Source organism: Salmo salar, chromosome 15 (genome assembly GCF_965601325.2).
Source record: "Salmo salar chromosome 15, fSalSal1, whole genome shotgun sequence".
NCBI lineage: Eukaryota > Metazoa > Chordata > Actinopteri > Salmoniformes > Salmonidae > Salmo > Salmo salar.
In genome coordinates, this window is record NC_138305.1 from 113,442,347 (window position 1) to 113,514,435 (window position 72,089).

Genomic DNA, 72,089 nt, shown 5'->3' on the forward strand with positions numbered 1-72,089 from the left:
CTGTATAGACAAATTCCTCCCATGTCTCTGACCCATTGATCAATAATTCCCTATAACAGAAAAAAACACTATTTCCATTGATCATTAATTCTATTGACTTCTCGTCCTCTGTCTCTGTGTTGTGTATTTATGTTCCAAATAAAACCAAAACATGATTACTTTTTGGTTGGTGTCAAAATAATGTTGATTGCACAACTCACTTTGTCAGTTACAATGTCTCTTGTGTTGTACCGTGCCATATGACTATACATTTACAATGTCTCTTGAGTAATAAAGCACTAATTCACCAAGCTTTGTGCTGCTTCATGTTCCAGGAAAACCTCTGGGCCCTAGTCATAAAGGTTCCAGGAAAACCTCTGGGCCCTAGTCATAAAAGGTTCCAGGAAAACCTCTGGGCCCTTGTCATAAAGGTTCCAGGAAAACCTCGGGGCCCTAGTCAAAGGTTCAAGGAAAAACTCTGGGCCCTAGTCATAAAGGTTCATGGAAAACCTCTGGGCCCTAGTCATAAAAGGTTCCAGGAAAACCTCTGGGCCCTAGTCATAAAGGTTCCAGGAAAACCTCTGGGCCCTAGTCATAAAGGTTCCAGGAAAACCTCTGGGCCCTAGTCATAAAAGGTTCCAGGAAAACCTCTGGGTCCTAGTCCTAAAGGTTCCAGGAAAACCTTGGGGCCCTAGTCATAAAGGTTCCAGCAAAACCTCTGGGCCCTAGTCACAAAGGTTCAAGGAAAACCTCTGGGCCCTAGTCATAAAACGTTCAAGGAAAACCTCTGGGCCCTAGTCATAAGGGTAAGTGGTAGGATGCACTTTCTCTCTCGGGTAGCAGGACGGGTAGCCTATCCTCACCAGAGAGGTCTTTGAAACCTTGAATAAGGGTTTCAAATTTGTGGAAATGACACTAATTGTTTTATATTTTTTACATTTTGCCAGGAAACGCAGCTCTTTCTCAGGTTCTGCTGTGGTTGCACAGCCGTTCCTCTACAGGGAGCCAGATTTTTCTGTGTCTACCCTTCTCAATGGCAAGGCTGTGATCACTCAGCCTGTACTTTGTCAAGGTTTTGATAAATAACTAAGGTCAAATAGTTTGCCATGATGTACTGTCAATTAGGGCCAGATAGCACTGCATTTAGCTTTGTGTTTCCCAGATAGCACTGCATTTAGCTTTGTGTTTCCCAGGTAGCACTGCATTTAGCTTTGTGTTTCCCAGATAGCACATGCATTTAGCTTTGTGTTTCCCAGATAGCACTGCATTTAGCTTTGTGTTTCCCAGATAGCACTGCATTTAGCTTTGTGTTTCCCAGATAGCACTGCATTTAGCTTTGTGTTTCCCAGATAGCACTGCATTTAGCTTTGTGTTTCCCAGATAGCACTGCATTTAGCTTTGTGTTTCCCAGGTAGCACTGCATTTAGCTTTGTGTTTCCCAGATAGCACTGCATTTAGCTTTGTGTTTCCCAGATAGCACTGCATTTAGCTTTGTGTTTCCCAGATAGCACTGCATTTAGCTTTGTGTTTCCCAGATAGCACTGCATTTAGCTTTGTGTTTCCCAGATAGCACTGCATTTAGCTTTGTGTTTCCCAGATAGCACTGCATTTAGCTTTGTGTTTCCCAGATAGCACTGCATTTAGCTTTGTGTTTCCCAGGTAGCACTGCATTTAGCTTTGTGTTTCCCAGATAGCACTGCATTTAGCTTTGTGTTTCCCAGATAGCACTGCATTTAGCTTTGTGTTTCCCAGATAGCACTGCATTTAGCTTTGTGTTTCCCAGGTAGCACTGCATTTAGCTTTGTGTTTCCCAGATAGCACTGCATTTAGCTTTGTGTTTCCCAGATAGCACTGCATTTAGCTTTGTGTTTCCCAGGTAGCACTGCATTTAGCTTTGTGTTTCCCAGATAGCACTGCATTTAGCTTTGTGTTTCCCAGATAGCACTGCATTTAGCGACTCGTCATTCAGTGCAGGTGACAGGGCTTGTTTTGAGCCCCAACTGTTTTGCATGTTATTTTGGCATTAATACATGTCACATATCAGTTTGCAAACAATGTAAAAAAAAAATTAATAATAATAGATAATTGAGTTAATAAAGCCTCCATATAAACATGGCCTCATTGTTCTTTTCTTGAGTTAAAGCAGCTCCAGGAATATACAGGTGTTTCAGCCTATAGCTCAGTGCTTTCTGTGGTGGAGGGGCAGCCAGAGGAATATACAGGTGTTTCAGCCTATAGCTCAGTGCTTTCTGTGGTGGAGGGGCAGCCAGAGGAATATACAGGTGTTTCAGCCCAGCTCAGTGCTTTCTGTGGTGGAGGGGCAGCCAGAGGAATATACAGGTGTTTCAGCCCAGCTCAGTGCTTTCTGTGGTGGAGGGGCAGCCAGGGGAATATACAGGTGTTTCAGCCTATAGCTCAGTGCTTTCTGTGGTGGAGGGGCAGCCAGAGGAATATACAGGTGTTTCAGCCCAGCTCAGTGCTTTCTGTGGTGGAGGGGCAGCCAGAGGAATATACAGGTGTTTCAGCCCAGCTCAGTGCTTTCTGTGGTGGTGGGGCAGCCAGAGGAATATACAGGTGTTTCAGCCCAGCTCAGTGCTTTCTGTGGTGGTGGGGCAGCCAGAGGAATATACAGGTGTTTCAGGCTACAGCTCAGTGCTTTCTGTGGTGGAGGGGCAGCCAGAGGAATATACAGGTGTTTCAGCCTATAGCTCAGTGCTTTCTGTGGTGGAGGGGCAGCCAAAGGAATATACAGGTGTTTCAGCCTATAGCTCAGTGCTTTCTGTGGTGGAGGGGCAGCCAGAGGAATATACAGGTGTTTCAGCCTATAGCTCAGTGCTTTCTGTGGTGGAGGGGCAGCCAGAGGAATATACAGGTGTTTCAGCCCAGCTCAGTGCTTTCTGTGGTGGAGGGGCAGCCAGAGGAATATACAGGTGTTTCAGCCTATAGCTCAGTGCTTTCTGTGGTGGAGGGGCAGCCAGAGGAATATACAGGTGTTTCAGCCTATAGCTCAGTGCTTTCTGTGGTGGAGGGGCAGCCAGAGGAATATACAGGTGTTTCAGCCTATAGCTCAGTGCTTTCTGTGGTGGTGGGGCAGCCAGAGGAATATACAGGTGTTTCAGCCTAGCTCAGTGCTTTCTGTGGTGGAGGGGCAGCCAGAGGAATATACAGGTGTTTCAGCCTATAGCTCAGTGCTTTCTGTGGTGGAGGGGCAGCCAGAGGAATATACAGGTGTTTCAGCCCAGCTCAGTGCTTTCTGTGGTGGTGGGGCAGCCAGAGGAATATACAGGTGTTTCAGCCCAGCTCAGTGCTTTCTGTGGTGGTGGGGCAGCCAGAGGAATATACAGGTGTTTCAGCCTAGCTCAGTGCTTTCTGTGGTGGAGGGGCAGCCAGAGGAATATACAGGTGTTTCAGCCTATAGCTCAGTGCTTTCTGTGGTGGAGGGGCAGCCAGAGGAATATACAGGTGTTTCAGCCCAGCTCAGTGCTTTCTGTGGTGGTGGGGCAGCCAGAGGAATATACAGGTGTTTCAGCCTAGCTCAGTGCTTTCTGTGGTGGAGGGGCAGCCAGAGGAATATACAGGTGTTTCAGCCTATAGCTCAGTGCTTTCTGTGGTGGAGGGGCAGCCAGAGGAATATACAGGTGTTTCAGCCCAGCTCAGTGCTTTCTGTGGTGGAGGGGCAGCCAGAGGAATATACAGGTGTTTCAGCCTATAGCTCAGTGCTTTCTGTGGTGGAGGGGCAGCCAGAGGAATATACAGGTGTTTCAGCCCAGCTCAGTGCTTTCTGTGGTGGAGGGCCAGCCAGAGGAATATACAGGTGTTTCAGCCTAGCTCAGTGCTTTCTGTGGTGGTGGGGCAGCCAGAGGAATATACAGGTGTTTCAGCCCAGCTCAGTGCTTTCTGTGGTGGAGGGGCAGCCAGAGGAATATACAGGTGTTTCAGCCTATAGCTCAGTGCTTTCTGTGGTGGTGGGGCAGCCAGAGGAATATACAGGTGTTTCAGCCTAGCTCAGTGCTTTCTGTGGTGGAGGGGCAGCCAGAGGAATATACAGGTGTTTCAGCCTATAGCTCAGTGCTTTCTGTGGTGGAGGGGCAGCCAGAGGAATATACAGGTGTTTCAGCCCAGCTCAGTGCTTTCTGTGGTGGTGGGGCAGCCAGAGGAATATACAGGTGTTTCAGCCTAGCTCAGTGCTTTCTGTGGTGGAGGGGCAGCCAGAGGAATATACAGGTGTTTCAGCCTATAGCTCAGTGCTTTCTGTGGTGGAGGGGCAGCCAGAGGAATATACAGGTGTTTCAGCCCAGCTCAGTGCTTTCTGTGGTGGAGGGGCAGCCAGAGGAATATACAGGTGTTTCAGCCTATAGCTCAGTGCTTTCTGTGGTGGAGGGGCAGCCAGAGGAATATACAGGTGTTTCAGCCCAGCTCAGTGCTTTCTGTGGTGGAGGGCCAGCCAGAGGAATATACAGGTGTTTCAGCCTAGCTCAGTGCTTTCTGTGGTGGTGGGGCAGCCAGAGGAATATACAGGTGTTTCAGCCCAGCTCAGTGCTTTCTGTGGTGGAGGGGCAGCCAGAGGAATATACAGGTGTTTCAGCCTATAGCTCAGTGCTTTCTGTGGTGGAGGGGCAGCCAGAGGAATATACAGGTGTTTCAGCCCAGCTCAGTGCTTCCTGTGGTGGAGGGGCAGACAGAGGAATATACAGGTGTTTCAGCCTATAGCTCAGTGCTTTCTGTGGTGGTGGGGGCAGCCAGCGGGAAAATACAGAGCACAGGGGGTTGGTAATCTTCTCTAGTTGCACCGTGATTGGTTTAGTGTTCTGTCACTCATGTGGACACTACATCACTACAAAATCTACAGGGAGAGCACAAAAAATGCAAGTCCCTTGGGTGCTGCCATAGAGTTACATTAGAAGTGCCCGTCCAAGAAGGCTCAAGGTCATTGGCCACAGATAAAAATGATCAAATCACGTTATATCTACAGTAGCTTTGATTGGACTGATCATGTCAACATTATACTTTCAAAATCTTAGCTAGCAGTCATCATCATGAATCAAGTCGACAATCTACTGACAAATCATGTTTTAATCCTTGTCATATGAAGAGAAATAATGAAGACTAATTGTGTGTATCGGTGCTCATCGGCCATAAACATTGCACAACAAGTTGGAAATTGCAAATTTAACAATGAGTGGTTTGGAAGGAATCAGTGGCTAACTGCAAGTGCAGCAAAGCAATCATTAGCCTAGCTATTCAGTGGAGAGGGTGTGTGGTCCCAAGTCTGGGTTTAAGGGTCTCTTTTCCAATCTTAAAAGGATAAACAGTCGCCAGAAAAAGGTTGAATGAATAGACCATGCTGTCAAACCAGCATGACTTCGGCCGCGTTCATAACAAAAACAACTGGAGACTCGGAAATGTCAGACGTCAGCGAGTTCAAGACAAGTGGGACCTCGAGAAAAAAAAAAAAAAGGATCTCTGACTGGGAAAATACATTTAATGGTGAAAACTCGGAATTCCAAGTCGGAAACTCGGGCCTCTTTCTAGAGCTCCATCCTGAAGATCACTGACGTCAGAGTTCAACCTTGTTTTTCTCCCCCCCCCCCCCCCCCCAGAGTTCCCAGTTATCTTGAAAGTACCATAAATCCAGAGAATGCCAGACTTTGATGACAAAATATGCCCCACAAGGACCATCACACCACCTTCCCGTTCTGCTGGGTCCATGTTGTGGGCTGAAGCTTGCTGTGACATGGTGAGGTTGGACCCAGGTGCAGAGAAGACGAGGAATCAGCCGTTAAGGATAAACATAATACTTTACTGAGAAACGGTAACGAAAGGATCACAGTAACCACTGGGAAAACAACAAACACTAAGTCCCCAAAACTCACTCAGGAGACAAGCACACAAAGGCACACATTTATATTTTAGTCATTTAGCAGACACTCTTATCCAGAGCGACTTACAGTAGTGAATGCATACATTTCATTCATTTCCTTTCTCCGTACTGGTCCCCCGTGGGAATTGAACCCACAAGCCTAGCGTTGCAAACACCATGCTCTACCGACTGAGCCACATGAGTAAAGAGGACACAACCTGAGTGTCGTTAACGTTTCTGCTGTCCTCTGGTGACAGGGTATTACCATGACAACCTGAGTGTCGTTAACGTCTCTGCCGTCCTCTGGTGACAGGGTATTACCATGACAACCTGAGTGTCGTTAACGTCTCTGCTGTCCTCTGGTGACAGGGTATTACCATGACAACCTGAGTGTCGTTAACGTCTCTGCTGTCCTCTGGTGACAGGGTATTACCATGACAACCTGAGTGTCGTTAACGTCTCTGCTGTCCTCTGGTGACAGGGTATTACCATGACAACCTGAGTGTCGTTAACGTCTCTGCTGTCCTCTGGTGACAGGGTATTACCATGACAACCTGAGTGTCGTTAATGTCTCTAGGACGGTCTCTGCTGTCCTCTGGTGACAGGGTATTACCATGACAACCTGAGTGTCGTTAACGTCTCTGCTGTCCTCTGGTGACAGGGTATTACAATGACACTCTATGGCGGCACCCGAGGGGCTAGATTAGAATTTACCCTTAGACTTGGTGGTGACGTAGTAACTCCATGAGTGACAGAACACTGAGCCAATCACGGCGCAACGCTCCGCATTTTCTGCTGGCTTGCCCCTCCACCACAGAAAACACTGAGCAAGGCTGAAACACCTGGATATTGGAGCTGCCTTACTCAAGAAAACAAAATAGAGCCCATGTTTGTATGTGGCTTTATTAACTCAATTATCTATATATATATTGTACATTGTTTGCAAACTGATATGTGACACATATTAATGCCAAAATAAAATGCAAAACAGGCAACAACAAAAAATGTATTCATTTATTTTTGCTAAAAATGTGGGGCTCAAAACAGGTGGGGTCTGCCCTGAATGACAGGTCACCACTGCTTATATGCACCCTTTAATTATCCTACGGTTCTGACTTGGTGTACAGGGAGAATACTGTAAGAACGGTCCATGTTCTGAATTCTGTCGCTGTACATTTCAAAAGTGCTGAACAACGTCCGTCCTAGCTCGCTCATTAATGTCTTAATCGAAATTACGGATTGCCTCTAATCCGCTCGCCATCACTTTATGCCATAGTTTGTACACCTCGATTGTCAGTAGAAACCACATTTGTTCAAGCAAGTCAGCAATATCAGCAGTAAATGAGGCTGAATGAGTTGTTTCCCCGATAGCCAAGAAAGCGCTGCTGTTGGGACAGCTTTATGTATGCCGTAACAGTTTGTGGGCACCGTTTTTCACCGTTATAGTGCAATTAATGTTGTGCTCTGACTTTGCTGGCATCGATTCCACCAATATTTACATGCTAAAATCGCCACTGATTCAGCTCTGTCTGAGGAAAAACTAAGTGAAGCACTAACCACCATCAGAGCAAACCAGGCAGGAGAGGACACAGCCAGCTAGCTTCATATCCAATCAGAATCAACCATGCAGTCACTGGACTGGAATCAGCGTGTCTGCCGTGTTCTTTCTGTGTCTGAACCCCTCTCCCCCCCTCTCCCCTCTCCCCCCCTCTCCCCTCCCCTCCCCCCCCCCCCTCTCCCCCCCTCTCCCCTCCCCACTCCCCCCTCCCCTCCTCTCCCCTCCCCCCGACATTATTATGGGCGGTCTGGAAACATAGTGAGAGGATCTTCAGGTGCTTCACTCTGCTGACAGCGAGGCTTGATGTTGTTGAAAGCAGCACCGATATTGTTTACCATATTTATTTTTTTAAAAGAGAGAAAGAACATCAACAAACTCCGATTTACGTTTTGTGAATTAGCGGCGCATTTTTTTGGGAGCCAACATGGGGAAAGTGGAAGGAGGAATGAAATGTGTAAAATATCTACTGTTCATCTTCAACTTCATATTCTGGGTAAGTCGTGATACAGTATTTTTATAATTTATTTGGTGATATATGTTGTGAGTTTGTGTTTGAATGAAGCGGTCGGTTGTGTCGATGCGGCGGACGGTGCAGATAACGTTATGTTATGTTAGCTGCATGTTGCATCGCCATGCGGACATGCCAAACTGCAGAATTATTTTTTTTGCCTATTGTTTGTATTTTGTAACATTACTTCGCGAATAGCGACCTTTCAGTTCTAGTCATTTTTGCCGGTTAATTTCAGTCTCTCCCTCCCCCCGTCCTCGGCTATTTCTGTCTCTTTATTCATCGTGTGTATTAAGTAAATCGCGTCGGCATGGAAAGGGTGACTACTAGGAGGTTGAGCTTTGGCTCGTCGGTCCCAAACCACATTTTCCACTGAAGGAAAATCCGCCCTTTTCCCCTAGCCTTGGTGTGTTTTTCATCGGAAGGATAGAGTGCGGGAGTTATATTACGCTGGCCCGGGTTGAACCGGGCAATGGCCCGTCACATCATAGGGCGAAAGCAGGGAGACAGTAGCGATCTTCTCAAATCAAACAGTCATTTGCACCACACTAAGTGCATCGTCCAGAAACATTACATAAAATACATGTTTTGAATTTAAGCTCGTTTTCATTGTGAAGGCAGATGAAGCGTCTATCAAAAGCAATCGCCTTTGTATGTGAAAACACATTTGCCTAATCCTATTCATCACTCCACGTGCTGATTTTACGTTATGTTTGTTTTGAGCCGACTTTAGAGACGTTGCTCATTCCCGGAAGGCAGCCAGAGTCCAAAACAAACGCTATTGTTTTCCACCGGGAAACTCCTCACCCTGTGTACCGCGGGCCAGGTAAACGAATCCCCTCGGGGAGTGAGTTCGGGGCGGTATGGAACAACACCGTCTCTGTCTGGGTCATTCATTAGAAAACAGACATATGATTGATTGATTGATTTTGATCAATACACAGTAGCGTGTATTCATGGATGGTCAGACTTCGCCAGATATTTGACCAATAAAGTTTTATTCGTTGTTGGTTTTTTTTGTATCTTTCGTCTCTGTTTTCATAATTTTCCATTCAATTCGCAAGTGTCTGAGTCTCTCTGGAGAAATAATCCGATCGAGGGAAACAAAGTCTGTCTCAGTATGTGTAGGCCATGTATCTGATGCTGTCTGGACCAAAATAGTATACCTTGTTTCCTGCCGTTGCATTTGCTTGATTGATGCCAACAAGCGTTTGGTCTCCTTTTAATACAAAACAAAATGTATAAAAATAATTAGCTGAGCTCAACTGTTGGTTGGTCTGGTGCAGCAAAACATTCCCCAAGGGAGGTCAGTTTGGATTTGGCTTCAGACCAAATTACTTCCTTTGCTTAAACATCATTTTCAGAAAAACGTGTGTGTTTCTGGTCTGTTTGTGTTGATGTCCTGCAGTAGCTAGTTTGCTAAACCGGCCCTTTCCTATAAAGCCATGGATGAAGATGGGGATTTGGACTTATGGCTTTGATTTAATTCTCTGTTCAAGTAATTCTGATGTAACCATACAATGAATGAATATGTTGTGCCACTGGCCTGAGAGACGATTTGAAGTTCAATATGTAGTTTAGATGCAGACTCACGTTAACTAGCTAGCTAGCTAACTCAGCTGGTTCAATGTTGACCATGCTAACTCAGCTGGTTCAATGTTGACCATGCTAACTCAGCTGGTTCAATGTTGACCATGCTAACTCAGCTGGTTCAATGTTGACCATGCTAACTCAGCTGGTTCAATGTTGACCATGCTAACTCAGCTGGTTCAATGTTGACCATGCTAACTCAGCTGGTTCAATGTTGACCATGCTAACTCAGCTGGTTCAATGTTGACCATGCTAACTCAGCTGGTTCAATGTTGACCATGCTAGCTAGCTAACTCAGCTGGCTCAATGTTGACCATGCTAGGAAGCATTTTGACCATGCTAGGAAGCACAATGTTGACCATGCTAGGAAGCACAATGTTGACCATGCTAGGAAGCACAATGTTGACCATGCTAGGAAGCACAATGTTGACCATGCTAGGAAGCATTTTGACCATGCTAGGAAGAACAATGTTGACCATGCTAGGAAGCACAATGTTGACCATGCTAGGAAGCACAATGTTGACCATGCTAGTGTAACAGTGTAGGTTCCGTCCCTCTCTTCACCCCAACCTTTGGCTCGAACCAGGGACCCTCTGCACACATCAACAACTGACACCCCACGAAGCATCGTTACCCATCGCGCCACAAAAGCCGCGGCCCTTGCAACGCAAGGGGAAACCCTACTTCAAGTCTCAGAGCGAGTGACGTCACCGATTGAAACGCTATTAGCGCGCACCACCGCTAACTAACTAGCCATTTCACATCGGTTACACTATGAAGCACAATGTTGACCATGTTAGCAAGCGTTTTAGCTAGGTAACCTATGACTACGAAACTAAAAGTGGACTGGATGAGTCCGTTTTGCCAACATGAAAGAGAGGAGGGTGGCATTGGAGATCTTCTCCAAGTCATTAAGGTTTCGAGGCTGATGTTTGGTAACTCGAACCTTCAGCCTCCTCCACAGATTTTCTATTGGATTAACGTCTGGAGACTGGCTAGTCCACTCCAGGACCTTAATGTGCTTCTTCTTGAGCCACTCCTTTGTTGCCTTGGCCGTGTGTTTTGGGTCATTGTCATGCTGGAATACCCATCCACGACCCATTTTCAATGCCCTGGCTGAGGGAAGGAGGTTCTCACCCAAGATTTGATGGTACATGGCCCTGTCCATCATCCCTTTGATGCGGTGAAGTTGTTCTGTCCCCTTAGCAGAAAAACACCCCCAAAGCATAATGTTTCCACCTCCATGTTTGACGGTGGGTATGGTGTTCTTGGGGTCATAGGCAGCATTCCTCCTCCTCCAAACACGGCGAGTTGATGCCATAGAGCTCCATTTTGGTCTCATCTGACCACAACACTTTCACCCAGTTGTCCTCTGAATCATTCAGATGTTCATTGGCAAACTTCAGACGGGCATGTATATGTGCTTCTTGAAAACATGAAAACATTAATGTGCTTGACCCTGCTGCAGGTCCATATAACTGTTGAAAACATTAACTTGTTTGACCCTGCTGCAGGTCATAATATAACTGTTGAAAACATTAACGTGCTTGACCCTGCTGCAGGTCTATATAACTGTTGAAAACATGAACTTGCCTGGCCGTGCTGCAGGTCATAATATAACTGTTGAAAACATGAACTTGCTTGACCCTGCTGCAGGTCCATATAACTGTTTGTATGCAACATCTGTATTGTGGACTTCACCGGACAGATGTTGAAACAAACGTAGGCTATGTGCTTTTGAATATATTTCCGCCACTTTGTGACTTTTCTTTTTGTTGTTGTCACGGGCCGTATTGTATATCACTGTGGCTTATTAACGAAGGGGTTATAGAGCCTTATCACGGGCCTTATTGTATATCACTGTGGCTTATTAACGAAGGGGTTATAGAGCCTTATCACGGGCCTTATTGTATATCACTGTGGCTTATTAACGAAGGGGTTATAGAGCCTTATCACGGGCCTTATTGTATATCACTGTGGCTTATTAACGAAGGGGTTATAGAGCCTTATCACGGGCCTTATTGTATATCACTGTGGCTTATTAACGAAGGGGTTATAGAGCCTTATCACGGGCCTTATTGTATATCACTGTGGCTTATTAACGAAGGGGTTATAGAGCCTTATCACGGGCCTTATTGTATATCACTGTGGCTTATTAACGAAGGGGTTATAGAGCCTTATCACGGGCCTTATTGTATATCACTGTGGCTTATTAACGAAGGGGTTATAGAGCCTTATCACGGGCCTTATTGTATATCACTGTGGCTTATTAACGAAGGGGTTATAGAGCCTTATCACGGGCCTTATTGTATATCACTGTGGCTTATTAACGAAGGGGTTATAGAGCCTTATCACGGGCCTTATTGTATATCACTGTGGCTTATTAACGAAGGGGTTATAAAGCCTTATCACGGGCCTTATTGTATATCACTGTGGCTTATTAACGAACGGGTTACAGAGCAAACAACACAATTATCACAACATGCAGTAGGTTGTAATATGGTTTTTACACTGGCTTGGCTGTGATTTTTTTTTTTACTTTTTATTTTTCTCCCCCCACATACCTCTACTGTAAACACACACAAATCAAAGTGTATTGGTTGTGTACACAGCTAAGCAGATGTTATAACGGGTGCAGTGAAATGATTATGTTACTAGCTCCAAACAATGCAGTAAAATGTCACGAGTCATGCAGTGCTTGGACAGTTTTTTTTTACATTTAGGTGCAGGAGAGCTTCTGTGTTCTATAAAAGGAACGGGCGCTGAAGCAGTAGCCCTCTGCTATAGTGTTCTATAAAAGGAACGAGCGCTGAAGCAGTAGCCCTCTGCTATAGTGTTCTATAAAAGGAACGGGCGCTGAAGCAGTAGCCCTCTGCTATAGTGTTCTATAAAAGGAACGGGCGCTGAAGCAGTAGCCCTCGGCTATAGTGTTCTATAAAAGGAACGGGCGCTGAAGCAGTAGCCCTCTGCTATAGTGTTCTATAAAAGGAACGGGCGCTGAAGCAGTAGCCCTCTGCTATAGTGTTCTATAAAAGGAACGGGCGCTGAAGCAGTAGCCCTCTGCTATAGTGTTCTATAAAAGGAACGAGCGCTGAAGCAGTAGCCCTCTGCTATAGTGTTCTATAAAAGGAACGAGCGCTGAAGCAGTAGCCCTCTGCTATAGTGTTCTATAAAAGGAACGAGCGCTGAAGCAGTAGCCCTCTGCTATAGTGTTCTATAAAAGGAACGAGCGCTGAAGCAGTAGCCCTCTGCTATAGTGTTCTATAAAAGGAACGAGCGCTGAAGCAGTAGCCCTCGGCTATAGTGTTCTATAAAAGGAACGAGCGCTGAAGCAGTAGCCCTCGGCTATAGTGTTCTATAAAAGGAACGAGCGCTGAAGCAGTAGCCCTCTGCTATAGTGTTCTATAAAAGGAACGAGCGCTGAAGCAGTAGCCCTCTGCTATAGTGTTCTATAAAAGGAACGGGCGCTGAAGCAGTAGCCCTCTGCTATAGTGTTCTATAAAAGGAACGGGCGCTGAAGCAGTAGCCCTCTGCTATAGTGTTCTATAAAAGGAACGGGCGCTGAAGCAGTAGCCCTCTGCTATAGTGTTCTATAAAAGGAACGGGCGCTGAAGCAGTAGCCCTCTGCTATAGTGTTCTATAAAAGGAACGAGCGCTGAAGCAGTAGCCCTCTGCTATAGTGTTCTATAAAAGGAACGAGCGCTGAAGCAGTAGCCCTCTGCTATAGTGTTCTATAAAAGGAACGAGCGCTGAAGCAGTAGCCCTCGGCTATAGTGTTCTATAAAAGGAACGAGCGCTGAAGCAGTAGCCCTCTGCTATAGTGTTCTATAAAAGGAACGAGCGCTGAAGCAGTAGCCCTCTGCTATAGTGTTCTATAAAAGGAACGGGCGCTGAAGCAGTAGCCCTCTGCTATAGTGTTCTATAAAAGGAACGAGCGCTGAAGCAGTAACCCTCTGCTATAGTGTTCTATAAAAGGAACGAGCGCTGAAGCAGTAGCCCTCTGCTATAGTGTTCTATAAAAGGAACGGGCGCTGAAGCAGTAGCCCTCTGCTATAGTGTTCTATAAAAGGAACGAGCGCTGAAGCAGTAGCCCTCGGCTATAGTGTTCTATAAAAGGAACGGGCGCTGAAGCAGTAGCCCTCTGCTATAGTGTTCTATAAAAGGAACGGGCGCTGAAGCAGTAGCCCTCTGCTATAGTGTTCTATAAAAGGAACGAGCGCTGAAGCAGTAGCCCTCTGCTATAGTGTTCTATAAAAGGAACGAGCGCTGAAGCAGTAGCCCTCTGCTATAGTGTTCTATAAAAGGAACGGGCGCTGAAGCAGTAGCCCTCTGCTATAGTGTTCTATAAAAGGAACGAGCGCTGAAGCAGTAGCCCTCTGCTATAGTGTTCTATAAAAGGAACGGGCGCTGAAGCAGTAGCCCTCTGCTATAGTGTTCTATAAAAGGAACGAGCGCTGAAGCAGTAGCCCTCTGCTATAGTGTTCTATAAAAGGAACGAGCGCTGAAGCAGTAGCCCTCGGCTATAGTGTTCTATAAAAGGAACGAGCGCTGAAGCAGTAGCCCTCTGCTATAGTGTTCTATAAAAGGAACGAGCGCTGAAGCAGTAGCCCTCTGCTATAGTGTTCTATAAAAGGAACGGGCGCTGAAGCAGTAGCCCTCTGCTATAGTGTTCTATAAAAGGAACGAGCGCTGAAGCAGTAACCCTCTGCTATAGTGTTCTATAAAAGGAACGAGCGCTGAAGCAGTAGCCCTCTGCTATAGTGTTCTATAAAAGGAACGGGCGCTGAAGCAGTAGCCCTCTGCTATAGTGTTCTATAAAAGGAACGAGCGCTGAAGCAGTAGCCCTCGGCTATAGTGTTCTATAAAAGGAACGGGCGCTGAAGCAGTAGCCCTCTGCTATAGTGTTCTATAAAAGGAACGGGCGCTGAAGCAGTAGCCCTCTGCTATAGTGTTCTATAAAAGGAACGAGCGCTGAAGCAGTAGCCCTCTGCTATAGTGTTCTATAAAAGGAACGAGCGCTGAAGCAGTAGCCCTCTGCTATAGTGTTCTATAAAAGGAACGGGCGCTGAAGCAGTAGCCCTCTGCTATAGTGTTCTATAAAAGGAACGAGCGCTGAAGCAGTAGCCCTCTGCTATAGTGTTCTATAAAAGGAACGGGCGCTGAAGCAGTAGCCCTCTGCTATAGTGTTCTATAAAAGGAACGGGCGCTGAAGCAGTAGCCCTCTGCTATAGTGTTCTATAAAAGGAACGGGCGCTGAAGCAGTAGCCCTCTGCTATAGTGTTCTATAAAAGGAACGGGCGCTGAAGCAGTAGCCCTCGGCTATAGTGTTGAAATGATGGAAATATTCCAATTACTCGGAGGTATTGAACGGCGGCTACTGTTGTTTTTTTTTCTAGGCCCTGCCTACGTTATGCCCTTATTTAGAAGTTGCATGGCACAAATAGTCGTTTTTCATTCCTTAAAGTCTCAATATGTCACTTTTTTGGGGGGGGGGGGGGGGGGGGGGGGGGGGCGGCGAACTGACCAAATTGACATAGAAATGTAGTTGTAGATCTGTCATTCGACTTGACTGCAAGTCTAAGAAGCTGTCCTATGTGTGCTATTTCTATGCTATTTCTATGCTTCCTGTTCTTATGTTTTGTACGTGCATCTTTTACTGTGTGTTTTGTACACTAGCTGAAACAACAACAGTATTTTTGCTTATGGAAAATATACTTCCCAGTGGTTTAGATGGTACAATGATTCTCTACACTATACTATTTTTATTTTTGTCATAAACTGAAATTAAGCTAAATATTTGAATTTTCACAACCAGTTAAATGTCGGAGGGATTTATGCATAGTGCGGCTTTAAAGTCATCTCATCTGTGCTCAGACAGTAGCAGCCAGATAACCAGCTCACGTTATCTCTGTTCTCCTCGTACTCTCTGTTTGTAGTCATCCTGTTTAGCTAGCCTGCCTTAGTATGCTGCAGAGCTGTTCTTCAAATTAGATACGGCATACTTTCAATTAGCTAGCCTGCCTTAGTATGCTGCAGAGCTGTTCTTCAAATTAGATACGTTGTTGTGTACATAGCTAGCCTGCCTTAGTATGCTGCAGAGCTGTTCTTCAAATTAGATACGTTGTTGTGTACATAGCTAGCCTGCCTTAGTATGCTGCAGAGCTGTTCTTCAAATTTAGATACGTTGTTGTGTACATAGCTAGCCTGCCTTAGTATGCTGCAGAGCTGTTCTTCAAATTAGATACGTTGTTGTGTACATAGCTAGCCTGCCTTAGTATGCTGCAGAGCTGTTCTTCAAATTAGATACGGCATACTTTCACAAACTCCCTCTCCCTCTCGTTGTTGTGTACATAGCTAGCCTGCCTTAGTATGCTGCAGAGCTGTTCTTCAAATTAGATACGGCATACTTTCACAAACTCCCTCTCCCTCTCGTTGTTGTGTACATAGCTAGCCTGCCTTAGTATGCTGCAGAGCTGTTCTTCAAATTAGATACGGCATACTTTCACAAACTCCCTCTCCCTCTCTCGTTGTTGTGTACATTCGTCTCTCGCTGCGGCGTATACGGTCTGTGTGTATCTAAGTAGCAAGCGTAATAGTGTATCCATCTGTAAGAACAAGCGCAATTGGATTATGGTCATTTGTAGTTAATTACCACGTTTATGAGCTGAACTAGGTGTGAATATTTGCTTAATGAAAAACTACAACTCCCTGCAGCCCAGCATCCCCACATAAATTCTTGACTTCATTTCTCTCGTGAATGATTTGATTTCTCTAGAGAAATGGCGTGTTGGGCTCACACACAAAAAAAAACAACACAACTAAATGGAATTCAAGTATTTGAGCCGATACAGCCTTCCCTGTAGCTCAGTTGGTAGAGCATGGTGTGTGCAACGCCAGGGTTGTGGGTTCGATTCCCACGGGGGGCCAGCACAAAAAAAAAAAAAAAAAAAAAAAAAAAAGAAAAAAAAAAAATAAAATACAAAAAAAAAAAAAAAAAAAAGAAATGTATGCATTCACTACTGTAAGTCGCTCTGGATAAGAGCGTCTGCTAAATGACTAAAATGTAAATGTAAAAATGTGGGTTAGTTAGTTCTGTTTTCATAAAACCCCCCCCCCCCCCAAAAAAATGGGTTAATCGCTGAGCACTAACAAGTAACCTAGTAATGTTATGCAGATGCAACAACATGTTTTATTTATTCATATCAATACAGGATTTAGACTGCCCTTGGGATTGGTAGAATATCAGAAGCCAACTTCCAGACCAACTCTAGATTTATATGGTTGTCCCCAAGCACCTGCGCTCTCTCGCGCTCTCTCTCTCGCTCTCTATCTCACACACAACAGGAAGTGAAGAAAGTGTTGCCACTGCGACAGGATGTGAAGAAAGTGTTGCCACTGTGTATGAACTCAGCCTCTGATGAAATCGGTGACGTACATGCTGCCGTGACACTTTAGACTCACGAGGAAGGTTTTCGTTAGCCGGTAATAGCCGATAAATAAAATTGGTTCCGGCCAATTGTCCAGGAGAAGAAGAAACAATCCCATTGTGTAATAATGTTGTATAGCCTCAACACTGATGGAGATACCAGTGGACTGGTCAGCTGTATAGCCTCAACACTGATGGAGATACCAGTGGACTGGTCAGCTGTATAGCTTCGACACTGATGGAGATACCAGTGGACTGGTCAGCTGTATAGCCTCAACACTGATGGAGATACCAGTGGACTGGTCAGCTGTATAGCCTCAACACTGATGGAGATACCAGTGGACTGGTCAGCTGTATAGCCTCAACACTGATGGAGATACCAGTGGACTGGTCAGCTGTATAGCCTCAACACTGATGGAGATACCAGTGGACTGGTCAGCTGTATAGCCTCAACACTGATGGAGATACCAGTGGACTGGTCAGCTGTATAGCCTCAACACTGATGGAGATACCAGTGGACTGGTCAGCTGTATAGCCTCAACACTGATGGAGATACCAGTGGACTGGTCAGCTGTATAGCCTCAACACTGATGGAGATACCAGTGGACTGGTCAGCTGTATAGCCTCAACACTGATGGAGATACCAGTGGACTGGTCAGCTGTATAGCCTCAACACTGATGGAGATACCAGTGGACTGGTCAGCTGTATAGCCTCAACACTGATGGAGATACCAGTGGACTGGTCAGCTGTATAGCCTCAACACTGATGGAGATACCAGTGGACTGGTCAGCTGTATAGCCTCAACACTGATGGAGATACCAGTGGACTGGTCAGCTGTATAGCCTCAACACTGATGGAGATACCAGTGGACTGGTCAGCTGTATAGCCTCAACACTGATGGAGATACCAGTGGACTGGTCAGCTGTATAGCCTCAACACTGATGGAGATACCAGTGGACTGGTCAGCTGTATAGCCTCAACACTGATGGAGATACCAGTGGACTGGTCAGCTGTATAGCCTCAACACTGATGGAGATACCAGTGGACTGGTCAGCTGTATAGCCTCAACACTGATGGAGATACCAGTGGACTGGTCAGCTGTATAGCCTCAACACTGATGGAGATACCAGTGGACTGGTCAGCTGTATAGCCTCAACACTGATGGAGATACCAGTGGACTGGTCAGCTGTATAGCCTCTACGCTGATGGAAATACCAGACTGACTGGTCAGCTGTATAGCCTCAACACGGATGGAGATACCAGTGGACTGGTCAGCTGTATAGCCTCAACACTGATGGAGATACCAGTGGACTGGTCAGCTGTATAGCCTCAACACTGATGGAGATACCAGTGGACTGGTCAGCTGTATAGCCTCTACGCTGATGGAAATACCAGATGACTGGTCAGCTGTATAGCCTCAACACGGATGGAGATACCAGTGGACTGGTCAGCTGTATAGCCTCAACACTGATGGAGATACCAGTGGACTGGTCAGCTGTATAGCCTCTACGCTGATGGAAATACCAGATGACTGGTCAGCTGTATAGCCTCGACACTGATGGAGATACCAGTGGACTGGTCAGCTGTATAGCCTCGACACTGATGGAGATACCAGTGGACTGGTCAGCTGTATAGCTTCGACACTGATGGAGATACCAGTGGACTGGTCAGCTGTATAGCCTCGACACTGATGGAGATACCAGTGGACTGGTCAGCTGTATAGCCTCGACACTGATGGAGATACCAGATGACTGGTCAGCTGTATAGCCTCGACACTGATGGAGATACCAGTGGACTGGTCAGCTGTATAGCCTCAACACTGATGGAGATACCAGTGGACTGGTCAGCTGTATAGCCTCAACACTGATGGAGATACCAGTGGACTGGTCAGCTGTATAGCTTCGACACTGATGGAGATACCAGTGGACTGGTCAGCTGTATAGCCTCGACACTGATGGAGATACCAGTGGACTGGTCAGCTGTATAGCCTCAACACTGATGGAGATACCAGTGGACTGGTCAGCTGTATAGCCTCAACACTGATGGAGATACCAGTGGACTGGTCAGCTGTATAGCCTCGACACTGATGGAGATACCAGTGGACTGGTCAGCTGTATAGCTTCGACACTGATGGTAATACCAGATGACTGGTCAGCTGTATAGCCTCGACACTGATGGAGATACCAGTGGACTGGTCAGCTGTATAGCCTCAACGCTGATGGAGATACCAGTGGACTGGTCAGCTGTATAGCCTCAACACTGATGGAGATACCAGTGGACTGGTCAGCTGTATAGCCTCGACACTGATGGAGATACCAGTGGACTGGTCAGCTGTATAGCTTCGACACTGATGGAGATACCAGTGGACTGGTCAGCTGTATAGCCTCGACGCTGATGGAGATACCAGTGGACTGGTCAGCTGTATAGCTTCGACACTGATGGAGATACCAGATGACTGGTCAGCTGTATAGCCTCAACACTGATGGAGATACCAGTGGACTGGTCAGCTGTATAGCCTCGACACTGATGGAGATACCAGTGGACTGGTCAGCTGTATAGCCTCGACACTGATGGAGATACCAGTGGACTGGTCAGCTGTATAGCTTCGACACTGATGGTAGATACCAGATGACTGGTCAGCTGTATAGCCTCGACACTGATGGAGATACCAGTGGACTGGTCAGCTGTATAGCCTCTACGCTGATGGAGATACCAGTGGACTGGTCAGCTGTATAGCCTCAACACTGATGGAGATACCAGTGGACTGGTCAGCTGTATAGCCTCAACACTGATGGAGATACCAGTGGACTGGTCAGCTGTATAGCTTCGACACTGATGGAGATACCAGTGGACTGGTCAGCTGTATAGCCTCGACACTGATGGAGATACCAGTGGACTGGTCAGCTGTATAGCCTCAACACTGATGGAGATACCAGTGGACTGGTCAGCTGTATAGCCTCAACACTGATGGAGATACCAGTGGACTGGTCAGCTGTATAGCCTCAACACTGATGGAGATACCAGTGGACTGGTCAGCTGTATAGTCTCAACACTGATGGAGATACCAGTGGACTGGTCAGCTGTATAGCCTCAACACTGATGGAGATACCAGTGGACTGGTCAGCTGTATAGCCTCAACACTGATGGAGATACCAGTGGACTGGTCAGCTGTATAGCCTCAACACTGATGGAGATACCAGTGGACTGGTCAGCTGTATAGCCTCAACGCTGATGGAGATACCAGTGGACTGGTCAGCTGTATAGCTTCGACACTGATGGTAATACCAGATGACTGGTGAAATGGCAGCAGCGGTATGAGAACCAGCACATTTATTGAGCATGCAATATGGCTTTCATCAGTAGAAAATCCTCGTCGACCCGCTGTGCTGTCAGACTCAGCATGCTCATGGGGTTGACATCGCTGGTCCAAACGTCAGTCGTGAAGTTAATAGCAGTGACGGCTCATACCAGGTAGCTCGTGGATGTGTATCCATCTGCATGATTGAATTGAATTGAACGATCATTCGCATGTAGCCCTACTGCCTTGTGTTGGGCCCCACTGCCTTGTGTTAGCCCCACTGCCTTGTGTTAGCCCCACTGCCTTGTGTTAGCCCCACTGCCTTGTGTTAGCCCCACTGCCTTGTGTTAGCCCCCACTGCCTTGTGTTAGGCCCTACTGCCTTGTGTTAGCCCCCCACTGCCTTGTGTTAGCCCCCCACTGCCTTGTGTTAGCCCCCCACTGCCTTGTTAGGCCCTACTGCCTTGTGTTAGGCGCCACTTTATCAACATTTTAAACTAAATGTTCAGATCTGTTGCATCAGACTCATAGCTTTTTAATGTATTTATTACTTATGTAGCTTAGGTTTACAGGTTGTATGAATTTGGGGATGAATCTATCGTTACACAACTGTCCCAGAGTCTGTTTTGGAATAGTCTGTCTTTCTCAACAAACTGACCAATAGGATATGTAGTCTAAACTTTTCTAGTATAGTAGATTGACATAGGCTAGTGTTTTAGCTGTTCGTAAATCTGGTATTCTAACATGTGCATATGAGAATTCGGTAAGAAAGGGCCACACGTCGTTGCGTCCTCGACTTGCGTTTTCGGCGCCACATTTTTCCTAATTTAAAAACCCTGCTCACGAGAGTCGTTCAGCTCAGACCACGGGTCAGGTCGACCTGAAAGGTGACAAACACACACTCGGGTTCATTTATGTGAACGATGCCTCCCCAATCTGTCTCTATCACTTCTTCTATAATGTAGCACCAAGTCCTAATTTGAGCTAGACGGGCAGCTAGACGGGCAGCTAGACGGGCCACGTACATAATGCAAGCTCCCATTGAACTGATCTTTGCTAGTTTGGGTCTTTAACGTAAAGGTGTAGTAGCAGCCTAATGGTAATCTCAATCCCACTTGACTCTGGACATCCCTGGAGATTAATAATAAAGACGACACTCTCTAGGGGCTGGTTTCCCGGACACAGATAAAGTCTTGTCCTGGACTAATAAGCATGTCCAATGGAAAAACTCTATTGGAATAGCTGTTTAGTCCAGGAATAGAAACTGGCCCCTCTTTTCTGCTGTAGCCTAGCGTAGCATCGTGGACTGGGTGGTTAAACCGTAGCGTCGTGGACTGGGTGGTTAAACCGTAGCGTCGTCGTGGACTGGGTGGTTAAACCGTAGCGTCGTCGTGGACTGGGTGGGTAAACCGTAGCGTCGTCGTGGACTGGGTGGGTAAACCGTAGCGTCGTCGTGGACTGGGTGGGTAAACCGTAGCGTCGTCGTGGACTGGGTGGGTAAACCGTAGCGTCGTCGTGGACTGGGTGGGTAAACCGTAGCGTCGTCGTGGACTGGGTGGTTAAACCGTAGCGTCGTCGTGGACTGGGTGGGTAAACCGTAGCGTCGTCGTGGACTGGGTGGGTAAACCGTAGCGTCGTCGTGGACTGGGTGGGTAAACCGTAGCGTCGTCGTGGACTGGGTGGGTAAACCGTAGCGTCGTCGTGGACTGGGTGGGTAAACCGTAGCGTCGTCGTGGACTGGGTGGTTAAACCGTAGCGTCGTCGTGGACTGGGTGGTTAAACCGTAGCGTCGTCGTGGACTGGGTGGGTAAACCGTAGCGTCGTGGACTGTAGCATCGTGGATTGGGTGGTTAAACCGTAGCGTCGTGGACTGGGTGGTTAAACCGTAGCGTCGTGGACTGGGTGGGTAAACCGTAGCGTCGTCGTGGACTGGGTGGTTAAACCGTAGCGTCGTGGACTGGGTGGGGTAAACCGTTTTATTTTATATATTTTTTTGTCCTACTTGAGACGCCGTAGCAATAATACACAGTGAATAAAAAATGGGAGTACCAGGTAATAACATGGTTATATACAGGGAGTACCAGGTAATAACATGGCTATATACAGGGAGTACCAGGTAATAACATGGCTATATACAGGGAGGACCAGGTAATAACATGGCTATATACAGGGAGTACCAGGTAATAACATGGCTATATACAGGGAGCACCAGGTAATAACATGGCTATATACAGGAAGTACCAGGTAATAACATGGCTATATACAGGGAGGACCAGTACTGAGTCCATGTGCAGGGTTACCAGGTAATAACATGGCTATATACAGGAAGTACCAGGTAATAACATGGCTATATACAGGAAGTACCAGGTAATAACATGGCTATATACAGGAAGTACCAGGTAATAACATGGCTATATACAGGGAGTACCAGGTAATAACATGGCTATATACAGGAAGTACCAGGTAATAACATGGCTATATACAGGGAGTACCAGGTAATAACATGGCTATATACAGGGAGTACCAGTACTGAGTCGATGTGCAGGGGTACCAGGTAACTGAGGTAGATATGTACGTATAGGTAGGGGTGAAGTGACTAGTTAACAGGATAGACACACTGCGCTGTAGCAGCAACGTATGAAAGTGTGTGTGTTTAGCGTCAGTATGCATGTGTGCTGCATGTTCCTCAAAATGGTCACAATTCGTGCACGAAATCTGTAATTTTTTGACGTTTTTGCCGAGGTCTTGGATGTAAAATTGTGCAACTAATTAAGATGTTTGGTGCAGTGTTTCTCAGGTGAACAAAATATGCGTGAAAACTAGTCGTCCGTCGTTGAATGAAAACAAACACTTCCTTGAAGAACCCCTACTGTTGACCAATCACCGACAAAGGGGCGTAGACTACTGAACTACTGAACTTCGGCTTGCCTGGAGACAAAAAACCCTGGGGGACCGAAACAAACAAAAACGTCACAAAATTGTTGTCATGAATTGTTTTTAAACGGTTTCGGATGGAAAACATGCAGCCTGGCCGTTAGCTTTAGTGGAGTGTGTTTTATCCATGTGATTTCAATCCGTTTTTGACAGCATCCCTTTTGATTTAAACACAACTTTCCATACATGTTTGGCCATGGTAGAGTTGCTCAGAAAGTGCCTTTTTTTTGGACCTGAATGCCAAAACATTCATGAGATAAAGGTACTCGAAGTTGACTCCTTTTGCATGCTCCACCATTACAGTTTAGTTGTATTTATTTTTCATAAGACACAATCAAATGAAAATCAGATACAATAGAGAAAAAATTACTTTCTTCAGTAAGAAGGTCGTCGATATGTTTAATTACCTGACGGTGACCAGAACAACCAGTTGTAAATGTATTTTGTAGTGGGTTTGTCACGTCCTGGCCAGTATAAGGGTTAATTGTCATTGTAGTTTGGTCAGGACGTGGCAGAGGGTATTCATTTTATGTGGTTCGGGGTGGTGTGTTTTTCTAGAAGGGCATTTGATTCAAGTATTCCGGGGGTTTTTTGGGCACTGTTTGATTTTCATGTATTCTATGTTGAGTCTAGTGTGTCTGTTTCTATGTTTGGTTAATTGGGGTTGGGACTCTCAATTGAAGGCAGGTGTTGTCTATTTGCCTTTGATTGAGAGTCCCATATATTAGGGTGTGTTTGTCATTTGTGGGAGATTGTTCTGTGTTTAGCCTTGTGCCTTGCCAGACTGTTTTGTTGATCGTTCGTTGTTTTGTTATTTTGGTGTTCATTTAGAATTTATTAAAACGTCAAGATGAGCATACACATACCTGCTGCGTTTTGGTCCTCCTTTACCAACGACGACCCTGACAGGGTTCCAGCGATCGGGTCCTTTTTAAAAAAACGTAAAGTGGATTTACCTAGTTCGGTAGAGACCAGAGGAACCTCGAGTTAACAAACCTTGTGGATTGGAATCTCGTGGTGTAGAGCTTTCATAATGAAGGCATCTTACAGTGAGGGGGGGGGGGGGGGAGTATTTGATCCCCTGCTGATTTTGTACGTTTGCCCACTGATAAAGAAAGGATCAGTCTATAATTTTAATGGTAGGTTTATTTGAACAGTGAGAGACAGAATAACAATCCAGAAAAACGCATGTCAAAAATGTTATAAAATGATTTGCATTTAGCAGACGCTCTTATCCAGAGCATAATTACAGGAGCAATTAGGGTGAAGTGCCATGCTTAACGGGCACGTCGACAGATTTTTCACCTAGTTGGCAAGGGGATTTGAACGAGCGATATTTTCAGTTACTGGCTCAACGCTCTTAACTGCTAGGCTACCTGCCACCATGCTTCATCCAATGCTTCATCACTGGAAAAGATACAGTTGACTTTTTATATAATATTAAAAGTTTCCAAACAGTGTAGTTAAATTAATTAGTCATTGAAAAAAAAATATATATATATTTTAACGTAAAATTATTTTAAAAAATGCGTTTAACGATATCTTTTCCCCCCATATTTTCGTAGGTTGTAGCTCGGACCCTATTTTCCATAATCGTAGGTGTTTGTGTCGGTCGAGACACAACATGCTGTTGAATACAGGAGAGGGTCATGTCATGTCATGTCATGTCATGTCAATCATACAAATAGAATTGATTTAAATTGAAACGTCAACTTCTAATTACTTCCACAAAGATGACCGCCGGTCCAATGGCAACTTAAATGGTCATGTCTATTGTATTATATATATATATTTCTATAGGTTTCCTCTGAAGGATTGACACTATCATTTAAAACAACAGATAGGGCGGCAGGTAGCCTAGTGGTTAGAGAGTTGGGCCAGTAACCAGCAGGTAGCCTTGTGGTTAGAGAGTTGGGCCAGTAACCAGCAGGTAGCCTAGTGGTTAGAGAGTTGGGCCAGTAACCAGCAGGTAGCCTTGTGGTTAGAGAGTTGGGCCAGTAACCAGCAGGTAGCCTAGTGGTTAGAGAGTTGGGCCAGTAACCAGCAGGTAGCCTAGTGGTTAGAGTGTTGGGCCAGTAACCGGCAGGTAGCCTAGTGGTTAGAGCGTCGGGCCAGTAACCAGCAGGTAGCCTAGTGGTTAGAGCGTTGGGCCAGTAACCAGCAGGTAGCCTAGTGGTTAGAGCGTTGGGCCAGTAACCGGCAGGTAGCCTAGTGGTTAGAGCGTTGGGCCAGTAACCGAAAGGTCACTGGTTTTAATACCTGACCCGACAATGTGAAAACTCTGTCTATGAGAAAGGCACTGAACCCTAATAGGATCGATCCACGATGGCTACTGAACCCTAATATGATCCATCCATGATGGCTACTGAACCCTAATATGATCCTTCCATGATGGCTACTGAACCCTAATATGATCCATCCATGATGGCTACTGAACCCTAATATGATCCTTCCATGATGGCTACTGAACCCTAATATGATCCATCCATGATGGCTACTGAACCCTAATATGATCCTTCCATGATGGCTACTGAACCCTAATATGATCCATCCATGATGGCTACTGAACCCTAATATGATCCACGATGGGTAATTCAGCCAGCCAGGCAGTCAGTAATTCAGCCAGGCAGTCAGTAATTCAGCCAGGCAGTCAGTAATTCAGCCAGGCAGTCAGGCAGTCAGTAATTCAGCCAGCCAGCCAGGCTTGGGGTCATTGTCCATTTGTAAAACCAAGCTTTAACTTCCTGACTGATGTCTTGAGATGTTGCTTCAGTCCCTCCTGCAGCAAAGCACCTCCACAACATGATGCTGCCACCCCGTGCTTCACGGTTGGGATGATGTTCTTCAGCTTGCAAGCCTCCCCCTTTTTCCTCCAAACATAACGATGGTCATTATGGCCAAACAGTTCTATTTTTGTTTCATCAGACCAGAGGACATTTCTCCAAAAAGTACGATCTTTGTCCGCATGTGCAGTTGCAAACCGTAGTCTGGCTTTTTTATGGCGGTTTGGAGCAGTGGCTTCTTCCTTGCTGAGCGGCCTTTCAGGTTATGTCAATATAGGACTCGTTTTACTGTGGATATAGATAGTTTTGTACCTGTATCCTCCAGCATCTTCACAAGGTCCTTTGCTGTTGTTCTGGGATTGATTTGCACTTTTCGCACCAAAGTACGTTCATCTCTAGGAGACAGAACGCGTCTCCTTCCTGAGCGGTATGACGGCTGGTGGTCCCATGGTGTTTATACTTGCGTACTATTGTTTGTACAGATAAATATGGTACCTTCAGGCGTTTGGAAATTGCTCCCAAGGATGAACCAGACTTGTGGAGGTCTACAATTCTTTTTCTGAGGTCTTGGCTGATTTCTTTTGATTTTCCCATGATGTCAAGCAAAGAGGCACTGAGTTTGAAGGTAGGCCTTGAAATACATCCACAGGTACTCCTCCAATTGACTCAAATGATGTCAATTAGCCTATCAGAAGCTTCTAAAGCCATGACATAATTTTCTGGAATTTTCCAAGCGGTTTAAAGGCACAGTCAACTTAGTGTATGTAAACTTCTGACCCACTGGAATTGTGATACAGTGAATTATAAGTGAAATAATCTGTCTGTAAACAATTGTTGGAAAAATGACCTGTGTCACGCACAAAGTAGATGTCCTAACCGACTTGACAAAACTATAGTTTGTTAACAAGAAATTTGTGGAGTGGTTGAAAAACGAGTTTTAATGACTCCAACCTAAAGTGTATGTAAACTACCGACTTCAGCTGTAGTTCTGACACACTGCTGAAGGCTACTGAATGAACGTGCCCATTTTAGGAGATGAAAAACACACGCGTTAGTGTTTCCCCTATTTTCTTCAGCGGTGGTGGCAGAGTTAGCGTGGGGGAGGACTGGGTGTGTTTTAATGCCGTCAGACGTGAGAGTAAAACCCCTTGGGGCTGACGCACCTAGCTGTATTTAGACATAGCATTGTCTGTAGCTAAGCCCCTCTATAAAGGACATGAACGGTTTATATATGTGTGTATATATATATATATAGAGAGAGAGAGAACAGCCTCTTGTATGATGTTGTTTAACAATTCTCTCTCTCTCTCCCCTTTTTAAACAACATCGTACAAGAGGCTGTTCCCCCTTTCTCCCCCCCTCTCTCCCCCCCTCTCTCTCTCTGCTGATAACCCACTATAACAGACCTTAGAGCTACACCCCCTTTCTCCCCCCCCTCCCCCCCTCTCTCTCTCTGCTGATAACCCACTATAACAGACCTTAGAGCTACACCCCCTCTCTCTCCCCTCTCTCTCTCTCTCTATGCTGATATAAATTACCCTAATGTAAAGTCTACAGTGTAAAACTCCCTCAATAAAAAGGCCTTAACAACCAGCCAGATATTTCCACTGTTTAATAAACCTCACACACACACACACACACACACACACACACACACACACACACACACACACACACACACACACACTGCTCTCCTCTATCCCTCCCAAAAAGTATTTGATGTACTCTGCTGTACTGTACTATACTAAACTACTGTACTGTACTACTGTACTGTTCTAAAGTACTGTACTACTGTACTGTTCTAAAGTACTGTACTAAACTACTCTACTGTTCTAAAGTACTGTACTAAACTAAACTACTGTACAATACTGTACTGCACTCTACTGTACTGTACTATACTAAACTACTGTACTATACTAAACTACTGTACTGTACTATACTAAACTACTGTACTATACTAAACTACTATACTATACTAAACTACTATACTATACTAAACTACTGTACTATACTAAACTACTGTACTATACTAAACTACTGTACTATACTAAACTACTATACTATACTAAACTACTATACTATACTAAACTACTGTACTATACTAAACTACTGTACTATACTATACTACTGTACTATACTATACTATACTATACTACTGTACTATACTAAACTACTGTACTATACTAAACTACTGTACTGTACTTTACTGAACTACTGTACTAAACTACTGTACTACTGTACTCTACTGTACTACTATACTGTAGTGTACTACTATACTGTACTGTACTACTATACTGTAGTGTACTACTATACTGTAGTGTACTACTATACTGTACTACTATACTGTACTCTACTGTACTGGTTCAGATCGGTCTGTTCTGGACCAACCAAATGTGGTGTTGTTTATTGTAATGACTTCCTTCCGCAGTAGCCGGTGTGTCGACCCCCAAATGACCATGAAGAGAACGATATTCACGGTCCTCATTATGCATTTCTGTATAGTTACAGATCAGGGACCCGCGATGTAATTCCGTTACCGGGTGTAAATGCACTTCACCTACTGTATTTCAGTAACCAAAATAAAACCTGTCAAGGTGTGATCATTAATTCTGTTACCAAACTTTGCATCGTCGCAGTTCATCCACTAAATATGAAATGCATGTGTAAATTGATCAAAGTAGTCCCTGTCCATAGAGTTGTATGGTTTGTTAAACTTTTTGGAATCAATGTTTTTTGTTTATTTTTAAAAAATTTTTGGGCATACGTTTTTAAAAAGTGAACAAATGAAAGTGTAATTCCGTTGCCGTGGAAATGCCCTAGACCAGGCCTGAGTGGAGAGGGGGTGGAGAGGGGGTGTAGGGGTGGTGGAGTAGGGGGTGGTGTAGGGGGGGTGGAGAGGGGGTGGAGAGGGGGTGTAGGGGGGTGTAGAGGGGGTGGAGAGTCGGTGGATGCTGATGGTCTGTTATTGAGGGGAAAATGTGACTAAGACACAAATAGCCTTCTAACTATCTCTCCTCTCGCTCTCCTCTCTCTCTCCTCTCTCTCCCCCGCTCTTTCTCTCTCCTCTCTCTCCCCCTCTCTCCTCTCTCTCCCCCTCTCTCCTCTCTCTCCCCCTCTCTCCTCTCTCTCTCCCTCTCTCCTCTCCCTCTCCCCCTCTCTCCTTCCTCTCCTTCCTCTCTCTCTCCTCTCTCTCCTCTCTCTCTCTCCTCTCTCTCTCTCCTCTCTCTCTCCCCTCTCTCCTCTCTCTCCTTCCTCGCTCTCTCTCTCTCTCCACTAGTTGATGGGCTCGTTGGTCCTTGCGGTTGGGTTGTGTTTGCGGTTCGATTCTGAGACCGTCACTCTGCTGAACGGAGACGGAGCACCAGACACCTTCTTTTATGGTGAGTACAGGGACAGGAATCAGCCAATCAGAAGGGAGGGGATGTATGAGTTAGCCAACGGGACTGGAGGAGGCCTATAAATGAACCAATGGGCATGGAGGAGTGACATAATGTCAGAGAGGCTGAAAGTGGCCCCGGGGAGAAACGGTGAGGATTGTAATTTCAATAAGGTCACAAAAGTGTTTGTTTATAAACTGTATGAAAAACAGCGTTGTCGCCCCTATACTGAACAGAAATATAAACACAACATGCACCTTGTGCTGGGGACAATAAAAGGCCACTGTAAAATGTCTCAAGTTTTGAGGGAGTGTGTAATTGGCATGCTGACTGCAGGAATGTCCACCAGAGCTGTTGCCAGAGAATTTAATGTTCATTTCTCTACCATAAGCCGCCTCCAACATTGTTTTAGAGAATTTGGCAGTACGTCAAACCGGCCTCACAATCGTAGACCTCATGTAACCAGCCTGATCAACTCTATGAAAAGGAGATGTGTCGCGCTGCAAGAGCCAAATGGTGACCACACCAGATACTAACTGGTTTTCTGATACACGCCCTTATCTTTCTTTTTAAAGGTTATCTGCGACCAACAGATGCATATCTGCATGTCCGGTCGTATGAAATAGTACGCAGTGTACAAAACACCAGTTTGAGTGTGTCAAGAACATTTACGTTCAAGAGTTTCCTGTGTGTATCAGGAATGGTCCAACACACTGTTAGTCTATATGGTTAGTTAGTCTATAGACACACTGTCAACCAAATGGTTAGTTAGTCTATAGACAGACACACTGTTAGTCTATATGGTTAGTTAGTCTATAGACACACTGTTAGTCTATATGGTTAGTTAGTCTATAGACAGACACACTGTCAGCTATTTGATATCCTTGCTTCCAGACAAACTAAACACCTTCCCCCGCTTTGAGGATAATACAGTCCCACTACTGCGGCCCGCTACCAAGGACTGCGGGCCCCCCGCCTCTCCTTCTCCGTGGCCGATGTAAGACATTTAAATGTGTTAACCCTCACAAGGCTGCCGGCCCAGACGGCATCCTTAGCCGCGTCCTCAGAGCATGCGCAGACCAGCTGACTGGTGTGTTTACGGACATATTCAATCAATCCTTATCCCAGTCTGCTGTTCCCACATGCTTCAAAATGGCCACCATTGTTCCTGTTCCCAAGAAAGCTAAGGTAACTGAACTAAATGACTACCGCCCCATAGCACTCACTTCTGTCATCATGAAGTGCTTTGAGAGACTAGTCAAGGATCATATCACCTCCACCCTACCTGATACCCTAGATCCACACCAATTTGCTTACCGCCCCAATAGGTCCACAGACGACGCAATCGCCATCACACTGCACACTGCCCTAACCCATCTGGACAAGAGGAATACCTATATAAGAATGCTGTTCGTTGATTACAGCTCAGCATTTAACACCATATTACCCTCCAAACTAATCATTAAGCTGGAGGCCCTGGGTCTCAACCCCGCCCTGTGCAACTGGGTCCTGGACTTCCTAACGGGCCGCCCCCAGAGGGTGAAGGTAGGAAACAACATCTCCACTTCGCTGACCCTCAACACAGGGGCCCCACAAGGGTGCGTTCTCAGCCCTCTCCTGTACTCCCTGTTCACCCACGACTGCGTGGCACGCCTCCAACTCAATCATCAAGTTTGCAGACGACACAACAGTAGTAGGCCTGATTACCAACAATGACAACACGGCCTACAGGGAGGCCCTGGCAGAGCGGTGACAGGAAAATAACCTCTCCCTCAACGTCAACAAAACGAAGGAGCTGATCGTGGACTTCAGGAGACAGCAGAGGGAGCAGCCCCCCCCCCTATCCACATCGACGGGACCGGAGAAGGAGAAAAAAACTTGAAGTTCCTCAGCGTGATGAAGAAGGCGCAACAATACCTTTTCAACCTCAGGAGTTTGAAGAAATTCTGCTTGGCCCCTAAGACCCTCACAAACTTCTACAGATGCACAATCGAGAGCATCCTGTCGGGCTGTATCACCACCTGGTACGGCAGCTGCTCTGCGCACAACCGTAAGGCTCTCCAGAGGGTAGTGAGGTCTGCACAACGCATCACCGGGGGCAAACTACCTGCCCTCCAGGACACCTACACCACCCGATGTCACAGGAAGGCCAAAAAGATCATCAAGGACAACAACCACCCGAGCCACTTCCTGTTCACCCCGCTATCATCCAGAAGGCGAGGTCAGTACAGGTGTATCAAAGCTGGAACCGAGAGACTGAAAAACAGCTTCTATCTCCAGGCCATCAGACTGATAAACAGCTTCTATCTCCAGGCCATCAGACTGATAAACAGCTTCTATCTCCAGACCATCAGACTGGTAAACAGCTTCTATCTCCAGGCCATCAGACTGTTAAACAGCTTCTATCTCCAGGCCATCAGACTGTTAAACAGCTTCTATCTCCAGACCATCAGACTGATAAACAGCGTCTATCTCCAGGCCATCAGACTGGTAAACAGCCATCACTAACACCGAGAGGCTGCTGCCCTGTGTCAATAGACTTGAAATCACTGGCCACTTTAATAAATGGAACACTAGTCACTTTAATAATGTTTACATACTGCTTTACTCATTTCATATGTCTATACTGGTTTCTACTGTATTTTAGTCAATGCCACTCAGACATTGCTCTATATAATATTTATATATTTATTTTACTTTTGTGTGTATTGTTCGATACTACTGCACTGGGATTTGTGATTTCAGCTCATGAAACATGGGACCAAAGCTTTATGGTCCTGACTCTCCTGCTGGTCACTGCATTATGTCTGTTTTAGTCCACAGTTATGGTCCAGACTCTCCTGCTGGTCACTGCATTATGTCTGTTGTGTTTAGTCCAGTTCGACAGATGATGTCCAGCTTGTAAAGTTCTCTCACACATGGTCTGGTTAATAGTAGTGTTACGGTCTAATGCTGCCCTTTGCTGGTGCTCCTGGAAACTGCAACAGTCTGGCTGAATTTATAATATACTGAATAGTCTTCCATCTGATTGTTTTCCTGTCTCTCTGTCTCTCTCTCTCTCTCTGTTTCTCTGTCTCTCTCTCTGTCTCTCTCTGTTTCTCTGTCTCTCTCTCTGTTTCTCTGTCTCTCTCTCTGTTTCTCTGTCTCTCTCTCTGTTTCTCTGTCTCTCTCTCTGTTTCTCTGTCTCTCTCTCTGTTTCTCTGTCTCTCTCTCTCTCTGTTTCTCTGTCTCTCTCTCTCTGTTTCTCTGTCTCTCTCTCTCTCTGTTTCTCTGTCTCTCTCTCTGTTTCTCTGTCTCTCTCTCTCTCTGTTTCTCTGTCTCTCTCTCTCTCTGTTTCTCTGTCTCTCTCTCTGTTTCTCTCTCTCTCTCTGTTTCACTCTCTCTCTCTCTCTGTTTCACTGTCTCTCTCTCTCTCTGTTTCACTGTCTCTCTCTCTCTCTGTTTCACTGTCTCTCTCTCTCTCTGTTTCTCTGTCTCTCTCTCTGTTTCTCTGTCTCTCTCTCTCTGTCCTCTCTCTCTCTGTCTCTGTCTCTCTGTCTCTGTGTCTCTCTCTCTGTCTCTGTGTCTCTCTCTCTGTCTCTCTGTCTCTCTCTCTGTCTCTGTCTCTGTCTCTCTCTCTCTGTCTCTCTCCTCTCCTCCCTCTAGGTGTGTATATCCTGATCATAGCGGGCAGTCTAGTGATGTTGGTGGGATTTTTTGGCTGCTGCGGAGCCATAAGAGAGTCCCAGTGTCTGCTGGGTTCGGTGAGTTGACACACTTCCCAGAGGGACAGAAAACACAACCGAGCTAGCTAGCTAATTAGTCAGATCTTGACCGAACTCAGAATCTTCAGTAACACTGTATTTTTAAAGGTACACATATTAGCCACTAATTTGTACTTCATCAGTGTGCTTATAAGTAGCTTATTGGCCTTTTCCTAGGTCTCATTCAGTGGTGGAAAAAGTACTCAATTGTCATACTGTAGTAAAAGTAAAGATACCTTAAAAGAAAATTACTCAAGTAAAAGTGAAAGTCACCCAGTAAAATACTACTTGAGTAAAAGTCTAAAAGTATTTGGTTTTAAATATACTTAAGTATCAAAAGTAAAAGTATAAACCGTTTAAACTTCCTTTATATTAAGCAAACCAGACGGCACAATGTTGTTGTTGTTGTTGTTGTTATTATTATTATTATTATTATTATTATTATTATTATTATTATTGATGGATAGCCAGGGGAACACTCCAACACTCTGACATCATTTACAAACAAAGCATTTGTGTTTAGTGAGTCCTCCAGATCAGAGGCAGTAGGGAGGACCAGGGATGTTCTCTGTTTAGTGAGTCCTCCAGATCAGAGGCAGTAGGGATGACCAGGGATGTTCTCTGTTTAGTGAGTCCTCCAGATCAGAGGTAGTAGGGATGACCAGGGATGTTCTCTGTTTAGTGAGTCCTCCAGATCAGAGGCAGTAGGGATCTCTGTTTAGTGAGTCCTCCAGATCAGAGGCAGTAGGGAGACAGGGATGTTCTCTGTTTAGTGAGTCCTCCAGATCAGAGGCAGTAGGGATGACCAGGGATGTTCTCTGTTTAGTGAGTCCTCCAGATCAGAGGCAGTAGGGATGATCAGGGATGTTCTCTGTTTAGTGAGTCCTCCAGATCAGAGGCAGTAGGGATGACCAGGGATGTTCTCTGTTTAGTGAGTCCTCCAGATCAGAGGCAGTAGGGATGATCAGGGATGTTCTCTGTTTAGTGAGTCCTCCAGATCAGAGGCAGTAGGGATGACCAGGGATGTTCTCTGTTTAGTGAGTCCTCCAGATCAGAGGCAGTAGGGATGATCAGGGATGTTCTCTGTTTAGTGAGTCCTCCAGATCAGAGGCAGTAGGGATGACCAGGGATGTTCTCTGTTTAGTGAGTCCTCCAGATCAGAGGCAGTAGGGATGACCAGGGATGTTCTCTTGATAAGTCTGTAAATTGAACCATTTTCCTGTCCTGCTAAACATTCAAAATGTAACGAGTACTTTTGGGTGTCAGGGAAAATGTATGGAGTAAAAAAGTACATTATTTTCTTTAGGAATCTAGTGAAGTAAAAGTTGTCAAATATAAATAGTAAAGTTCAGATACCCCAAAAAACGACTTAAGTTGTACTGTATAGTATTTTTTTTTACTTAAGTACTTTATACCACTGGTCTCATTAGCCATATATTAAGCCTTAACTAAGTGATTTCTTATTCCAACATTATGAGTCATGTATAACAGGCCAATCCCTAATAACCTGGTTATTCGCTATAATAAAGGCATGTTAATAAAGAGCAAGTTACACAAGAAGAACTCTCAGGGATAGGTACCTCAATATGGGACCTAATTAAGGGATTGGTACCTCAATATGGGACTAATTAAGGGATAGGTACCTCAATATGGGACTAATTGAGGGACAGGTACCTCAATATGGGACTAATTGAGGGACAGGTACCTCAATATGGGACTAATTGAGGGACAGGTACCTCAATATGGGACTAATTAAGGGACAGGTACCTCAATATGGGACTAATTAAGGGACAGGTACCTCAATATGGGACTAATTAAGGGACAGGTACCTCAATATGGGACTAATTAAGGGATTGGTACCTCAATATGGGACCTAATTAAGGGACAGGTACCTCAATATGGGACTAATTAAGGGACAGGTACCTCAATATGGGACTAATTAAGGGACAGGTACCTCAATATGGGACTAATTAAGGGATTGGTACCTCAATATGGGACCTAATTAAGGGACAGGTACCTCAATATGGGACTAATTAAGGGACAGGTACCTCAATATGGGACTAATTAAGGGATAGGTACCTCAATATGGGACCTAATTAAGGGACAGGTACCTCAATATGGGACTAATTAAGGGACAGGTACCTCAATATGGGACCTAATTAAGGGACAGGTACTTCAATATGGGACCTAATTAAGGGACAGGTACCTCAATATGGGACTAATTAAGGGACAGGTACCTCAATATGGGACTAATTTAAGGGATTGGTACCTCAATATGGGACCTAATTAAGGGACAGGTACCTCAATATGGGACCTAATTAAGGGACAGGTACCTCAATATGGGACCTAATTAAGGGACAGGTACCTCAATATGGGACCTAATTAAGGGACAGGTACCTCAATATGTGTAACGGTTGTCGTTGGATAAAGTGGACCAAAACGCAGCAGGAATATGTGCACTCATCTTCTTTTATTAATAAGGAAAGAAGGAAAAACTAAAATAAACACAACGATGAATAAACAGTCCTGTAAGGCCATAAGCTATACATGGAACAATCTCCCACAAACTACAAAACACACACCCATATATAGGACTCTCAATCAGAGGCAACTAAAAACACCTGCCTCCAATTGAGAGTCCAACACCCAATTACCTAGACATAGAAATACAAAGAACTAGAAAGAACATAGAAATACAAACATAGAACATAACCCAAAACCCCCCGGAATGCACAAATCAAATACCCTACTAAACAAACCACCACCCCGAACCACACAAAACAAATACCCTTCTGCCACGTCCTGACCAAACACTAATACAATTACTCCCTCTGCTGGTCAGGACGTGACAATATGGGACTAATACGGGATAGGTACCTCAATGTGGAACTAATTAAGGGATAGTTACCGCAATATGGGACCTATTTAAGGGATAGGTACCTCAATATGGGACTAATTAAGGGATAGGTACCTCAATATGGGACTAATTAAGGGGATAGGTACCTCAATATGGGACTAATTAAGGGATAGGTACCTCAATGTGGAACTAATTAAGGGATAGGTACCTCAATGTGGAACTAATTAAGGGATAGTTACCGCAATATGGGACCTATTTAAGGGATAGGTACCTCAATATGGGACTAATTAAGGGATAGGTACCTCAATATGGGACTAATTAAGGGGATAGGTACCTCAATATGGGACTAATTAAGGGGATAGGTACCTCAATATGGGACTAATTAAGGGGATAGGTACCTCAATATGGGACTAATTAAGGGATAGGTACCTCAATATGGGACTAATTAAGGGACAGGTACCTCAATATGGGACTAATTAAGGGACAGGTACCTCAATATGGGACTAATTAAGGGACAGGTACCTCAATATGGGACTAATTAAGGGACAGGTACCTCAATATGGGACTAATGAAGGGATTGGTACCTCTATGTGCTCCCTATTCTGAAGTGTGACCATATTTCCACCAAACTGTCCAAATGTGACCTTATTGGACAGTAAGGGGCATACCTCTCCATACAGCCAACATTCATGTCAAACTCGGATAACTTACAATGTTTCAATAAGAAATCACTTAATTAAGGCCTAGTATATGGTTCATGAGACTCACTAAAGGCCTTTATAAGCTAAAAAACAGAGAACAATAAAAAATATGTACCGTAAATTCCGGACTATAAGCCGCAACTTTTTTCCCAGGCTTTGAACCTCGCGGCTTAAACAATGACGCGGCTAATATATGGATTTTTCCCGCTTTCAATTTTTTCTCCTCCAAAAAAACACATTCTGTGACGTGCTCAGTTTTTTGGGCGGCATGAAGCTTTCATTAGACCAATGAAATTGCCGAACGGGTTAAGGTCAAACAACTTTTTTTGTTTACTGTTTAGATTAAATCAAGCGCTCTCAAACTTCCCATCATTCTGATTACGGTAGTCATTTTGTCACCCTCATCATGGCAAAGACACGGAGAAATGCATATGACGCAGCTTTCAAGTTGAAGGCGATTGATCTGGCTGTTGGAAAAGGAAATAGAGCTGCTGCACGGGAGCTTGGTCTTATTGAGTCGATGATAAGACGTTGGAAACAGCAGCGTGAGGAATTGACTCAGTGCAAAAAGACAACTAAAGCTTACTGCTAATTTTTTATTTTTTGTTACAAGCCGTGTTTCGTTAAAGCCTGTGTAAAGTTCATTTGTTTCAATGTACCGGTAGGCACCTGCGGCTTATAGACATGTGCGGCTTATTTATGTTCAAAATAATACTTTTTTAAATTCAGTGGGTGCGGCTTATATTCAAGTGCGCTTAATAGTCCGGAAATTACGGTATATGGTTCATGAGACTTATTAAAGGCCTTTATAAGCTACTTATATATATACACACTGATAAACTACAAATTAGTGGCTAGTATGTGTAGCTTTTTTAAAATACAGTGTTACCTAATCATCTGCTCCCAAGAGCTCAAGATAAAGCCAGATCAGAAACCATGGAAACGGTCCACTCTAACCCGTCTTTGTGTTCCAGATCAGAAACCATGGAAACGGTCCACTCTAACCTGTGTTCCAGATCAGAAACCATGGAAACGGTCCACTCTAACCCGTCTTTGTGTTCCAGATCAGAAACCATGGAAACGGTCCACTCTAACCCGTCTTTGTGTTCCAGATCAGAAACCATGGAAACGGTCCACTCTAACCCGTCTTTGTGTTCCAGATCAGAAACCATGGAAACAGTCCACTCTAACCCGTCTTTGTGTTCCAGATCAGAAACCATGGAAACGGTCCACTCTAACCCGTCTTTGTGTTCCAGATCAGAAACCATGGAAACGGTCCACTCTAACCTGTCTTTGTGTTTCAGTTCTTTGCCTGCCTGCTGATAATCTTCGGCGCAGAGGTTGCTGCTGGTGTGTTTGGCTTCTTGAACAAAGACAAGGTACCCATAATGCACCACACCACTCCACCACGTTACCTTACCACAACTGGTGGTAATTGTCTTACTTCAGATGACCAATCAGACGTCACCTGTCAGAATATAATGATTATTTTATTTTAATGGTTTTGTTTTGATTCTTATTCTCACAGATAATCGAAGATGTCCAGAACTATTACATCAAATCCTACAACGGCAACAACAACAACACAATGATACAAAACTCCTACCATGAAGTTGTAAGTACATTACCGCTACCGTTTTACCTGGTGAAAAACACTATGCATGAAAACAATACGATGAAAGATGCATCGCATAAGATTTCTTGTTGATTTCAATGATACAACACTCTAGTAGAACTACCGATTTACAGCGCCCTCCATAATCATTGGGACAGTGTGACATTTTGTTATTTTTGGCTCTGTTGTCCAGCACTTTGGATTTTAAAAATAAACGATGACTACGAGGTTAAAGTGCAGACTGGCAGATTTCACTCCATCCATATCTGATGAATCATTTCGAAATTACAGCATTTCTGTACTTAGTCCCCCCCCCCCCATTTTAGTGGACCAAAAGTATTGGGCCAAATTCACTTGCATGTGTATAAAAGTAGTCAAAAGTGTAGTATTTGGTCCCATATTCCTATTACACAATGACTACATCAAACATGTGACTCTATAAACTTGTTGGATGCATTTGCTGTTTGTTTTGGTTGTGTTTTCAGATTATATTGTGTCCAATAGAAATTCATGGTAAATAATGTATTGTGTCATTTTGAATTTACTTTTATTGTAAATAAGAATAGAATATGTTTCTAAACACTTCTACATTAATGTGGATGCTGCCATGGTTACAGATTACCCTGAATGAATTGTGAATAATGACGAGTGAGAAAGTTATAGACGCACAAATATCATTTGGAGCGGCAGGGTAGCCTAGTGGTTAGAGTGGAGGGGCGGCAGGTAGCCTAGTGGTTAGAGTGTTGGACTAGTAACCAGCAGGTAGCCTAGTGGTTAGAGCGTTGGACTAGTAACTGAAAGGTTGCAAGATCGAATCCCCGAGCTGACAAGGTACAAATCTGGTGTTCTGCCCCCTGAACAAGGCAGTTAACCCACTGTTCCCTGGTAGGCCGCCATTGTAAAATAAGAATTTGTTCTTAACTGACTTGCCTAGTTAAATAAAGATAAATACAAAATACCCCCACGACATGCTAACCTCTCACCATTACAATAACAGGTGGGTTTAGCATATCTTAGGGGTATGATATAAAATGCTAACCTCCCCTGTTATTGTAATGGTGAGAGGTTAGCATGTCTTGGAGGTATGCTAAGCTCCCCAGTTATTGTAATGGTGAGAGGTTAGCATGTCTTGGAGGTATGCTAAGCTCCCCTGTTATTGTAATGGTGAGAGGTTAGCATGTCTTGGGGGTATGATATAAAATGCTAACCTCCCCTGTTATTATAATGGTGAGAGGTTAGCATGTCTTGGGGGTATGATATAAAATGCTAACCTCCCCTGTTATTGTAATGGTGAGAGGTTAGCATGTCTTGGGGGTATGATATAAAATGCTAACCTCCCCTGTTATTGTAATGGTGAGAGGTTAGCATGTCTTGGGGGTATGATATAAAATGCTAACCTCCCCTGTTATTATAATGGTGAGAGGTTAGCATGTCTTGGGGGTATGATATAAAATGCTAACCTCCCCTGTTATTATAATGGTGAGAGATTAGCATGTCTTGGGGTTTATGATATAAAATGCTAACCTCCCCTGTTATTATAATGGTGAGAGGTTAGCATGTCTTGGGGGTATGATATAAAATGCTAACCTCCCCTGTTATTGTAATGGTGAGAGGTTAGCATGTCTCAGGGTTTATGATATAAAATGCTAACCTCTTCTGTTATTGTAATGGTGAGAGGTTAGCATGTCTTGGGGGTTTGATATTTGTGTGTCTGTAACTCGTCGTTATTCACGATTCATTCAGGACTATCTGTAATCACGGTAACATCCACACTCCCTCCCTCTCTGTAGCTGAACTGTTGTGGGACGTCCCAGAGCGTCTGCCCTGAGGCCCCAGCTGACACCAAGGTGGGACTAATGACAGTAGATAACTACCTAGATAGCCATCATCGCTAACTTGGGCAAAAGATTGGAACTTTAATATAAATCTTTATTTTGTTTCTAACGCGTGTGTGTGTGTGTGCATGGTGTGTGTGTGTGTGTGTGTGTGCATGGTGTGTGTGTGTAGGACTGTGAGGCGGGCATCAAGGAGTTCTTCAACAGTAAACTCTACATCATCGGTTACGTGGGGATCGGCATCGCTGGAGTCATGGTGAGAACAGGACTGGGGAGTCTCTGTCTCTCTCTCTCTGTCTCTCTCTCTGTCTCTCTCTCTCTCTGTCTCTGTCTCTCTCTCTCTGTCTCTCTCTGTCTCTCTCTCTCTCAATTTAATAGACTTTATTGACTTGAATTACTTACATGTATAACAACAATGGTGAGACCAACAGCAATAAGGCATCAATAATAATAGTAGTAGTGGATATGGGATTAGCATTAACAGCAACTACAACAACAATATTAATCAGAACAACAATACATTAAAGCGACGGTAGTAGACCAGTGTCAACCTGACTGAGAAGACACATGACCTGGTATGAAAGACAACACTTTATTGACATCTCTCTCTCTCTCTCTCTCTCTCTCTCTCTCTCTAGGTTATAGGGATGGTCTTCAGTATGGTGTTGTGCTGTGCCATCCGCAACAGCAGGGAGATCATCTAACCAGGCAGAGCTTCCAGTCCCCCCCAACAGCCCAACCCCGGTCCTCCAGTCCCCCCAACAGCCCAACCCCGGTCCTCCAGTCCCCCCAACAGCCCAACCCCGGTCCTCCAGTCCCCCCCAACAGCCCAACCCCGGTCCTCCAGTCCCCCCAACAGCCCAACCCCGGTCCTCCAGTCCCCCCAACAGCCCAACCCCGGTCCTCCAGTCCCCCCAACAGCCCAACCCCGGTCCTCCAGTCCCCCCAACAGCCCAACCCCGGTCCTCCAGTCCCCCCAACAGCCCAACCCCGGTCCTCCAGTCCCCCCAACAGCCCAACCCCGGTCCTCCAGTCCCCCCAACAGCCCAACCCCGGTCCTCCAGTCCCCCCAACAGCCCAACCCCGGTCCTCCAGTCCCCCCAACAGCCCAACCCCGGTCCTCCAGTCCCCCCCAACAGCCCAACCCCGGTCCTCCAGTCCCCCCCAACAGCCCAACCCCGGTCCTCCAGTCCCCCCAACAGCCCAACCCCGGTCCTCCAGTACTCCCCTCCCACCCCATTGACATCCCCACTTCTATGTACGTCCTGTAGTCATTGTGACAAAGCTTTTTCCACAGCCAGCACTCTCTCTTCACGTGCCTATTTTTTTTTTTTTTTAACACAAAACAAACATATTACAACAACTAATCAGTGGCCAGAAGCAAAGTTTGCAGTAATATCTAAACTGCCCGGCAACTAGATTCCAAGACATTCCACTGTAAGGTTTTAAAAGACATCTGTAGGTGATTGGTTGTTTTCCAGTTTTTCTAGTCGCCTTCCAGTCCAACTACATTACGAACGTTGCATTGCATCAACCAATGGTTGTGTGCCACGTCATTGACTACACAGGCGGACATTAGCTGTCTGTATCATGTGACGTGGCTTTAGCTGATATGTTAAACACCAATCCGAGTGTTGTGAAATCTGGCAAGCGTCTGCGGTGTAGTTAGCCTGGAGTGTGGCCGTTGTGACAGCCAGCTCTGTGAGGCAGACGCTCCTGGTAGAAGTGGTGGTAGTGTACATTTTTAGTCCCAAGTGGCACCCTATTTCCTTGATATTACACAACCTTTTTAACAGGGCCCATACGGCTGTGGTCAAAAGTAGTGCATTCTAAAAGGGCTAAGATTTAATTAGAGATGTTTATTGTTGTTGTTTTTTTAATGGTAAATTGACTGAGAACACGTTCTCATTTACAGCAACGACCTGGGGAATAGTTATATGGTTTGGGCGGATGGACGTACCGGTTCTGTACCATACCTTGGTATACAGTGTTACCAGAAGTGCACACAAGGGACGCTATTTTAAAAAATATATATGTTTTTATTTGTGACTTACAAAACAAATTGGCCAAAAGGGATCTTGATCCAGGAGGGGATTGAATATCTCTAGTCTGGGTGTCTTTATCTAACGTTCCACTCCATGTCGTCGCCAAAGAGACTGGCCAATCGGCTATCTCAACGCTGCAGCTGGATTTATGGCGGAGTTGCTCATTGGTTGTTGGAAATAACATTATTCATATTTTCCATGACGAAATTGAATTATAATTAATAACAAAGTCATAATCAAAACATTGAGCTGTTAGCTAGGTAAGTTCTTCATATTTTTTTTTTTTTAAAGTTTAAATTCAATTCAAAGCGTTATTTTCGGTTTGAATCGCAGTATTTATTTAGTTTATTTTTTAAGTGAGCTAGAAACTTTTGACAAGACCGGTTTCGTCTGGACAAACAAACAAAAATGGTTGCTTAGCAACTGGATACCGATGTGTTCTGTGGGGAGGAGGAGAGAAAAAAAACAGGTGATAGTTACAATATTTTGAATAATTGTTGTGATTGGAGGATATATTGGAGGGGTTATCGAATCAGGATCAACTTCGCTGTTTGCCTCGAAGCTCATTAATGATAAAATGTTGATATTTGAAGATGGCAGAAAGACCAGTCTCTTTGGCGACGGCCAGGAGTACAGTGAGTGGATTAGCTAAAGAGACTGGCACCCAGGCTAGAATGCTCTCTGCTCTAACCAAGAAGCTTGATCTTAACGTATAGCTTACTTAGCTAGCAAGTTAGCAAACCAAACGCAAAGCTGGGAGCCCTGAGCTGGAGATCATTTATTTAACACATTTTAGATTTCTTTTAGTTTACACTTAATCTGTTTCTTTTAGTTATACTTACCGTGTAAGGGATAATCAACGAGGGGCTATGGAATTTATGGAAAATAATGAACGACGTGGAAGGTATGTTCTACGACGCACTAGCGGAGTGAAACTGCTCTTCCACACAGAGTTGCATTATTTTCCAGAGAACGCATCGAGCCCCGAGATGAATATCCCTTTAATGGCTATAACTTATTAACACATTTTGCCGCTAGAAATGTGTTTAACATCCACTGAAGTAGCTTGCAAGTTTACTAGATAGTTACAGAAGTTGCCTTGGTCACCAAACACACAGACTTGCTAGTTTTAACTAACCAAACCAACAGTCCTAGTTCGCCGTTATGAAAATCCAATTCAACAATGCTGGTAATGTTTTCAATTCGACTTCTGCTTTTTAAAAGCAGCTCAACTATTAGAACATGTAAGAATGAACTACAGCGTTTGAATTCTATCGTGCGTTTATAGGGAAATAATGCACTTCAAGCCAATCAGAGACGAGTATTCAACAATGCCATGGTATAAATATTTATAAGCAGTTGCGTAGCACTCAACCCACCACAAAAATAATTATTATATAAACGGTATTGAAAATAATACCGTCTGCAGGCTTGTGCGGTATCCAGATTGTCGTACCTTTTTTTTTTACCGACCTTGTGTCATACCGGAATATTCGGGAATACCGGCACTGAACACAAGGGCTGCTATTTTCAAAACCCCACCTCCTGTAATCTGAAGGTTAGCAATGCTAACAGGTACATGTAAAATCCCATAGAGAATACTAATTAAAATGCTAACGTGCGCATTGCGAACATTTTATAGTCTCTGACCTAAACTATTGCAGGACAGACATCCCATCTTTGCTTCTACCAAGTGAAGCTTGATTTTGGAAGAAGCTAAGCACTTAGCTAGATTGCTAACGAGATAATAAATTAGCAAACCAATGCAAAACTGCAGAGCATTTTAGCACATTGTAGACAGTTAACTTTTTAATAGTTATTAGATATCTAGCTGGCCGACGTTTAGTTGTGAATTCCATACTGTAACTAGATCACCTGGTGTGTGCTGAATAACAGCGAGTGACTTACAAGGCTCCCGGTCTCTAGTCATTGTGTGCTTCTAAACAAACACCACGTGACCGGGGACTACCGTGGCCGGGGACTACTAACTTCATAATGAAAACGTTTGGTAAAATGTGATCTTCTTTATCTTCTAACGTATTACACAAGCTGACTGCAGGTATTTACTTAAAATAGCTACAAATATTCAAAATCATTAAAAAAAAAATTTAAAAAAGTCTAAACATTTTTTTCAACGTTATTGAAAAACAATCCAACGGTTATTTTCAAATACCCCGGTATATAAGGTATACCACCCAAGCCTAATACCAAGGTCACTAGACTCCTCCCTGTGAAGGACAATAAAGTTGTTTTGTACTCGCTGTTTGCGATTTGTGTGTTTTAATTTATTTTTTATTTTAATGGCTGATGTAATTTGAGTTCAGATGGCATTCCGGAAGATGGACGTTCTGTTCAACTAATAATAAACATTTTTTTAAACCGTTTTACCCACTTGTCCCCTTGTCCCCTTACTTCCGTTCTCTTCGTCTCTCTGCGTTCCTTTCTGAAAGTGTTTGACCAGAATGTGACACAATCTCAATCATGATAGTCAGGCATTACATTTACATTTTAGCAGACGCTCTTATCCAGAGCGACTTACAGTAGTGAATGCATACATTTCATTCATTTGTTTTTTTTTTACAATTTGTACTGGCCCCCGGTGGGAATCGAACCCACAACCCTGGCGTTGCACACACCATGCTGGCGTTGCAAACGCCATGCTCTACCAACTGAGCCACAGGGAAGACCCTATTCCACATCATATTCCGCATTACAGATGCTGTGTCTTAATTTGATCATGCTGTTGTTGCAGGACGTAAAATGAAAACCTGTATTTGTATTTTGTGTTTAGCAGCTACTCTTCCTGGGGTCATGCCAAATTTAAGGCAGCTATACAATTTTAAAAACAGTACAATACATTCACAGATTTCACAACACACTGCCCCTACTCCACCACTACCACAGATCTACAATACAAAATACGTGTGTGTGTGTGTCTCTTCACAGTCCCCGCTGTTCCATAAGGTGTATTTTTATCTGTTTTTAATCTAATTTAAATCTATTTTTTACTTGCATCAGTTACTTGATGTGGCATAGAGTTCCAACTACACTACCAGTCTAAAGTTTTAGAACACCTACACAATAATGGGATTTTATTTTATTTTTTTACTGTTTTCTACATTGTACAATAATAGTGAAGACATCAAAACTATGAAATAACACATATGGAATCATGTAGTAACCAAAACCGTTCTTGTTAACAAACTATAGTTTTGGCAAGTCGGTTAGGACATCTACTTTGTGCGTGACACAAGTCATTTTTCCAACAATTGTTTACAGACAGATTATTTCACTTATAATTCACTTTATCACAATTCCAGTGGGTCAGAAGTTTACATACACTAAGTTGACTGTGCCTTTAAACAGCTTGTAAAATTCCAGAAAATTATGTCATGGCTTTAGAAGCTTCTGATAGGCTAATTGACATCATTTGAGTCAATTGGAGGTGTACCTGTGGATGTATTTCAAGGCCTACCTTCAACCTCAGTGCCTCTTTGCTTGGCATCATGGGAAAAATCAAAAGAAATCAGACCTCAGAATTTTTTTAAATAATCTGGTTCATCCTTGGGAGCAATTTCCAAATGCCTGAAGGTACCACGTTCATCTGTACAAACAATAGTACGCAAGTTTAAACACCATGGGACGACGAGGCTGTCATACCGCTGTCACGGTTTTCGTCGGTAATGGAGGACCAAAACGCAGCAGGTATGTGTAAGCTCATCTTGATGTTTATTAACTTCCAAAATGAACGTACAAAACAAGAGAACGAACGATTAATAGACAGTCTGGCAAGGCACACGGCTAAACACAGAACAATCTCCCACAAACACACAGACAAACACACCCAGCTCGGGACAGTCTAGGCAGTCTGGCAGCTCGGGACAGTCTGGGCAGTCTGGCAGCTCGGGACAGTCTGGGCAGTCTGGCAGCTCGGGGCAGTCTGGGCAATCTGGCAGCTCGGGGCAGTCTGGCAGCTCGGGGCAGTCTGGGCAGTCTGGCAGCTCGGGGCAGTCTGGCAGCTCAGGGCAGTCTGGGCAGTCTGGCAGCTCGGGGCAGTCTGGGCAGTCTGGCAGCTCGGGGCAGTCTGGGCAGTCTGGCAGCTCGGGGCAGTCTGGCCGCTCTGGCAGCTCGGGGCAGTCTGGCAGCTCGGGGCAGTCTGGCCGCTCTGGCAGCTCGGGGCAGTCTGGGCAGTCTGGCAGCTCGGGACAGTCTGGGCAGTCTGGCAGCTCGGGGCAGTCTGGGCAGTCTGGCAGCTCGGGGCAGTCTGGGCAGTCTGGCAGCTCGGGGCAGTCTGGGCAGTCTGGCAGCTCGGGGCAGTCTGGCAGCTCGGGGCAGTCTGGCAGCTCGGGGGCAGTCTGGGCAGTCTGGCAGCTCGGGGCAGTCTGGGCAGTCTGGCAGCTCGGGGCAGTCTGGGCAGTATGGCAGCTCTGGCAGCTCGGGGCAGTCTGGCCGCTCTGGCAGCTCGGGGCAGTCTGGCAGCTCGGGGCAGTCTGGCAGCTCGGGGCAGTCTGGCAGCTCGGGGCAGTCTGGCAGCTCGGGGCAGTCTGGCAGCTCGGGGCAGTCTGGCCGCTCTGGCAGCTCGGGGCAGTCTGGCCGCTCTGGCAGCTCGGGGCAGTCTGGCCGCTCTGGCAGCTCGGGGCAGTCTGGCAGCTCGGGGCAGTCTGGCAGCTCGGGGCAGTCTGGCCGCTCTGGCAGCTCGGGGCAGTCTGGCCGCTCTGGCAGCTCGGGGCAGTCTGGCCGCTCTGGCATCTCCGGGCAGTCTGGCCGCTCTGGCATCTCCGGGCAGTCTGGCCGCTCTGGCATCTCCGGGCAGTCTGGCCGCTCTGGCATCTCCGGGCAGTCTACATAAAGACCACGTAGATTGAGACTCTGCTATGTACAGCACCAGGCAAAAGATTGGGCACACCTACTCATTCAACATTCAAGGGTTTTTCTTTATTTTTTTACAATTTTCTACACTGTAGAATAATAGAGAAGACATCAAAACTATGAAATGGCATGTTGTTACGAACACCTCTAGGAAGATGGACCGCAACACCCTGCTACAACTCAACTCCCCGTGGAGAGAAAGAGGTACGGGACTGTAGGTGGAGGTATAGAGGTATGGGACTGTAGGTGGAGGTATAGAGGTATGGGACTGTAGGTGGAGGTATAGAGGTATGGGACTGTAGGTAGAGGTATGGGACTGTAGGTAGAGGTATAGAGGTATGGGACTGTAGGTGGAGGTATAGAGGTATGGGACTGTAGGTGGAGGTATAGAGGTATGGGACTGTAGGTGGAGGTATAGAGGTATGGGACTGTAGGTGGAGGTATAGAGGTATGGGACTGTAGGTGGAGGTATAGAGGTATGGGACTGTAGGTGGAGGTATAGGACTGTAGGTGGAGGTATGGGACTGTAGGTGGAGGTATAGAGGTATGGGACTGTAGGTGGAGGTATAGAGGTATGGGACTGTAGGTGGAGGTATGGGACTGTAGGTGGAGGTATGGGACTGTAGGTGGAGGTATAGGACTGTAGGTGGAGGTATAGGACTGTAGGTGGAGGTATAGGACTGTAGGTGGAGGTATAGAGGTACGGGACTGTAGGTGGAGGTATTGAGGTACGCGACTGTAGGTGGAGGTATTGAGGTATGGGACTGTAGGTGGAGGTATAGAGGTATGGGACTGTAGGTGGAGGTATAGAGGTATGGGACTGTAGGTGGAGGTATAGAGGTATGGGACTGTAGGTGGAGGTATGGGACTGTAGGTGGAGGTATGGGACTGTAGGTGGAGGTATAGGACTGTAGGTGGAGGTATAGGACTGTAGGTGGAGGTATAGGACTGTAGGTGGAGGTATAGAGGTATGGTACTGTAGGTGGAGGTATGGGACTGTAGGTGGAGGTATAGGACTGTAGGTGGAGGTATAGGACTGTAGGTGGAGGTATAGGACTGTAGGTGGAGGTATTGAGGTACGCGACTGTAGGTGGAGGTATTGAGGTATGGGACTGTAGGTGGAGGTATAGGACTGTAGGTGGAGGTATAGAGGTATGGGACTGTAGGTGGAGGTATGGGACTGTAGGTGGAGGTATGGGACTGTAGGTGGAGGTATGGGACTGTAGGTGGAGGGATAGAGGTATAGGACTGTAGGTGGAGGTATAGAGGTATAGGACTGTAGGTGGAGGTATAGAGGTATGGGACTGTAGGTGGAGGTATAGGACTGTAGGTGGAGGTATAGGACTGTAGGTGGAGGTATAGAGGTATGGGACTGTAGGTGGAGGTATAGGACTGTAGGTGGAGGTATTGAGGTATGGGACTGTAGGTGGAGGTATTGAGGTATGGGACTGTAGGTGGAGGTATGGGACTGTAGGTGGAGGTATAGGACTGTAGGTGGAGGTATAGAGGTATAGGACTGTAGGTGGAGGTATAGAGGTATGGGACTGTAGGTGGAGGTATAGGACTGTAGGTGGAGGTATAGAGGTATAGGACTGTAGGGGGAGGTATAGAGGTATGGGACTGTAGGTGGAGGTATAGAGGTATGGGACTGTAGGAGGAGGTATAGAGGTATGGGACTGTAGGTGGAGGTATGAGACTGTAGGTGGAGGTATAGAGGTATGGGACTGTAGGTGGAGGTATGAGACTGTAGGTGGAGGTATAGAGGTATGGGACTGTAGGTGGAGGTATGAGACTGTAGGTGGAGGTATAGAGGTATGGGACTGTAGGTGGAGGTATAGAGGTATGGGACTGTAGGTGGAGGTATAGAGGTATGGGACTGTAGGTGGAGGTATGGGACTGTAGGTGGAGGTATGGGACTGTAGGTGGAGGTATAGGACTGTAGGTGGAGGTATAGGACTGTAGGTGGAGGTATAGGACTGTAGGTCGAGGTATAGGACTGTAGGTGGAGGTATAGAGGTACGCGACTGTAGGTGGAGGTATTGAGGTATGGGACTGTAGGTGGAGGTATAGAGGTATGGGACTGTAGGTGGAGGTATGGGACTGTAGGTGGAGGTATGGGACTGTAGGTGGAGGTATGGGACTGTAGGTGGAGGTATAGAGGTATAGGACTGTAGGTGGAGGTATAGGACTGTAGGTGGAGGTATGGGACTGTAGGTGGAGGTATAGAGGTATGGGACTGTAGGTGGAGGTATAGGACTGTAGGTGGAGGTATTGAGGTATGGGACTGTAGGTGGAGGTATTGAGGTATGGGACTGTAGGTGGAGGTATGGGACTGTAGGTGGAGGTATATAGGTATAGGACTGTAGGGGGAGGTATAGAGGTATGGGACTGTAGGTGGAGGTATAGAGGTATGGGACTGTAGGTGGAGGTATAGAGGTATGGGACTGTAGGTGGAGGTATGGGACTGTAGGTGGAGGTATAGGACTGTAGGTGGAGGTATAGGACTGTAGGTGGAGGTATGGTACTGTAGGTGGAGGTATGGTACTGTAGGTGGAGGTATAGGACTGTAGGTGGAGGTATAGAGGTATGCGACTGTAGGTGGAGGTATAGAGGTATGCGACTCTAGGTGGAGGTATAGGACTGTAGGTGGAGGTATAGGACTGTAGGTGGAGGTATAGAGGTATGCGACTGTAGGTGGAGGTATCGGACTGTAGGTGGAGGTATAGGACTGTAGGTGGAGGTATAGAGGTATGGGACTGTAGGTGGAGGTATAGAGGTATGGGACTGTAGGTGGAGGTATAGAGGTATGGGACTGTAGGTGGAGGTATAGAGGTATGGGACTGTAGGTGGAGGTATAGAGGTTTGGGACTGCAGGTGGAGGTATAGAGGTATGGGACTGTAGGTGGAGGTATGGGACTGTAGGTGGAGTTATGGGACTGTAGGTGGAGGTATAGGACTGTAGGTGGAGGTATAGAGGTATGGTACTGTAGGTGGAGGTATGGGACTGTAGGTGGAGGTATGGGACTGTAGGTGGAGGTATAGGACTGTATGTGGAGGTATAGGACTGTAGGTGGAGGTATAGAGGTATGGGACTGTAGGTGGAGGTATAGAGGTATGGGACTGTAGGTGGAGGTATAGAGGTATGGGACTGTAGGTGGAGGTATAGAGGTATGGGACTGTAGGTGGAGGTATAGGACTGTAGGTGGAGGTATAGGACTGTAGGTGGAGGTATAGAGGTATGCGACTGTAGGTGGAGGTATAGGACTGTAGGTGGAGGTATAGAGGTATGGGACTGTAGGTGGAGGTATAGAGGTATGGGACTGTAGGTGGAGGTATAGAGGTATGGGACTGTAGTTGGAGGTATAGAGGTATGGGACTGTAGGTGGAGGTATAGAGGTATGGGACTGTAGGTGGAGGTATGGGACTGTAGGTGGAGGTATGGGACTGTAGGTGGAGGTATGGGACTGTAGGTGGAGGTATAGGACTGTAGGTGGAGGTATAGAGGTATGGTACTGTAGGTGGAGGTATGGTACTGTAGGTGGAGGTATGGGACTGTAGGTGGAGGTATGGGACTGTAGGTGGAGGTATAGGACTGTAGGTGGAGGTATAGGACTGTAGGTGGAGGTATAGAGGTATGGGACTGTAGGTGGAGGTATAGAGGTATGGGACTGTAGGTGGAGGTATATAGGTATGGGACTGTAGGTGGAGGTATAGAGGTATGGGACTGTAGGTGGAGGTATAGGACTGTAGGTGGAGGTATAGAGGTATGCGACTGTAGGTGGAGGTATAGAGGTATGCGACTCTAGGTGGAGGTATAGGACTGTAGGTGGAGTTATAGGACTGTAGGTGGAGGTATAGAGGTATGGGACTGTAGGTGGAGGTATAGAGGTATGGGACTGTAGGTGGAGGTATAAAGTTATGGGACTGTAGGTGGAGGTATAGAGGTATGAGACTGTAGGTGGAGGTATGGGACTGTAGGTGGAGGTATAGAGGTATGGGACTGTAGGTGGAGGTATAGAGGTATGGGATTGTAGGTGGAGGTATGGGATTGTAGGTGGAGGTATAGGACTGTAGGTGGAGGTATAGAGGTATGGGACTGTATGTGGAGGTATGGGACTGTAGGTGGAGGTATAGGACTGTAGGTGGAGGTATAGGACTGTAGGTGGAGGTATAGGACTGTAGGTGGAGGTATAGAGGTATGGGACTGTAGGTGGAGGTATAGGACTGTAGGTGGAGGTATAGAGGCATGGGACTGTAGATGGATGGTATAGAGGTATGGGACTGTAGGTGGAGGTATAGAGGTATGGGACTGTAGGTGGAGGTATAGAGGTATGGGACTGTAGGTGGAGGTATAGAGGTATGGGACTGTAGGTGGAGGTATAGAGGTATGGGACTGTAGATGGAGGTATAGAGGTATGGGATTGTAAGTGCGAGTAAGCGTGACAAAAGGAAGAGAATTTGTACCGTTTACTGGGAATTTATTCCGTCGCACTGTAATTTTTGGGGAAAAGAGGCTGAACGGAACCAAAGCAAAGAAAGTAAATATCAAAGCCCCCTTTCTTACCTGCCTACCCACTACTGACCTAACTAGCACCGCCTGGTGACCTACCCACTACTGACCTAACTAGCACCGCCTGGTGACCTACCCACTACTGACCTAACTAGCACCGCCTGGTGACCTACCCACTACTGACCTAACTAGCACCGCCTGGTGACCTACCCACTACTGACCTAACTAGCACCACCTGGTGACCTACCCACTACTGACCTAACTAGCACCGCCTGGTGACCTACCCACTACTGACCTAACTAGCACCACCTGGTGACCTACCCACTACTGACCTAACTAGCACCACCTGGTGACCTACCCACTACTGACCTAACTAGCACCGCCTGGTGACCTACCCACTACTGACCTAACTAGCACCACCTGGTGACCTACCCACTACTGACCTAACTAGCACCACCTGGTGACCTACCCACTACTGACCTAACTAGCACCACCTGGTGACCTACCCACTACTGACCTAACTAGCACCGCCTGGTGACCTACCCACTACTGACCTAACTAGCACCGCCTGGTGACCTACCCACTACTGAGCTAACTAGCACCGCCTGGTGACCTACCCACTACTGACCTAACTAGCACCACCTGGTGACCTACCCACTACTGACCTAACTAGCACCGCCTGGTGACCTACCCACTACTGACCTAACTAGCACCGCCTGGTGACCTACCCACTACTGACCTAACTAGCACCACCTGGTGACCTACCCACTACTGACCTAACTAGCACCACCTGGTGACCTACCCACTACTGACCTAACGAGCACCACCTGATGACCTACCCACTACTGACCTAACGAGCACCGCCTGGTGACCTACCCACTACTGACCTAACTAGTACCAACTAGTACCACGCTAACCAAAATACAGGGGATGGTCCACCCTGGTCTTACCTAGTGTGTATCGACAGTAAATACTACGGGTTATGTATGCCCGCAGGCCTCTTGCCTAAACACTCCCTAGGTGCCTTCTCCTTCCCCCCTGGGAACAAATGAAACAGAATAATACAAACATAAGTAATCCATTTCAAGAATCAAAGACACTGCATCCTATTGGCACACATACCTCAGATCAGCAGTTACAAAAATACTTAACAAAACCTGTCTCTCAGCAACAACCGACATACCAAATCTCTCTTAACAACCACCAACACAGGACATACTAATCATCTCTCTACTGAGCAACAGAACACTGGCTTCTACAGCTGGAGGAGGAGTCTAATGGGATACAGCTGGAGGAGGAGTCATACAGCTGGAGGAGGAGTCATACAGCTGGAGGAGGAGTCATACAGCTGGAGGAGGAGTCTAATGGGATACAGCTGGAGGAGGAGTCTAATGGGATACAGCTGGAGGAGGAGTCATACAGCTGGAGGAGGAGTCTAATGGGATACAGCTGGAGGAGGAGTCATACAGCTGGAGGAGGAGTCTAATGGGATACAGCTGGAGGAGGAGTCTAATGGGATACAGCTGGAGGAGGAGTCTAATGGGATACAGCTGGAGGAGGAGTCTAATGGGATACAGCTGGAGGAGGAGTCTAATGGGATACAGCTGGAGGAGGAGTCTAATGGGATACAGCTGGAGGAGGAGTCTAATGGGATACAGCTGGAGGAGGAGTCATACAGCTGGAGGAGGAGTCTAATGGGATACAGCTGGAGGAGGAGTCTAATGGGATACAGCTGGAGGAGGAGTCATACAGCTGGAGGAGGAGTCTAATGGGATACAGCTGGAGGAGGAGTCTAATGGGATACAGCTGGAGGAGGAGTCTAATGGGATACAGCTGGAGGAGGAGTCATACAGCTGGAGGAGGAGTCATACAGCTGGAGGAGGAGTCATACAGCTGGAGAAGGAGTCATACAGCTGGAGGAGGAGTCATACAGCTGGAGGAGGAGTCATACAGCTGGAGGAGGAGTCTAAGGGGATACAGCTGGAGGAGGAGTCTAATGGGATACAGCTGGAGGAGGAGTCTAATGGGATACAGCTGGAGGAGGAGTCATACAGCTGGAGGAGGAGTCTAATGGGATACAGCTGGAGGAGGAGTCTAATGGGATACAGCTGGAGGAGGAGTCTAATGGGATACAGCTGGAGGAGGAGTCATACAGCTGGAGGAGGAGTCTAATGGGATACAGCTGGAGGAGGAGTCTAATGTGATTCAGCTGTATCCTGACGAGGGGGGCGGGGTCAGCTCTCCAATCATCGATGTGGCCGACCAATCAGCTGCTTGGGGGAATTTCAGGAAGCCATTTTCCTGAAACACACACATACAAACAAAACCCACAACAGAGGAACTGGGGAAGGTAACAGCAGTAAAGGTGCTGGATTGTAGGAGTGTGAAGGAGGTCAGTAGGACCATTTGGGGGATTTTGGGTGATCCATTTGGGTGATCCTCTGTTGAACTGGGAGCCAGTGGATTGGGGATGATGTGTGTGAGGATTTTTACAGTTAAGTCTTGTTTGAAGTCTGTCCAGTGTTTCGGTGTGTTTTGCAGTGTTGAGTGTTTCAGAACACACTGGTACAGTTATGTAGAACAGTTCTAATGTCTCATATCTCTTTATAGGGTTGCAAAATTCCAGTAACAACTTTCCCAAAATTCCCAGCTTTTCCAGAATTCCTGGTTGGAGGATTCAGGATTTCCTGCGTGTTCCAATCTGATTCCAGGGAATCTTCCAACCTGTGAATTTTGGAATCTTGAGAGTGCAACCCTCCATCTCTCCTCTCTAACCGTGATGGCCATTCATTCACTGTTCATTTATATCCACTAGAGGGCAGCAATGTAATGTTTTTTTAAGTGTTTGTAATATTCTCTATGGGGGAAAAATGAACCGTCGGAAAGCAATTACAACCATTTCCCAGTTTAACCACAAGGTTTTATGGGTATTATGACAACTCTACTGTGGGGCTCTATAGAGGCCCAGCCACATGCGTACATGGCTGATGAATAAAACTGTTGCAGGCCAAAAATGACTGGGAGAAAAAAATCAAACATTGTAAAATAATGCTTTTTTTAAATTCAGTCCATGTAAATACATTTGACCGTCATGCTTGTCGGTTTATAGGTTAAATTGGCTAATTTAGTGGAATAAAATTAACCTGTGTGTATTTTGATTAGTCATCGTGTATCTTATTTATCCAACAGACCTATCACACGCGCACAGCATACAGAAGCTATTTAGAGAGGGATTTCTCCTGCTGCTCCTCAGCTGGTTGCTGCCGGAGGAAAACATGAGCTTTTAGAAGACCTTTCATCTCAATTGGTAATTGACTGGTGAACGGGAGGCGGCGCTGCAAGGTGAATGGGAGGCGGCTCTGCAAGGTGAACGGGAGGCGGCGCTGCAAGGTGAACGGGAGGCGGCGCTGCAAGGTGAACGGGAGGCGGCGCTGCAAGGTGAACGGGAGGCGGCGCTGCAAGGTGAACGGGAGGCGGCGCTGCAAGGTGAACGAGAGGCGGCGCTGCAAGGTGAACGGGAGGCGGCGCTGCAAGGTGAACGGGAGGCGGCGCTGCAAGGTGAACGGGAGGCGGCGCTGCAAGGTGAACGGGAGACGGCTCTGCAAGGTGAACGAGAGGCGGCGCTGCAAGGTGAACGGGAGGCGGCGCTGCAAGGTGAACGGGAGGCGGCGCTGCAAGGTGAACGAGAGGCGGCTCTTCAAGGTGAACGGGAGGCGGCTCTTCAAGGTGAACGGGAGGCGGCTCTTCAAGGTGAACGGGAGGCGGCGCTGCAAGGTGAACGGGAGGCGGCGCTGCAAGGTGAACGGGAGGCGGCGCTGCAAGGTGAACGGGAGGCGGCTCTTCAAGGTGAACGGGAGGCGGCGCTGCAAGGTGAACGGGAGGCGGCGCTGCAAGGTGAACGAGAGGCGGCGCTGCAAGGTGAACGAGAGGCGGCGCTGCAAGGTGAACGGGAGGCGGCGCTGCAAGGTGAACGGGAGGCGGCGCTGCAAGGTGAACGGGAGGCGGCTCTTCAAGGTGAACGGGAGGCGGCGCTGCAAGGTGAACGGGAGGCGGCGCTGCAAGGTGAACGGGAGGCGGCGCTGCAAGGTGAACGGGAGGCGGCCCTGCAAGGTGAACGGGAGACAGCAGGCAACAGGCCATCAGCCCCTCACGCACCACTTTACAATGTGAGCTGGAGGCAGTAGACGTTTTGAAAACATATATCATTCTTTGAATCCTGAATGTTTAATTTCCTATTATGAGGCATGTCTTATCTTGCTTTATAGTAGCCTATAGGCTAAATCTGACCGTGGAGACAATTATTTTATCAAGACTTCAAAGACAGGCGGGTGAGTTTCAAGTTTGGGGAAGTTTACAATTTATCCTACCATTTCTACCATTGTGTGTGCCAGTTATGATTTCAGATGCGCATTTTCAGGGAACAGTTTTATTTCAATAATAATTTGATCAATATCAAATCATGTAGATCTGAATTAAAATTATAATTTAAAAAGTTAAGTCAATCAATCAAATGTATTTATAAAGCCCTTTTTACATCTGCAGATGTCACCCGTCCCCAGTCCCCACACCAACCCTCCCCAGTCCCCACACCAACCCTCCCCAGTCCCCACACCAACCCTCCCCAGTCCCCACACCAACCCTCCCCAGTCACCACACCAACCCTCCCCAGTCCCCACAACCACACCAACCCTCCCCAGTCCCCACACCAACCCTCCCCAGTCCCCACAACCACACCAACCCTCCCCAGTCCCCACAACCACACCAACCCTCCCCAGTCCCCACACCAACCCTCCCCAGTCCCCACACCAACCCTCCCCAGTCCCCACACCAACCCTCCCCAGTCACCACACCAACCCTCCCCAGTCACCACACCAACCCTCCCCAGTCCCCACACCAACCCTCCCCAGTCACCACACCAACCCTCCCCAGTCACCACACCAACCCTCCCCAGTCCCCACACCAACCCTCCCCAGTCACCACAACCACACCAACCCTCCCCACACCAACCCTCCCCAGTCCCCACACCAACCCTCCCCAGTCCCCACACCAACCCTCCCCAGTCCCCACACCAACCCTCCCCAGTCCCCACAATCACACGAACCAGTCCCCAGTCCCCACAACTACACCAACCCCAGTCCCCACAACTACACCAACTGGTTGGGGGGAGAGAGGAGAAGAGGGAGTAGGTGAGGTGGTGGGGAGGAGAGGGGAGAAGAGGGGGTAGGTGAAGATTGGGGAGGGGGATGGTGGGGAGGAGGGGGGAGAGAGGAGGAAGAGGAGGGGGGGTGAGGAAAGCAGAGTTGTAGTTGAGTCAGTAAATTACCACCCCTCTACTCACTAATGTACTCTCTCACCTGGTGCATGTACTGTGAGTAGTCCACTCCTATGGGTCTACCAGTAGGTTCTGTCAGCAGTGTGGCTGCAGCCTCCAGACCCAGTCCTGGCCCGTGGCCCAGTTCTAACACTGTATCTCCAGACCCAGTCCTGGCCCGTGGCCCAGCTCTAACACTGTATCTCCAGACCCAGTCCTGGCCCGTGGCCCAGCTCTAACACTGTATCTCCAGACCCAGTCCTGGCCCGTGGCCCAGCTCTAACACTGTATCTCCAGGCCCAGTCCTGGCCCGTGGCCCAGCTCTAACACTGTATCTCCAGACCCAGTCCTGGCCCGTGGCCCAGCTCTAACACTGTATCTCCAGACCCAGTCCTGGCCCGTGGCCCAGCTCTAACACTGTATCTCCAGGCTGGATCCCAGACAGAGACACTGCACTCTCCTCTAACATCTTGTTGTGATACTTCAGGAACTTAGTGATCAGCCAACCATACACTGACCGGGTGGGATGACCCAACTGCTGCCCCAGGGGTGTGTGTGTGTGTGTGTGTGTGTGTGTGTGTGTGTGGGGTGTGTGTGGAGGTGTGTGTGGAGGTGTGTGTGTGGAGGGGTGTGTGTGGAGGGGTGTGTGTGTGTGTGTGTGTGTGTGTGTGTGTGTGGAGGTGTGTGTGGAGGGGTGTGTGTGGAGGGGTGTGTGTGGAGGGGTGTGTGTGTGTGTGTGTGTGTGTGTGTGTGTGTGTGTGTGTGTGTGTGTGTGGAGGGGTGTGTGTGTGTGGAGGGGTGTGTGTGGAGGGGTGTGTGTGTGTGTGTGTGGAGGGGTGTGTGTGTGTGTGTGGAGGGGTGTGTGTGTGGAGGGGTGTGTGTGTGCGTGCGTTTGTTGGGAGGGGTGTTTCTGTGTGTGTGAGAGAGAGGAATGTAACTGTATGCTTGTTTTGATAAAACAAAAAGTGTTAAAACAAATAACCTGCCAATGAGACTCCTGCATAAAAACATGTTAACATGTTAAGTTAGCACCATGAGATATATTGGACCATTATACAATTATTATTTACATGAATGTAATTTAAATAATAACTTTGTCTCTCAATCGAATGATCAAAGATTGAAACTCAAAACAGCTTTCTGTCTGGCAATGAGAGCACTGTATCTGTCGGCAGAGCAGGCATGGCTTCGACCCGAATAAACCGTACTCTCGACAAATTAAAAAAAAACACAACATGAGAGGCTGCGTTGCCACTTTCAAAACAACTAGGAACTCTGGGGGGGGGGGGAACTAGCTTTGACTGGGGAAAAAAAAAATCGATTTGGACGGTCATCAACCTGGAAACTCTGGCTTCTGTCGTGCCGTGCTGCCCTGTTCTGAGACAATTGTAATTTTCCTAAGTCCCTCTCTGTGATACCTAATACCTAACAACACGAATGAACATTAGTCCAGGTGCAACAAAACTAGGGCCTGTAGGACCTGCCTTGTTGATAGTGGTGTTAAGAGGGTAGAAACTAGGGCCTGTAGGACCTGCCTTGTTGATAGTGTTGTTAAGAAGGCAGAGCAGCGCTTTATTATAGACAGACTTCTCCCCATCTTAGCTACTGTTGTATCAATATGTTTTGACCATGACTGTTTACAATCCAGGGTTACTCCAAGCAGTTTAGTCTCTTCAACTTGCTCAATTTACACATTATTCATTACACGGTTTAGTTGAGGTTTAGGGTTTAGTAAATGATTTGTCCTAAATACAATACATTAGATTTTCAAATATTTAGGACTAACTCATCTCTTGACACCCATTCTGAAACGAACTGCAGCTCTTTGTTAAGTGTTGCAGTGATTTCACTCGCTGTAATAGCTGATGTGTACAGTGTTGAGTCATCCGCATACATAGACACTCTGGCTTTACTCAGCCAGTGGCATGTCGTTAGTGAAGATTTAAAAAAGTAAGGGGCCTAGACAGCTGCCCTGGGGAATTCCTGATTCTACCTGGATTATATTTGAGAGGCTTCCATTAAAGAACACCCTCTGTGTTCTGTTAGACAGGTAACTCTTTATCCACATTATAGCAGGGGGTGTAAAGCCATTATAGCAGGGGGTGTAAAGCCATTATAGCAGGGGGTGTAAAGCCATAACACATACGTTTTTCCAGCAGCAGACTGTGATCGATAATGTCAAAAGCTGCCCTGAAGTCTAACAAAACAGCCCCCACAATCTTTTTGTCATCAATTTCTCTCAGCCAATCATCAGCCATTTGTGTAAGTGCTGTGCTTGTTGAATGTCCTTCCATATAAGCATGCTGAAAATGTGTTGTCAATTTGTTTACAGTAAAATAACAGTAAAATAACATTGTATCAGGTCAAATAATTTGAGCCAGTAAAGAGGGCTTTACAATTCTTGAGTAGCGAAATTACTTTTGCTTCCCTCCAGGCCTATATTGAAGATATTGCAAATAGGAGTGGCAATATGGTCTGCTATTATACTCAGTAATTTCCAATCCAAGTTGTCAGACCCCAGTGGCTTGTCATTGTTGATAAACAACAATAATGTTTTCACCTCTTCCACACTCACTTAATGAAATTCAAAATTACAACGCTTGTCTTTTATAATTGAATCAGTTATACTTGGATGTGTAGTACCCACAAAACACCAGTCTCAACGCAATGCACCAGTCTCAACGTCAGCAGTGAAGAGGCAACTCCGGGATGCTGGTATGCTGGTGGGATGCTGGTCTTCAACAGGGGGAATATACTAGGTGGGTTCAACCTTAATGCATCATAATCAATAGGGGGAATAGACTAGGTGGGTTCAACCTTAATGCATCATAATCAACAGGGGGAATAGACTAGGTGGGTTCAACCTTAATGCATCATAATCAACAGGGGGAATAGACTAGGTGGGTTCAACCTTAATGCATCATAATCAACAGGGGGAATAGACTAGGTGGGTTCAACCTTAATGCATCATAATCAACAGGGGGAATAGACTAGGTGGGTTCAACCTTAATGCATCATAATCAACAGGGGGAATAGACTAGGTGGGTTCAACCTTAATGCATCATAATCAACAGGGGGAATAGACTAGGTGGGTTCAACCTTAATGCAACATCATCAACAGGGGGAATAGACTAGGTGGGTTCAACCTTAATGCATCATAATCAACAGGGGGAATAGACTAGGTGTACTCTAATAAGCTGTAGAAAGAATTTGTAAATTCATAAGACTTGTTCATAAAATATAGAATTGTTCGTAAGGGCCTGAGATCAGAGTCAATATTCTGACCACTAGGGGTCAATGTTTTTAGACGGGATCTCCAGTAAGCCTCCCTTTGTAGTAGTAGGATCTCCATGTTACCTCCTCTCCTGGGTAGAGCAACATGCTCACTGCCTGTGTATTTAAGGAAGGATTGTTACCTTCAACAAACTGAGCTGCTATTGGATAGTCAATGTTCTTACACCTGATTGAGCTGCGGTGTTCTGCTATTGCGTTGTTTTAGTTGTCTTTTCGTTTGTCCTACCGTAGGCTTTTCCACGTGAACAGGTAATGAGATAGATTACTCCCTTGGTCTTGCATGAGATGATCCCCCCCCCCAACAGGGATTTTTCCACCTGTATGTGAGCGTCTGAAGAAAGATGTTTTTATGGTGCTATTTGCACTGTGCGAATGAGCCACATTTGTAGTTCCAATTTGGAATGGGTGTCAAGAGTGTCTGAGTGGACTCAGGGGGCAGGTCAGATCTCACCAAACTATCTCAAATATTACCACCAGGCTTACAGACCACCAGTGGGGGTTCCTTACAGACCACCAGTGGGGGTTCCTTATAGACCACCAGTGGGGGTTCCTTATAGACCACCAGTGGGGGTTCCTTACAGACCACCAGTGGGGGTTCCTTATAGACCACCAGTGGGGGTTCCTTATAGACCACCAGTGGGGGTTCCTTATAGACCACCAGTGGGGGTTCCATATAGACCACCAGTGGGGGTTCCATATAGACCACCAGTGGGGGTTCCTTATAGACCACCAGTGGGGGTTCATTATAGACCACCAGTGGGGGTTCCTTACAGACCACCAGTGGGGGTTCCATATAGACCACCAGTGGGGGTTCCTTATAGACCACCAGTTCCTTATAGACCACCAGTGGGGGTTCCTTACAGACCACCAGTGGGGGTTCCTTACAGACCACCAGTGGGGGTTCCTTATAGACCACCAGTGGGGGTTCCATATAGACCACCAGTGGGGGTTCCATATAGACCACCAGTGGGGGTTCCTTATAGACCACCAGTGGGGGTTCATTATAGACCACCAGTGGGGGTTCCTTACAGACCACCAGTGGGGGTTCCATATAGACCACCAGTGGGGGTTCCATATAGACCACCAGTGGGGGTTCATTATAGACCACCAGTGGGGGTTCCATATAGACCACCAGTGGGGGTTCCATATAGACCACCAGTGGGGGTTCCTTATAGACCACCAGTGGGGGTTCATTATAGACCACCAGTGGGGGTTCCTTACAGACCACCAGTGGGGGTTCCTTATAGACCACCAGTGGGGGTTCCTTATAGACCACCAGTGGGGGTTCCTTATAGACCGCCAGTTCCTTATAGACCACCAGTTCCTTATAGACCACCAGTTCCTTATAGACCACCAGTGGGGGTTCCTTATAGACCACCAGTGGGGTTCCATATAGACCACCAGTGGGGGTTCCTTATAGTCCACCAGTGGGGGTTCCTTATAGAAGGATTGTTACCTTCCTTATAGACCACCAGTGGGGGTTCCTTACAGACCACCAGTGGGGGTTCCATATAGACCACCAGTGGGGGTTCCTTATAGACCACCAGTGGGGGTTCCATATAGACCACCAGTGGGGGTTCCTTATAGACCACCAGTGGGGGTTCCTTATAGACCACCAGTGGGGGTTCCTTATAGACCACCAGTGGGGGTTCCTTACAGACCACCAGTGGGGGTTTCATATAGACCACCAGTGGGGGTTCCTTATAGACCACCAGTGGAGGTTCAATATAGACCACCAGTGGGGGTTCCTTATAGACCACCAGTGGGGGTTCCTTATAGACCACCAGTGGGAGTTCCTTATAGACCACCAGTTCCTTATAGACCACCAGTTCCTTATAGACCACCAGTGGGGGTTCCTTATAGACCGCCAGTGGGGGTTCCTTATAGACCACCAGTTCCTTATAGACCACCAGTTCCTTATAGACCACCAGTGGGGGTTCCTTATAGACCACCAGTGGGAGTTCCTTATAGACCACCAGTTCCTTATAGACCACCAGTTCCTTACAGACCACCAGTGGGGGTTCCATATAGACCACCAGTGGGGGTTCCTTATAGACCACCAGTGGGGGTTCAATATAGACCACCAGTGGGGGTTCCTTATAGACCACCAGTGGGGGTTCCTTATAGACCACCAGTGGGGGTTCCATATAGACCACCAGTGGGGGTTCCTTATAGACCACCAGTGGGGGTTCCTTATAGACCACCAGTGGGGGTTCCTTACAGACCACCAGTGGGGGTTCCATATAGACCACCAGTGGGGGTTCCTTATAGACCACCAGTGGGGGTTCCATATAGACCACCAGTGGGGGTTCCTTATAGACCACCAGTGGGGGTTCCTTACAGACCACCAGTGGGGGTTCCATATAGACCACCAGTGGGGGTTCCTTATAGACCACCAGTTCCTTACAGGCCACCAGTGGGGGTTCCTTATAGACCACCAGTGGGGGTTCCTTATAGACCACCAGTGGGGGTTCCTTATAGACCACCAGTGGGGGTTCCTTATAGACCACCAGTGGGGGTTCCTTATAGACCACCAGTTCCTTATAGACCACCAGTGGGGGTTCCTTATAGACCACCAGTGGGGGTTCCTTATAGACCACCAGTGGGGGTTCCTTATAGACCACCAGTTCCTTATAGACCACCAGTTCCTTATAGACCACCAGTGGGGGTTCCTTATAGACCACCAGTGGGGGTTCCTTATAGACCACCAGTGGGGGTTCCTTATAGACCACCAGTGGGGGTTCCTTATAGACCACCAGTTCCTTATAGACCACCAGTGGGGGTTCCTTATAGACTACCCCACTGGTTAATACATGAGCCGGGTCCTTGAAGAGGTGTGCAATTTTTGTTGTTGTTGTCTGATTGCAGAATATGCCAGTGCTTTTTCAGGATTGCTTTCATTTTCTCCGAACACTTGGTTTACTTAGTGCAAAAGACGGTTGTGTTTTTCTTCATTGGTTGGAGTTTTTAGTAATTCCTCTCTTGATTTTAGAGATATTTTCATCATTGCAGCATCAAGAGTTTTGTCCTTGTAGCCTCTCATTTTGAATTTGTCTTTTTTTTATTTTTAGCATTGCTGTCAAAAACTGTCTGGTGGCCACAGATTGGATTAACCCTGTGTAACTGATTGTATGGTAGACCAGTCTTGAGGGGAAGGGGATGCCTACGATCCGCTCGCAGCAGGATATTGCGCTCTGTGGGCTTTGTGTATAAGTCTGTGTGTAATGCATCATTCTCTTTGATAATCCATAAATCCAGGTAGTTTATTTTTCTCTCGTCAGTCTGCATGGTAAATTTGAGGTATTCAGAGCTCTCGTTTAGTAGAGTTTGGAATTCATTTAGTTCCTGCTGACTTCCTTCCCAGAGCATAAAGACATCATCTATGTATCTCTTCCATAGGAGGATTTTAGAAAGTACGGGTTGTGTCTCTGTTTTTGGAAGAGATACATAGATGATGTAGAACACTAAACAATACATTAATTGCACTATAATGGTGACAAGCGGTGCCCACAAACTGTTAGGGCCTCCATAAAGCTGTTAGGGCCTCTACATAAAGCTGTTAGGGCCTCTACATAAAGCTATTAGGGCCTCTACATAAAGCTGTTAGGGCCTCCATAAAGCTGTTAGGGCCTCTACATAAAGCTGTTAGGGCCTCTACATAAAGCTGTTAGGGCCTCTACATAAAGCTGTTAGGGCCTACATCAGATCAAAATCAAATCAAATGTATTTATATAGCCCTTCGTACATCAGCTGATATATCAAAGTGCTGTACAGAAACCCAGCCTAAAACCCCAAACAGCAAGCAATGCATGTGAAAGAAGCACGGTGGCTAGGAAAAACTCCCTAGGAAAAACTCCCTAGAAAGGCCAAAAACCTAGGAAGAAACCTAGAGAGGAACCAGGCTATGAGTGGTGGTCAGTCCTCTTCTGGCTGTGCAGGGTGGATATTATAACAGAACATGGTCAAGATGTTAAAATGTTCATAAATTACCAGCATGGTCAAATAATAATAATCATAGTAGTTGTCGAGGGTGCAACAAGCACGTCCGGTGAACAGGTCAGGGTTCCATAGCCGCAGGCAGAACAGTTGAAACTGGAGCAGCAGCATGGCCAGGTGGACTGGGGACAGCAAGGAGTCATCATACCAGGTAGTCCTGAGGTATGGTCCTAGGGCTCAGGTCCTCCGAGAGAAAGACAGAAAGAGAGAAAGAGAGAATTAGAGAGAGCATATTTAAATTCACACAGGACACCGGATAAGACAAGAGAAATACTCCAGATGTAACAGACTGACACTAGCCCCCCGACACATAAACTACTGCAGCATAAATACTGGAGGCTGAGACAGGAGGGATCAGAAGACACTGTGGCCCCATCCGATGATACCCCCGGACAGGGCCAAACAGGCAGGATATAACCCCACCCACTTTGCCAAAGCACAGCCCCTACACCACTAGAGGGATGTCTCCAACCACCAACTTACCGTCCTAAGACAAGGCTGAGTATAGCCCACAACGATCTCCGCCATGGCACAACCCAAGGGGGGGCGCCAACCCAGACAGGAAGACCACGTCAGTGACTCAACCCACTCAAGTGACGCACCCCTCCCATGGACGGCATGGAAGAACACCAGTAAGCCAGTGACTCAGCCCCTGTAAAAGGGTTAGAGGCAGAGAATCCCAGTGGAAAGAGGGGAACCGGCAAGGCAGAGACAGCAAGGGCGGTTCGTTGCTCCAGCCTTCCGTTCACCTTCACACTCCTGGGCCAGACTATACTTAATCATAGGACCTACTGAAGAGATAAGTCTTCAGTAAAGACTTAAAGGTTGAGACTGAGTCTGCGTCTCTCACATTGGTAGGCAGACCATTCCATAAAAATGGAGCTCTATAGGAGAAAGCCCTACCTCCAGCCGTTTGCTTAGAAATTCTAGGGACAATTAGGAGGCCTGCGTCTTGTGACCGTAGCGTACATGTAGGTATGTACAGCAGGACCAAATCGGAAAGATAGGTAGGAGCAAGCCCATGTAATGCTTTGTAGGTTAGCAGTAAAACCTTGAAATCAGCCCTTGCCTTAACAGGAAGCCAGTGTAGGGAGGCTAGCACTGGAGTAATATGATCAAATTTTTTGGTTCTAGTCAGGATTCTAGCAGCCGTATTTAGCACTAACTGAAGTTTGTTTAGTGCTTTATCCGGGTAGCCGGAAAGTAGAGCATTGCAGTAGTCCAGCCTAGAAGTAACAAAAGCATGGATTAATTTTTCTGCGTCATTTTTGGACAGAAAGTTTCTGATTTTTGCAATGTTACGTAGATGGAAAAAAGCTGTCCTTGAAACAGTCTTGATATGTTCTTCAAAAGAGAGATCAGGGTCCAGAGTTATGCCGAGGTCCTTCACAGTTTTATTTGAGACGACTGTACAACCATCCAGATTAATTGTCAGATTCAACAGAAGATCTCTTTGTTTCTTGGGACCTAGAACAAGCATCTCTGTTTTGTCCGAGTTTAAAAGTAGAAAGTTTGCAGCCATCCACTTCTTTATGTCTGAAACACAGGCTTCTAGCGAGGGCAATTTTGGGGCTTCACCATGTTTCATTGAAATGTACAGCTGTGTGTCGTCCTCATAGCAGTAAAATTTAACATTATGTTTTCGAATGACATCCCCAAGAAGTAAAATATATAGTGAAAACAATAGTGGTCCTAAAACGGAACCTTGAGGAACACCGAAATTTACAATTGATTTGTCAGAGGACAAACCATTCACAGAGACAAACTGATATCTTTCCGACAGATAAGATTTAAACCAGGCCAGAACTTGTCCATGTAGACCAATTTGGGTTTCCAATCTCTCCAAAAGAATGTGGTGATCGATGGTATCAAAAGCGGCACTAAGATCTAGGAGCACGAGGACAGATGCAGAGCCTCGGTCTGACGTCATTAAAAGGTCATTTACCACCTTCACAAGTGCAGTCTCAGTGCTATGATGGGGTCTAAAACCAGACTGAAGCGTTTCGTATACATTGTTTGTCTTCAGGAAGGCAGTGAGTTGCTGTGCAACAGCTTTTTCAATTTTTTTTGAGAGGAATGGAAGATTCGATATAGGCCAATAGTTTTTTATAATTTCTGGGTCAAGATTCGGCTTTTTCAAGAGAGGCTTTATTACTGCCACTTTTAGTGAGCTTGGTACACATCCGGTGGATAGAGAGCCGTTTATTATGTTCAACATAGGAGGGCCAAGCACAGGAAGCAGCTCTTTCAGTAGTTTAGTTGGAATAGGGTCCAGTATGCAGCTTGAGGGTTTGGAGGCCATGATTATTTTCATCATTGTGTCAAGAGATATAGTACTAAAACACTTTAGTATCTCCCTTGATCCTAGGTCCTGGCAGAGTTGTGTAGACTCAGGACAATGGAGCTTTGGAGGAATACCCAGATTTAAAGAGGAGTCCGTAATTTGCTTTCTAATGATCATGATCTTTTCCTCAAAGAAGTTCATAAATGTATTACTGCTGAAGTGAAAGCCATCCTCCATTAGCGAAGGCTGCTTTTTAGTTAGCTTTGCGACAGTATCAAAAAGAAATTTCGGATTGTTCTTATTTTCCTCAATTAAATTGGAAAAATAGGATGATCGAGCAGCAGTGAGGGCTCCTCGATACTGCACGGTACTGTCTTTCCAAGCTAGTTGGAAGACTTCCAGTTTGGTGTGGCGCCATTTGGTGTGGCGCCAGTTCCAATTTTCTGGAAGCTTGCTTCAGAGCTCGTGTATTTTCTGTATACCAGGGAGCTAGTTTCTTATGACAGATGTTTTTAATTTTTAGGGGTGCAACTGCATCTAGGGTATTGCGCAAGGTTAAATTGAGTTCCTCGGTTAGGTGGTTAACTGATTTTTGTCCTCTGACGTCCTTGGGTAGGCAGAGGGAGTCTGGAAGCGCATCAAGGAATCTTTGGGTTGTCTGAGAATTTATAGCACGACTTTTAATGCTCCTTGGTTGGGGTCTGAGCAGATTATTTGTTGCGATTGCAAACGCAATAAAATGGTGGTCCGATAATCCAGGATTATGAGGAAAAACATTAAGATCCACAACATTTATTCCGTGGGACAAAACTAGGCCCAGAGTATGACTGTGGCAGTGAGTAGGTCCAGAGACATGTTGGACAAAACCCACTGAGTCGATGATGGCTCCGAAAGCCTTTTGGAGTGGGTCTGTGGACTTTTCCATGTGAATGTTAAAGTCACCAAAAATTTGAATATTATCTGCTATGACTACAAGATCCGATAGGAATTCAGGGAACTCAGTGAGGAACACTGCATATGGCCCAGGAGGCCTGTAAACAGTAGCTATAAAAAGTGATTGAGTAGGCTGCATAGATTTCATGACTAGAAGCTCAAAAGACGAAAACGTCATTGTTTTTGTTTTTGTAAATTGAAATTTGCTATCGTAAATGTTAGCAACACCTCCGCCTTTGCCGGATGCACGGGGGGTATGGTCACTAGTGTAACCAGGGGGTGAGGCCTCATTTAACACAGGAAATTCATCAGGCTTAAGCCATGTTTCAGTCAGGCCAATCACATCAAGATTATGATCAGTGATTAGTTCATTGACTATAACTGGCTTGGAAGTGAGGGATCTAACATTAAGTAACCCAATTTTGAGATGTGAGGTATCACAATCTCTTTCAATAATGGCAGGAATGGAGGTCTTTATACTAGTGAGATTGCTTAAGCGAACACCGCCATTTTTAATTTTGCCCAACCTAGTTCGAGGCACAGACACGGTCTCAATGGGGAAAGCTGAGCTGACTACGCTGACTGTGCTAGTGGCAGACTCCACTAAGCTGGCAGGCTGGCTAACAGCCTGCTGCCTGGCCTGCACCCTATTTCATTGTGGAGCTAGAGGAGTTAGAGCCCTGTCTATGTTCGTAGATAAGATGAGAGCACCCCTCCAGCTAGGATGGAGTCCGTCACTCCTCAACAGGCCAGGCTTGGTCCTGTTTGTGGGTGAGTCCCAGAAAGAGGGCCAATTATCTACAAATTCTATCTTTTTGGAGGGGCAGAAAACAGTTTTCAACCAGCGATTGAGTTGTGAGACTCTGCTGTAGAGCTCATCACTACCCCTAACTGGGAGGGGGCCAGAGACAATTAATTAAAGCCAACAGCTTTAATTAATTACATAAAGCGGAGCCTTGTCTGGCAGCGAAACAGTTCATTCAGCCTCTACTGCCTTTAAAAAAAAACTTATGGCTGATATGGCTGACTTGCTTTAATAAATGTGGTTTCTACTGACAATTGAGATGTACAAACTATTACATTTTTACATTTACATTTTTTGTCATTTAGCAGATGCTTTTATCCAGAGCGACTTACAGTAGTGAATGCATACATTTAATTTCATGCATTTAAAAAAAAAAAAATGTTGTACTTCCCCCGTGGGAATCGAACCCACAACCCTGGCGTTGCACACACCATGCTGGTGTTGCACACACCATGCTCTACCAACTGAGCCACAGGGAAACTATGCCGTAAGGGGACGACAAGCGGATAAGAGGCAATCCGTAATTTCAATTAAGACATTAATGAGCGAGCGACGACGGACGTAGTCAATATAACTATTTGTTCAGCAATGTACAGCGACAGAATTCAGAACATTGGCCGTTCTTAGTGTTCTCCCTGTACACCAAGTCAGAACCGTAGGATAAATAAAGGGGGGGGCAAATAAGCAGTCAATGAAAGCTCTTACAATATTCAATGACATTTCTCTAAAACAGGTTATAGGCTACATGTGCACCACCAAGTCAGAACAGTAGAATAAATGAAGAGGGGTAAATAGACCAAATTATTAGGGTGAGACACATGGGCTACTAACAGCTTACTACACAACATACACTTATGTATTACGTTCTTAGCTACAGTATACATATCTCCCTGGCATGTTACATGTTTGGACTCACCTTGTTGTACTGTGCTCCCTTGAACAGGAAGATGGCGCAGCGGGCCTTCGTGGGAATAATTTGTCATCAAACTTTGTCATCAAAGTCTGGCATACTGTGGATTTATGGTGCTTTCCAGAGTTTTGGGAACTCTGGAGAATCATAATTTTTTTAATCACGATGACGTCAGTGATCTTCATGTCGTAGCTCTAGAAAGAGGACCGAGTTCCGGATTTACAATTACGAGTTGGATGAAAATTCAAAACGTATTTTTCCAGTAGTAGCTCGTTTTTCCCCGAGTTCCCAGTTGTCTTGAACTCACTAAAGTCAGATTTCCCAGTTCCAAGTTAACAGTTGTTTTGAGCGCGGCACAAATCATGCTTCTTTGACAGCATAGACAATGTTGAATGTTTATCATTTTAAACTAGGAAAAGAGACCCTTAGTCTTAGCCTTGGGACCACACAGCCACTCCACTGAATAGCAGGCTAATGATTGCTTTGCTACGCTTGCAGTTAGCCACTGATTCCTTCCAAACCACTCATTGTTGAATTTGCGATTTCTAACTTGTTGTGTAATGTTTATGTAAAATGGCCGATGAGCACCAATACGTTTTATCTATAATTTATCTTCATTATTTATTTTCATATGACAAGGATTAAACAGGATTGGCCAGTAGATTGTTGACTTGATTCATGATGATGACTGCTAGATAAGATTTTGAAAGTATTATGTTGACCCGCAAAATACCAATGTCAACAGTGAAGAGGCGAATTCGGGATGCTGGCCTTCTAGGCAGAGTTGCAAAGAAAAAGCCATATCTCAGACTGGCCAATAAAAAGAAAAGATTAAAATGGGCAAAAGAATACAGACACTGGACAGAGGAACTCTGTCTAGAAGGCCAGCATCCTGGAGTCGCCTCTTCACTGTTGACGTTGAGACTGGACAGAGGAACTCTGCCTAGAAGGGCAGCATCCCGGAGTCGCCGCTTCACTGTTGACGTTGAGACTGGACAGAGGAACTCTGCCTAGAAGGGCAGCATCCTGGAGTCGCCTCTTCACTGTTGACGTTGAGACTGGACAGAGGAACTCTGCCTAGAAGGTCAGCATCCCGGAGTCGCCTCTTCACTGTTGACATTTAAACTGGTGTTTTGTGGGTACTATTTAATGAAACTGCCAGTTGAGGATTTGTGAGGCGTCTGTTTCTCAAAATAGACACTCTAATGTACTTGTCCTCTTGCTCAGTTGTGCACCGGGGCCTCCCACTCCTCTTTCTATTCTGGTTAGGGCCAGTTTGTGCTGTTCTGTGAAGGGAGTAGTACACAGCTTTGTGCGAGATCTTCAGTTTCTTGGCAATTTCTCGCATGGAATAGTCTTCATTTCTCAGAACAAGAATAGACTGACGAGTTTCAGAAGAAAGTTCTTTGTTTCTGGCCATTTTGAGCCTGTAATTTAACCCACAAATGCTGATGCTCCAGATACTCAACTAGTCTAAAGAAGGCCAGTTTTATTGGTCTTTAATCAGAACAACAGTTGTCAGCTGTGCTAACATAATTGAAAAAGGGTTTTCTAATGATCAATTAGCTTTTTAAAATGATAAACTTGGATAAGCTAACACAGCGTGCCATTGGAACACAGGAGTGATGGTTGCTGATAATGGGCCTCTGTACGTCTATGTAGATATTCCATAAAAAATCTGCCTCTTCCAGCTACAATAGTCATTTACAACATTAACAATGTCTACACTGTATTTCTGATCAATTTGATGTTATTTTAATGGACAAAAAAAATGTGCTTTTCTTTCAAAAACAAGGACATTTCTAAGTGACCCCAAACTTTTGAACGGTAGTGTAGATATACGGTAGTGTAGATATACGATAGTGTAGATATATACGATATACACTATCTACACTACCGTATATCTACACTACCGTGTGTGTGTGTGTGTGTGTGTGTGTGTGTGTGTGTGTGTGTGTGTGTGTGTGTGTGTGTGTGTGTGTGTGTGTGTGTGTGTGTATATATATCTATATATACACACAGAAAAGCAGAGATTTTAGAGTGAAAGCAATACTGTATACAATACTGTATACACAGAATGGCCTCACTGAAGTGCTGTGACTTTCAACGTGGCACCGTCATAGGATGCCACCTTTCCAACAACATTTCAAGCTCACAGAACGGGACCGCCGAGTGCTGAAGCGCATAGAAATCATCTGTCCTCGGTTGCAACACTCACTACCGAGTTCCAAACTGCCTCTGGAAGCAACATGAGCACAATAACTGTTTGTCAGGAGCTTCATGAAATGGGTTTCCATGGCCGAGCAGCCGCACACAAGCCTAAGATCACCATGCGCAACGCCAGGCGTCGACTGGAGTGGTGCAAACCTCGCCGCCGTTGGACTCTGGAGCAGTGGGAAGGCGATCTCTGGAGTGACGAATCACGCTTCACCATTTGGCAGTCCGACTGACAAATCTTGGTTTGGCGGATGCCAGGAGAACGCTACCTGACTGAATGCATAGTGCCAACTGTAAAGTTTGGTGGATGATGAATAATTAGGAGGAATAATGGTCTGGGGCTGTTTTTCATGGTTCAGGCCCCTTAGTTCCAGTGAAGGGAAATCTTAATGCTACAACATACAATGACATTCTAGACGATTCTGTGCTTCCAACTTTGTGGCAACAATTGGGGAAGGCCCTTTCCTGTTTCAGCATGACAATTCCCCTGTACACAAAGCGAGGTCCATACAGAAATGGTTTGTCATTATTGGTATGGAAGAACTTGATTGGCCTGTACAGAGCCCTGACCTCAACCCCATCGAACACCTTTGGGATGAATTGGAACGCCGACTGCGAGCCAGGCCTTAATCGCCCAACATCAGTGCCCGACCTCACTAATGCTCTTGTGGCTGAATGGAAGCAAGTCCCCGCAGCAATGTTCCAACATCTAGTGGAAAGCCTTCCCAGAAGAGTGGAGGCTGTTATAGCAGCAAAGGGGGGGACCAACTCCATATCAATGTCTTCCCAGAAGAGTGGAGGCTGTTATAGCAGCAAAGGGGGGACCAACTCCATATTAATGACTTCCCAGA

At 46.0% G+C, this 72,089-nt stretch overlaps 1 protein-coding gene across 1 annotated transcript; it reads left to right on the plus strand.

Moving 5' to 3' along the window:
- Positions 1–7,631: 7,631 nt before the first annotated feature.
- tspan2b (tetraspanin 2b) lies at positions 7,632–44,496 on the plus strand. The gene is made up of 8 exons (XM_014147593.3): positions 7,632–7,890; positions 29,214–29,316; positions 32,959–33,056; positions 37,919–37,993; positions 38,143–38,229; positions 40,020–40,076; positions 40,237–40,320; positions 40,703–44,496. The coding sequence occupies exons 1-8, from the start codon at positions 7,822–7,824 to the stop codon at positions 40,766–40,768; spliced, it is 639 nt and encodes a 212-aa protein (XP_014003068.1). The 5' UTR covers positions 7,632–7,821; the 3' UTR covers positions 40,769–44,496.
- Positions 44,497–72,089: the final 27,593 nt, after the last annotated feature.

What these genes read in the sequence shown, in the direction of transcription:
- tspan2b (XM_014147593.3), top strand. Translation starts at nt 7,822, where the DNA reads ATGGGGAAAGTGGAAGGAGGAATGAAATGTGTAAAATATCTACTGTTC. An exon ending in AAAACTCCTACCATGAAGTT is followed by an intron (nt 38,230 to 40,019) that starts GTAAGTACATTA and finishes CCCTCTCTGTAG; the next exon opens with CTGAACTGTTGTGGGACGTC. An exon ending in TCGGCATCGCTGGAGTCATG is followed by an intron (nt 40,321 to 40,702) that starts GTGAGAACAGGA and finishes CTCTCTCTCTAG; the next exon opens with GTTATAGGGATGGTCTTCAG.